Source organism: Topomyia yanbarensis, chromosome 3 (genome assembly GCF_030247195.1).
Source record: "Topomyia yanbarensis strain Yona2022 chromosome 3, ASM3024719v1, whole genome shotgun sequence".
Taxonomy (NCBI): domain Eukaryota; kingdom Metazoa; phylum Arthropoda; class Insecta; order Diptera; family Culicidae; genus Topomyia; species Topomyia yanbarensis.
The window spans coordinates 85,041,237-85,113,325 of record NC_080672.1 but is presented as its reverse complement, the minus strand read 5'-3'; the positions used below and the strand labels follow the sequence as shown (position 1 = coordinate 85,113,325).

Here is a 72,089-nt window from a genome sequence, read left to right as displayed (position 1 = left end):
CAGACAAGGTAGATAGTGTTGAAAATACTTAGTTCTTCGATTTGGGTTCGGCACGCGATCACTAGCTTGGACCGTGATTTGTCTGAGCTAAGGGCCTTGATTGCAGCCTGACTATCGGAGCAGAAGATTATAACTCTGCCGGACAAACTCAGTTGAAGGGCCGATTTTACCCTGCACATAATCGCAAAGATTTCTGCTTGGAATACAGTGCAGTATCTACCTAGTGAGTGAGATTGTTCCAATCCCATTTCACGACAGTAGAGACCAGCACCAGCACATCCCTCCATCAGAGAACCGCCAGTGTAACAGACCACTTGCGTTTTTTGTTGTCTTTCCATATAGCCAGACAACCACTCCTCTCGAGAGGGAATCTTCACATGGAATGTCCTGTAAGGAAAACTACAAGTGAGTGTAATACTAGGGGCAGATCACTCTAAGAATGTATAACAATATGCATCAAATTGAAAAAATGCATTTAATTTCCATGATGCAAAATCAGCTTTGCACTGCCCCGCAGAAAAGTTTAACAAACGTCCTACGCTGATCCACTTTATTCGACGTTTTGTTAAATGTAGGGCTAGTTTTTCTATAGGGTTTTGACGTCTTACACGCATGCAACGCAAAATACATTATGAATTTCTATTTTGATGGAAATAAATGCATTTAATTTCGCTGATTTTTAAAAATGCATCACAAGTGATCTGCCCCTAGATGTAATATCGCTGGGAGCGAGAATATCTTCACCCCATGTAATCATTTGTGACCACAATCGTGTATGACTGGTAGCAAGATCAACATTACTGTTCCAAAGCCCAGTAACCTGCACTCTTTATGCACATGATAGTGCTTCTTGTTTGAGGTGTATGTGTAATGGTTTGATATATAGAAGAGCATCAAGGGCAGCCGTGGGTGTTGTGGTGAAAGCACCAGTCAACGCCATGAGTGCCTTTCTTTGCAGATGGTCTGACTGGACCGTCGTCACCTCTCCCCTCTGCTACCACACAAGGTATTCGTATGACAGTAATGGACGTATAATTGTCGTGTAAATCCAATTTCCAGTATTTAGTTTTGAGACCCTAGGTTTTTCTAAAAGTTTGTCTGCACTGCCCGAAGGCCATGCACGCTTTCTTGACCCTGAACTCGATGTGAGCATACCGACATAGATTATTATTCTGCCTAAATTTGTTTCTTCGAACCGATTTTCCATATCTAAACGTACCTAAAAGTCGAAATAGAATATTAGAAAAGGATAATGAAAAGGTATGGATGGAACTATTTACCTGTGATATTATCGTTCCTGTCGCTATCGTTGAATCGGAAAAAGTTGATTTGGTGGGGGCAATGAAGGCTCACCTTACGTTCGGAACGTTCAAAAAATTCCTTCTTGCTTCTAGCCAGGCATAAGTTGGCTTTTGCGTATAGCAAAAAAATTCAAGCCCAGCTGCCATATGTCCGCTGTAGATCTAACCTATATTTAAGGTCAAGGTTTTTCATTGTTTTCTCCGGAAAAATCCCACGTCGAAACCTGTAAAATAAAAGGGGACAGGTAGATTAGATGAAAATTTAATTAATGAGTACCATCAACTCTCCTGGTTTATAGATGATTCCGGAAAATCCGGACAATATCCGATGAAGCACATTAAATGTCACTCCGCGGTATACTTATCGCACTCGACATTACACATTTGACATTCCTTTTTACCCACTGTATCGGCTTTGACATTTTGACGTTTAGGTTTTCAACCAACAGCAGGGTTGTGCTGTGATGCTGTCAGTTTCTATGCGATGTATTTCCTTGCGATGTTCTTAGGGGTTGTCGGGTAGATTACGTTTCCGATGTGTATGTTTAGATCAGACAAGGTACATTTGATGAATACACTCGGAAAATAATTATTTACGTTTCGTTTAGCCATTGCATCAACGAATGATTGATGATGGTGGCCTCAATTTCAGTCGGTTGTGGATACCGATATTGTTTCTAAATTTATTCCCAATTACGTTTCTATCATTCAATCAACCGATTGATTGGTGATGATTAAATGTTGAGTCAAGTTTTAGCGCACGTGAATTATCGGGCATAGTTATCCGATGTGGCCTTGACTCATCTCAGTTTACGTTGTACCATTGCACCAACGGAGTGATTGGTAACGGTAACGTCAGGGTTAATGGATTATTCAGAGTATGCAATGTATCGGACATAGCCTTCCAATGATGTAACTGAATATTTTCAGGGTTTAGGGTTCCAACCATTGGTTTATTGTTGGAAACTACTCCACTATTATGATGGTTGGATATATTTCGTTTTTAATAGAAAACACATCCATGTAGTATCGCAAGTATCGGCACAGTCCCGCTGTTAATATGATTTACCATGAAAATGATTGCTGACCGATATTATATTATGCTCCGCCTATGCTCGTTTAGCGAACTATTTCTTTTGTTAAGGTTCAAGTTACCTTTTTTGAGCATGTGTTAGTTTTGAACGCTGGGTAGTATGGGTAGGAAAAATTGTGTTCAGGTTTGCCACCGGATTATACATTTAAACCTTTTCAAAACTCTAAAAGAAGAATATCAGCCGATTTATCAGATCACAACGATTCAAATCATACAAAATAGCTGCTGGAAAAACTATCGGTTTCGCTAAATGGTGCTTTTGAAAAAGTGGCTGTGATTTTTTGTCACATTACCACACCCAGCACGGTGTGGTAATGTGACAAAAAATCACAGCCATGGCACGCAACACAACAGCGCAACGAAAAAACCACAGCCACATTTTCAAAAGCACCATTCAGCTAAGCCGATGGCTTTTCCGGCAGGTATTTTGCATGAATTGAATCGTGATGATCTAATAAATCGACTGATATTCTTCTTTTAGAGTTTTGAAAAGGTTTAAATGGATAATCTGGTGGCAAAGATGAGCACAATTTTTCTTACGCACACTACCAAGCCTTGAGGTAACTTGAGCCTTAATAAGTTTTATTTGAAGTTATGAAAATTTGATCAATATCATTGATTTTCAAAATTTTCAAAAAGCTTGGTAGTGTGACGTAACGTTTTGAGTATGACGCCAATAAATTTGTAAATAATACCATAAATTTAAAATTGAAGTGAAATAGAGTAAAATAAAAAAAACATTTTTATAGCAAACTTTTCAATAGATCATTAGAATATATCAGTTGCTAAATGTTTAATATAATATTGTGATAGGGTTGATGTCTCGAATAAATGCCATAATCCAAGGCTGTTGTTCATCGCGAAACATTTCAACGAAAGTTAGGTTATGGTTGTTTTTATATTTCCCGCCAAATTTCGTATACAACCGCCATGTCAAATTCATCACCATCTCGGAACTCAACATCATAGCTACAACAGATCGTAGGTCTCTTGTATACGAGAGCCAAACAACTCGGGCATTTCGTAAACGGTTTGGCTGGTATCCAGAAGTGCTGGATGCAAGTCTGAGAACCTTAGTGAAGTTATTTCTGAGTACGAAAGTATAAGGTGAACTTAAATTCAAAGTGTGATTGAATGTAGTGATGCGCTATTTTTTTTTTAATTTTCTTTAGTTTTGTTTCATTGAATTCTGACCGAAGTTGGTCGTTGCGTCCGGTGTTCTAAGTTAAAACTGTTTTTACGTACAAAAGGTAATTTTTTGATTATAAATTTTTAAATTTTGAGTACTAATGCAAGTTCGCGTTGGACAGCAGCGCTCGTTCAACGGGCGTTTTTTGTACGGGCTGGAAATATTTGGACTAACTAGAGTCGTCCATTCTACTTCCGGAGAAGGATCTCCGCCGCTCGTGTAGTCAAACGGAAAGGTGATAAGTTCGTTTTAATCCGATACGAAATTTTCACGGCGGTTACCAATCACCGCTCGTGTTTTCCGACCCAAGTTCCTTGCTTCTTGCGGGTCGAAGTCCGAAAGCCGGCCCTCGTCCCGTACGTAGCCAAAGGCGTACTGAGGTGCCGAGTCGGAAATAGGGGTTTCATTCCATTTTGAGGTGGTCCGTAGCGGAAACTTAGTACGCGAAGGCCATCCAGAACACGTTGGCCCCTGTGGAAGACTTTCCCGGGTATCGCACGAATTTTCGTAGCGAAAGCTCTCGTGAAACGAAATCGGAAGCTTCCGTCCAGCCACGCCACCCTCCGCAACTTTAATTTCGGCCATACGCACACGAGCCCCTCTTCGTAATTTTTCCATCGGAGCGTCATCCGTCGCCATCGCTCCGACGCCTACGAAGTAACCGCCATCATCGTCAACGATATAATCGACCATTAGTAAAGCCAGCCTCGCCCGTCGCCAGCAGAGAAAACCCTGTGCACAGGTAGGTGGAAACCCTTTTCATGGCCATGATCGTTTCCCTTCCACCCGAGTGAACTGTCCAAATCGAATGAGCTCGAAATATAGTTATCAAATTTGAATTCCGTTGCGTTAGTGATATTTAGTTCCGTTACCTTTTGAATAAAGCTGTGCCTAAATTCAATCACACGCTTACGTTCCGTTAGATAATCGAAACCAGTCCCTGCGTTTCCGATCAGGTTTGAAATTGATGAAAAGTTTCCGGTGGTGATAAATTTCATTTTGGCGAGTACGTTTTATGGCGCAAGATTTCCTCGAGACAGTTTCCGCGAGCAACCAATAGCCGGTCGAGTCGTCCCCAGAGAAGGTCTCAAATTAAGTCGGGCAAGCAAAAAACGACCGGTGGTCTCTCGATCGCGAGAGTGGCGCTTAAGCCACCGAGTTTACACAGATCGTATTGGACTCGTAGCGCGAACGATTACAATAGTAGCTGTCATTTCCAGGAATGTGGGTCTACGAGAGCGGAAAGTATCTTTCGTCGTCCAGCACGACCGACGTCCCGCGGTTTCACGATCGCTATCTGCTCGTTCGTGTCCTCGGGGGACCGAGTCCTCTTCCGAAAGAAGATGTTCTCCATCTTAAGGGTTCGGTGAGTCAAGACATGGGAGCAGTGATATTTTCGCCCGGCGTCACGCAATCTCATTCCGTCCTTGTTATCGAACAGCTTTTTCAACGCTTCCTTCTTTTTCTTCGTCATTATCTCCGCCACACGGTCATTATCTCCGGTCTTCCGCTTCACGCTCAGGGATGCCAAGATCCGGTAAACTGTACTCATGGGCACGTTTTCGTCTCGAAAGTGATCTATCGTAAACTTTTTTCCGCGATGACCATGCGTTTCGTAAAACCGTACAACACGCTCGCGGAGTGCTTGCTGTTTCGACGGCATCTTCGTTTGAACTGACAGCACCCGAGCGAAAAGAAACATGCCACCCATTTCTAGGGAGTCCAGAGAGCAATTCTCTCGGAGAGAAAAAAAAATTACGCTCTTTACTTTAATTACAGAAAGGTATTGAAGTCATTCTAATTTTTTATTGAATACCCATTAAATGCAACATCTATTGCAAATTGTCTCAGGTATTTCGACAATTTCTCACCCAAACCTGCCACGTATGGAATTGTTGCGAACTTTTTCTTCGCATTATCTTTCTCTCTTTCTAAACTGCTGTACATTGTGTGTTCTCTCCTATATCACATTTTCTATTAAGCGTTTAGAATAGTTATTAGACTGTAGGATACGTAAATGTTCTAGATGTGCAGACGTTTAAACTTTGGCCTTTGAATAACCGTTTATCGAGAGTTTGTTCCACAGAAAACAACTTGAACTCCTGACTGTTGTGAGTGTTGTTGACAATATAAAATGGACCGTAAACAATGAGTTTAAAAGTGGTATTGCGGACCATTCATACATTATGTCACGCAAATATTGCACAATACTAACTAGCTTTCTCTCATTTTACCACGCTCTTTATCCCCTTGGTCTAGTACGAACCAAATGATTTCAGTTTTTCCTTTTTTTGTAGGAGCATAATACTGCCGCTGCACGCAAAAGTTTCCATGCTCTAAGAAATGACATCGTACAATCGTGCGTAAAGCGGCCGATTGCGTCAAAGCACATGACGTGCTCCCCGTCTCTTTTATGTCACTATTTGTCATAGCTCAATGGTCCTTTATGGGTAGGGGTCATATCATGCTACGTAGCTTTTTTTAAAGGGGAATAGAATAGAATTTTTAAAAAAAATTACCGTGACAAGGGGGGACAGGGTTGCCGCCAAGCTACGTAATTACCAGGGGGGGGGGGGTATTTAGAGGTTTGTGACGAAATGCTACGATGGGGAAGGGGGGTGTTAAAAATCGCTCAAAAATGCTACGTCATTTATGAATGGTACCTATTGAGATCCCGTAACTTGAAATTTTCCGCTTCATTCGAGTAAACGTTGCGATATTACAATAAAGACGCGAAACAGAAAAAAATATCGATGCTGCGTTCCTAAACGATATTAATATCATACACGAATCAAACACACCGCGTCTCCAAATAGTACGTGCTCATCCTTAGCTCAGTATAATTGACTGACCATTTAATGGACTAAAAGAAAACCATTAAATATAATAATAAAAACCTTTTTTTCTCGTGCTGAAATGATTGCCGCAAATTAGTGATTGGGTTTGAATTGTTTTTGCGAATTGTCAATTCTCAACCCTCATACATAATTCAAAAGTCATCATTCACTCAAACAAGACCATGCGTATTCCCCACGCGCATTAAAGACCGAGCGGATTCGTTTACTAGTTGGTCAAATAAACACTGAACAAACAAATAAATTAGTTTGCTCAGTCTAAAGAAATGTCAGCTCGATGGGCATCAACCGGCGGTTATGTGTTCTCTTACAAGGCCATAAAATCAAAGAACATTTAACATTACATACGACAAAATATGTACAATTCAAATGGCGAAATGAAGACTGCTTAACTATTCGCATTAAAAAAGATCGGAAAAATTAGTTGCATAACCAAGGAAGGTTTTCCGGAATCTCGCTCTTTAGTGAACAAGGGAGTGTAGAAACTAGTCGTGGAAGGTGGCGTAGCCCACATTACGATTTTTTCGGGGAGCCTTTCTCAAAACAATGCTTCAGTTTTACCCGTATAATTTAAATGCGAGATATGTCGACAGTTTAAGCGCAGTCTGTCCACCGAAGGAAAACTTCTCACGATGCTCTCCGCATTTTCCACACCGTGCCTTGTTTCTACAATGACTAACTCTATGGCCACATTGTTTGCAACGACGGCAGTTCATGTCCCGCCGCACAAGACAGAACAGTTAGACGTTTTGAGCAACAGATCCGGCAAAAAGCTCGAAATAAGGCTGATGGAAAATAAGTTGTTCTTATACTCATCGATTCTTGCTGAACGCAATTGCTTGCATACCACAATTTTCACTGACTGAATCGACGGGTTCTGGAAGGAACCAATCCCATATTACGCGATTAAGACCCCTCTCGGATACTACACCATCAATCTCTACTTCCCGGGCGTGTACGTACACAAAGTATTTCTTCGTACACGCCCAAGTGTTGTTTAGTTAGTTCAAGCGGAATATCGATTGATGCTAAAAGGCTAATCTTTGGTCCGGAAGTAGACCAGTTGCATTAGATGGCTATGGTTTGTATTGAAAAGTAGAGGTGTGCGCCGATGAAAAATGTCGTTATCGGCGGCGTAGGTGTGATTTGGGCCGGCGGCGGCGGCGTATCGGCGTGACGCCGTTTGCTAAAATCATCGGCGGCGGCGGCGGCGCAAAGCGGCGTGGGATATTTTTTGATATGGATGGAAAGTAGTAATTTGCTCAATCATCTTGCTATGTTGATTATTGTGTCTGCGTGTGTCAAAATTAAACCAAATATTGATGACGTAGTGGTGTCATCAGCTTTAAGCATAACACTGTTTTTTAACCGGGAATTAATTTTATTTGAGAAAATGGAAAAAAAAATAAAAGTAAATATCCAAAATTGCGATCACTAAAGATAAATTTAAACAACCGCTCCTAATGCTTGCAATGCCAACCGTTACGAATATCGATGCTAACACAGTTTCAGAAAGCATGCAAAGTTTTATGCCATTCATTTTAATAAATATTCCTCTGAGATAAAATAACAATACCTGGTCTTCAGTCTAATTTCTACTTCTGCCTGAGCCAGACCTATACAACCGAGTGAAGTGAAATAGAATTTATTAACCTGATACTTGGAGAAATTTCTTTATGCTGAGAATGCGGATCGATTATTCAACTAAAAATCACGGAACTATTAAATAAACCACATCGTGAACAATTCTTGCGCAATACAAAGATACATATACAAACGAGAATGCATCTCAGCGAATTTCCGACTCATCGACGATATACCTATTTGAACAGTGATCTCTATACAAAAAAAAACGGTAGGTAAAACGGTTCCCAAATTTGTGACAGTTGTTCAGGACATAATGACAACTGCTAAACAGCATCCAGACCCCAAAATCAACTGTTAGCACTATCGGTGAGGATAAAAAGGCGACGTTGCTCACGCGCAAGTGCAAGAAGCAAGATACAACATCCGACCGTCGGCACCAATACAGCTTTAACTATGAAGACCTGGACGTCAGACATGAGAGAAGCAAATAATCCCAAAGATACAGCAGACAAGCAGTCAACTGTATCCCCACCGCTAAAGAAGGTCTCCACTCTCAATAGAAAGTCACGAGCACGAGATTCTGCGGATAACCAATAATGTTTTTTGCTGAAATATTGAAATAGAAATTAACGGGACGTTTTCTGGGCCACTCCGATCGTTTGATACACCGCACTCAATATTTTGCCCACGTATATCGTTGGAAAAAATCCTTAGCATGATAAAATTACAAAATGGTGCGGCTTCCAATACAGGTTAAACATCGAATCACTTTCGAACAATAGGCCAATATGGTATGGTAGTTGCGGCAAAGTTCTACTGTATCGATTTTGTAGACTTTTTCGATAAATTAAAGGGGAAGAGAAACAAAGGATAAGAAAATTGAAATGCGGATTTTTCTAGAGAGAACCAGTTGTAAACGTACAGAAAACCTTCCATTATGCTAACAGAAGTATGTCTAGCACTAGTTTTTCGTTCCAAGTTTCATTTCGGCAGACTTTGCAGCCAGGTTTTAGGAATGTGCAGTGCTACTGCATGGCTAGTGTTACGAGGCTACTGACTACTAAGAATCCTTCCTGCCGGGGGCTGGCTTATACGACGGGTGGCTTATACGACACCAACGCCTTACCCTCTGAACTACCAGACCAAGGTTAATAGTTAAAAGTCGTACGGCTTGAATTACTATATCGGAGGCATGATGTGACGTGAGTTAACTTTCGAGGCCTGCTTTCAACATCGCCAGTAGATGTTCAGTAATCGCTATACGAGCTTTGCTTGCGTGCAAATTTGAGTAGAATGGTGATTCACGCGTGCGATGGTAATTTGCAACGTATTTTTGTTTAAATATTTACACAGATTTTGTAGAAACAATTGTACTGGCTTATATGTCGGTTGATTAAGTTTTAACTGTTTCTAACCATGAAAAAGTGACATCATTCGTTCGATATGCTATCTAATTCCGCATGAGCCAAATATTTTCTTGCACTGAGTAACTTGTGTCTTTAACTACTGAGAATTCGACAGTAGGGAGTATTATGGTTTCCACAGACTGACTGTTGATTGCTGCGATCCGAATGACTATGCGAGTAGGAAGTCAGCAAAAGTATTGTCCAGGCTATTTTATTATCATATCGATTGATTGATTAGTAAACCAAGAAACGCTTAGAACAAGTATATTGCTTAACTTCGGAATATCTTAATACCTTTTACCGACCTATTCGGCTGATATTCGCTTGTCCAGTCTTTAAACAGCGGAACACTATATAAATTCACAGTTCATAAGCAAACCGCTCGCAGACACGGTGACAGTTTAATTTCTTGCTGAATTGCCGTGCGGTTCGAAAGCAGCTTTGTTTCCATAAGGACTCAAGGGGTGAGTCGCTTAGCACAAATCGAATTGTGCTCACAAATAAACAGCGTGGTAGCTTGTGTCGCAACGTGCCACGATATGCCATGGTGTTCAGTAAAACAAAAGCACTGGTTGCTATGATCATTTAACTACACTTTGTTGACAGTTTTTGAGTTGTCAGAAGTGTGCCTCGTTGTGCCACACATTGTGGTAACGAGTGAAGTGATCGTGTATTACTGTGAATCGTAATCTTATATCGTGGTATCGTAGGTGATACAGTGTGTATGGCACATTGTTCTAAGCGACTCACCCCTTGATATGGACTACAATATTCTGCCTCAAGATTGGTAATGGTAAGAATCACACAAAACTATTACAACCAATAAGATTATCGTAAAGTAAACCAAAATTCTTTCACTCAATACACATTCAGGTCAAATATGGACTCGGCGCGAGTTTAAATGTGATCAGCGGCACATCACAAAAAAGGCAATCGGCGCGCTGACCATTTTTTCCTGAAATCGGCGGCGTGTCAAAATCATCGGCGGCGGCGGCGTGGCGCGGCGGCGCACACCTCTATTGAAAAGGAGACTTATCAGCATTATTTTTGCCATCGGTATTCAAATCGACCTCCATTAAGCCTGAAAGGATGTCGGTCGTTCGCTGAGCCGTCGGCCATACAGGCCATTAGCAAAGGGTGTATTCAAATGGCCACCAGCTATTCTCAAGGAATTTTCGTTTTCACTTACAGACTCTATGTTTGAACTTTCATCAGTATGGGTAGAAGTTATTCTGAATCTTACTACCCACTCGGGAAAAAAGTGTTTCGCCGGCCCTGGTTCCAAATCGATTGATAAACTAGTCTCTGAGACATCTTGCCAATAAGTTGCAAAAACACGACCTTTGGGAAACTGGCGGAAGAGTGTTATAGGGAACAGCGGGAACTAATGCGTATTCCGTCAAAACCTTTTAGGAGTGTATTTGTAACGTATTTTTGGGCCGATTTATTCACCCTTGCCTAACTTTTAAACCAGGTTCACCAGTGCGGCTAAACCTGACTTAAGCATTAAATGATCGGTCCTTAGAGAAGAAAAAAGCAAAATAAAATCAGATTAAAAAGCAGACGTGAGGGCAATCCCCCCGACTGACATTCCTCTCGCAAAACTTACTGATGAGATGAAGTCCAACGGACTTGTGAAGAGTTCTCCAATTTTTATCATAAAATTGTAGCTAGAACTAGCAAAACTATAAGACCGTAAAGACAAAACAAGTGAATTCAAAAAAACGATCAAGTTACTTCTGGTCGGATTATGTAGAACTAGTTTCGGACCACAGAACCAGGACAGGCTTCGATCCGGCTCCGAATCACGAGCGATGCCTCAAACATACACACACGCACTCGTTCGGCAGTTGGTGAACAAACGAGGTGACTGCTTATGGAAATTTCGTACGGGGAATAATATTAAAATGTTAATGGAACAATGCTGACGCCACCGTCCCAGCGATCCCCGAGTCCGCCGTGCATTGATCGAAAGAATTTTTCCTCCTCGAATGTGGGTCGACAAATTCGATAAAATTCGAGTTTGAGTTCGGGTGCGCTGATACATATGGCATTTGGCGATCCGGCCCAAGAACGGCTCCAACTCGAATCAGGATGTGTTGAGTGCTGAGGCGCTAGCTAATATTTTTTGGATTTTATTTTGCAATCGTTTTGAGTCTATTCGATGGAACAAATTAGCATAATCCCAGCTAAATGAGTCTATGAATTGTGCGTTACGATTATAACAACGTGCAACGTTGTGATTTGAAGATCAGATGAAGTTTTCCATTGTTACACACTCGCCATTGGGTGTTGCTCATTCTGGCGCATTAGTAATATTGTGTAGAACCAAATAGCCCAAAACTGACGGGGATCGAATTTAAAGATCTAATATCTTTAGCCTTCCAACTGGATTATGTGAACGATCGGAGCTAAGCTAATCAAATCGTTATTTATTTTGTTATAAATTTCAGCACCAGTAAACAAATTATGGAGATTATTTTATGTAAAGTGTGGCATCTGTCAAAGCGCCTGAGCGCTGAAACAGTATTCGATGGTTTTGGAGGTAGAAAAAAATTAGTAACAACTCTGTTCTCAAGGCTGTGCGATGCGATTATTTAACCACTTTCGAAACGACCTTCGCTGTGCATATTCATCATGCAAAAATGCAGCAAAACCCATAAAAATCATCCGGACCGGCATTCTGCTTTTGACTTCTCTCTCTCTTCATTTGGCCGATTTGCCGTAATGCTTTGACCTCGTTAGTTAAATATTTTCGTAAGCCATACGTGGGTGAGCTAAAACGAGTCGTACTTTTCTCCATGTACGCATTTCCTGAAGGATTTTTTTAAATGCAATTAATTAAAACAAACTTACTGGCAATAATATACTTTTCCCGCTTCTAAAACGGCCAACTTCAAAGCTAGAACGACAGGACCACTTTTTTCAACACCCCTCTTACCTACCTGCTTGAGTTACCACTCATGTGCAGCGATGACACCGTCAAACAGGATCGGACGGAAGAATGAAATAAGACATGGTTTGCCGATGATGACAGCGAACTAATTTTAATCGCTAGCAGAATCCAACTGTCCTCTGCGGTGAGCGCTTCGGTTCATCTTAATATATACGGAGCTTTCAATAACTTGTTCATTGGTTGAAAGCTATATCTTTCTCAGAAAAATTTAGTTTCCGGCATTCGTTCTGTGAAGAAATTATGCTCCATAGCTGCACTGCCCACAATCGCAAATCAGTTCAATGTCGATTAGGAATAGGTTTATGGCCTTCTATTTAATAGATTAAGGATTAAGCAGTGACTTTCATTCTAAAAAACTGACGATTTTATTTTTGTTTCGTGGCTTTGCAATTAGACACTTGAAACAAGGTGCAATGGTGAAATTCTACAAAATTCAGCACTGTCCCTGACCTACTATTAACCCGACTGCGACGCGACGGTTCAAATATAAAGATGAGCCGAGCATTCTTTCGATAGCCAATTTTATTGCCCTCGATCACGTGTGGGTTTACTTGAATATATCAATGGATGAATCAATCTATGGTTGATCATTTCTATCAACATCCAAATTTTATCATACTTACGTGTGACATCTATTTTTGGGAGGGTCTATTCGATGTGTTGTGATTCAGTTACGGTTCTCAATTGGAATCAAGAAAAGAATGAAACGTAAACCAAAAGTTCGGAGAGTGCGTAATTGCTTTAACGTACATATAAAGTCCTGTCTATACTATAGTGGGAAATGAAATTGGAATGTTTTCTGATATATTTTGAAAAATCGTTAACGCTCCCAATCCGAAAAAATCCTACGTACGCATTCTGATCAGTCCAAATTGGAAATGATAGAACATTCTATTGGACGAAATACAAATAAAAGCTCGATATAGACGTTGTTTTCACCTGGTTATTTTACATGAAATTTAATAAATTATTCGGACAGCCCAAAAAGTATAGCTTTTTATTACTTTCTCAGCTAACCTTGCCTACGATAGTGATTTAGTACCTCGGAACCCAACATAGCTCTGTAACTGAAGATTCACAAGCGTTAGAATGGCCAGTTGACAAACTGATTCGTTATTCACGATCTGCCTTTTATTCATAAAGCTGCCGCAAAACTACGGAATGGTCCCTTTTATCACGATATATAATCAATAGTCAGCATTGAAGGATGTGACGAATGATTTAAATGTTATGTTTAACGACTTCGTCTTCCGATTGGTATACGATCCTATTACAAATGACAAATTAGTTATTCATAGAGTGAGTAAAAATTTGCTTCTACTAACAGCATCAATTCAGTGGCGTACCCAGGGAGGGGTGAGGAGGCTGCGAAATTCTATTTGTAACTTATACAATAGATAGATTCATTATGGATTACTACGCTTGTCCGGACATGCCGTAGACTCAGGTGATTCGCATTTCTAATGCCAAAAGACCCTGACTCCTACGGTAGCAGACAAAAAGTTAAGTCGCCGGTGAGCTCTAAGCTTGCATATATGATCCTTCCACGCTTTTCTAAACTTTCTCCCTTCAACACCTTGCTCTCCCTTGAGTACTATGGCTCTAAATATTGAAAAATATACTTCACCTTTCAGTCCCTTGCCAATTAAATGCCGTAAAAACTGTTGACAAATTGACTCAATAGGTCGTTAACAAAAATGGTTAACAAAAAATGGTAAAAATATGACAGCGCATTTTGTAAACGAGATTTAACGATTTATGTATCTAAAAATTTGTTTTGAATAAATAAATACAGAGAGTTGCTAGAAGCAGTTGAAAAAAATGGGGTTTAGTTTCGCGACACCTGTATCCAATTTCATCAAGAAAGTTAGGATAACCTAGAAATCCTCATTTAGTAATGAGCAAGCAGTAGTCGTCCAAATTTAAATGTATTCGCATTGGTGTGCAATAACCCCCACCCCCTAATATTTTGAACATTTTGAAATAATTTTTTTTATTTCATTTTATTTTATTTTTATAAGTATGATTATAATTTTGAAGATATACAACAAACATGTATACATAATTCACTTACTGTATATCTCATTTTATTGAAGCAAGGCATGCAAGCTAGCGAGAATCGAAAAAGTCAACAAATGACATAAGTCCGAATACTACGAGTGATTTTTTGATTTCACTAAAAATTAAAATTTTTATAAATAAATTAGTAATCAGTAAAGGCATATATCGTACTGAAACTTGAACGAAGTTTCGATGTTCCAATATCAGCAGGTATTCGAAATCGTCAATAAGAGAAACGCAACTTTTTTCTTAAGCTATTCGACTAAACATAATAATTTATTAGAGAAAGTTTTGGAATTTAATAGACGTCATTCATTTAGATAACAACTGATTCTACTTTAACCGATATATAAAAAAACGCTCAGTGATTTGACGTTGAGCTATACCTACTATTATTCGGCTGAGACGAAACTAGTTAGCTTCACATCATTTTGCATAGCAAAAATATCCAGTAAACTCCAGATGCATACGTTGTACCCAGATCTTAAGGCAGCTTTCGACACAATTAACCACGATATACTGCTGGCAAAGTTTCTTAGTACATTAGCCGTAAGCGCAAAGCCGTACTAACTGTTTTTAAACCGGACTAACTTTTAAACGGGCCTAAAATAATTGGTAAGCTTTAATCAAACGATGCTATATGGCTGCGTTCTGATCTGCGTTACACGTCAATGTTAAAAAACAACAAATTCAAGTTAAAGAAAATGAGTAAATTCATTCCGATATTTTCTTGCAGTTAAATAGCTTTTCTTCTTCAAATATCTCGTTCCATAGGGTTTGAGAACAATTTTGTCAACTTGTTGCCGATATATTTCTGAACATAGAACTTTAACGTGTTGGATAGTTGAAAGTTGGCCGATGATGTGCAGTACTTTGTAGTGACATAATATGCACAAAAGAAAATAAGTTGATATACATATGCATGTTTTTATTCAGTTTGAATAGGCGCTCGTCGAGTTAGAGGTGGCTAATCCATCGGTTGTAATTGGTGCCATGATAGTTATTTCTCGACAAAAATATGATTACTGGTTAAAACCCAATTGTCAAAATTCTCTTTGAAAAGGAAATTCCGGACAAACCGTTGCTGGATAAACACAGTTCATAGCAGTTAATGGAAGAGAAATTTTTTCTCGTTTGGTTTACTGCCAACATCTGTGATTGGCGAGTAACGGTTTGTCCGGAATTCCCTTTCAAAGAGAATTTTGACAGTTGGCTTTTAAGCAGGAATTATTTGTTTGTCGAGATTTCATACTTTGATTAAAAAATTGGTTAAAATATATCAATTTGAATTTAAAATGAACTGTGAGTGTCATTCTAATTCAACATGGTACCTATCGACGTGAGGGAGAACATTTATTTTCGTTTCAAGTGAATTTTCACAAGTTTTGAATAAAGATCAATTATCAATGAAGGTCTGCGAATTGAAATTATACACGTTTTTCAGCGAGGTTTAAATAAAAATTAAACAAAGATCAAACAGAAAATTAAACTTTGACAGAATGATCATTTATATTCACGAGCGTTATATTTAATTTTTTTTGCACTGCGGCAGACAGAATATAGATATATTTCTATAATGCATCAATGCAAATTGGAACGATTTATGCCAAAAAATTGAAATAAATATATTGATCACCGTTGTGTTCACAATAAATTTCAAAACATTTTGTATTCAGAAGTTTTATGTGATGTTATTCTTATTGGAACATTGCACATATTTAAAATAAATTATTTACTCTTAGCTTAGGGTATTTGTGGAGCTAATTTCTAAGCTGTTAACATTCTGATTCAATTTGCTACCGACCAGTGTAAGTAAATTCATGAAATATTGTATTTTACGATCTATATCCAATTGTCATTTGTTTGGTTTTATCCCCTAAAAACAATAATTTTCTTACGTTATTTACTTTCTTTGATGTGTGATACAATAGATATATGGGCAATCATTCGTGAAAATATATTATCGATTTATATTAACGAATTAAATGGTCCCGCTTATTCTCTTAGCGATAAGCAAAAAGAAAAGAATAAAAACAATTCTTATTGTAGTTCTGTTTCTAATCCACAAAAACAACTTAGATCTGAATTGATTGAATAGATCTCAATTTATCCAAACGTGCTCTACTGTAACCCTTCGATGGAATCAAGCGTGTAGAGAGAAGGAAAGAACGAGGAAATAAAAAAAATGCGGGTAGATAAGCACGGTAAAAAACTTTACCCATTTTATAAGCTGTCAAAAAATGGGTATTTTATTGCTTATAACAATTGGTGCTTTTTATTCATTTCACAACTACTCGATGAGATAATGTCAATGGATATACTGATCTTAATAATGAGTGAAAAGTCATTAAGAATTATTTTAAGCTAGTTAACCTGCAAACTAAGGTTCGTAGCGGAAGCTGCAAATTACCGACCTGCATCTGAGTACGTGGCGGAAACGGAACATTTCGGCAATACTCATAAAAACGGCTGTTTAAACTACTGAGGATGTTGCAAATATGCGTTTGGCATTTTTAGAGCAGCCAAAAGATCCAGCCATTAAAAATATATCCAGTTAGCGGTTTTATTTTGTTAAGTAGTTAAGGAGACAATAATGTGAAATGAATGTTATTTTATGTTTTTTTAATTCAGAAATAATTCTATTGACAGTATTTTTCATTCTGGCGCGATTTTCATGAATGGATAGTTTTCACGCGTTTTGTTGTAACAGTTCTGCGGGTAAGGGTAAAACATACCCAGATTGACGTACAAGAGCTGTATTCATTTATGAATAACCCACTTAATGGGTTATTCCACTTTTATTGAAAATGCGTAGTTTTCTACGCATTAATTGGTATTTTGTTTTATTAGTATAGTTCGACAGTGCTTGTCTTTCGTACCTGATAAACTGGCTTATTTATTGCCATCTTTATTGCGAGCAAAGAGAGCCATATTTATCCAGAAGAAAGCCGAAGAGAGGATTGAAAATAACGAAATGTATGCAAGAGAAGCATGACAAATTTTTGCATATTTTTGTCTTCTTCCGGTAACATGATGCTGCCATTTACATTGCTGCGTTCTGATCAGCAATACACGGCTATGTTAAAAAACTGTACAATAAAGTTAATTTAAAATTCACTGTTTATGCCATTTAATAGTCTGATTATTTCGGGAATTTGTTTATTGCTCAATAAAATGGTGAATCGATATCTTGTTGAATGGGATTTATAACATAAGTATTGTATCAAATAAAATAATTTTTTCGAGCAATTTCATCATAAGATGGCGGCTCTGCAGCATTTTCACCTCATGCGCGTTTTTTTTGGAAGGGGTCCACAATCGGAAATCTATCTCCCGTGATTTTTGGACTAGCGCTAAAAACTAAAGTTTTTCTGATTCCTTATGTCAATAGCGATGTACGTAGAATTTTTTCGATATTTTGATTTTAAGCGAAATGGTGCAGTTTTGAGTGAAAAAACTTAGAGAATGTCATAAAAATCTACACAAAATCGTTAATCAATAAAAAGGTAAGCAATAAAAAATTTAATCCTGCGTACGTGATTATAAAAATCAATTTTGAATATACTGTAAAAATTTCAAAGCGACCAAAAATCATTTGCTCGAGTTACATTTCCGGCCAGTGGTTTCGAGAAAAACGCGGTTAAAGTTTGCAGTACACATGGGTTATACATAAGAAACGTTGCGGCAAAATTGAAAATTATACTTTTGAATTGTTTTCGTTCTCCATGTTTTGGGATATCATTTTTTACATCCTAAAGCACATTTTAGACTAATAAATAAAAAATCGATTGTTTTAAAAGTCTACAGTGGAGTAACCGCTTAAGCAACTTATTATTTAAGATCCATAATTGACTAAAACGTTATTTTGCTAATTATGGTACATACTATCGAGAACTTTATAGAGTTGTATTGTTCTAGCCACTCCAAGGGCTTGAAGAGCTTCTCTTACATTACACTTAGTAGTTTGTCAGTTCAGCCAAATCTGACTGTTCCAAATTAAATCAAATGCTTATAGAAAGAGAGTGGAAGCTTACATCTTTTGAAAAGTTTGTATCAGTTGCTGTTCTGCAACCAATGAAAAATGCCATAAAAATTATTTATTTGCTTCAGATAATTATGTCGTCCATGGAATGGAAATCTGAAATTTTAGCCTGGTGGGGCTTATTATACCATCCTACCCAACTAGTCTACTAACCATGCATATAGAATTTGGCAGACCTACTTTGCTGAAAATGAAGTAATTCAAATTATCAGTACGATTATCCAATCATGCCTGAAATACCAAAAGTCCAGTAATTTTAATTAATAAAAATTATAATTAGTTACTTCCTATAGTCTGCCATCTGTCTGATAATGAATTGACAATTATAAATTTACAAATTGAACCTGATACTGGATGCAGACAAAATTTCTTGGAGCAATCGTTCTGAATTTTACACAATTATTCTTCTTCACATCATTGCCCAGGCAACTACAAGAGCTTTTTGCAAACTGCTAAATATGATTATTTTACAATAACATGTTAATCGTTGTTTTAGCATTAATTGAACTTTGGTTTCAAAGTACTACGAAAAAATCGAAAATCGACCAAAAAATAAAAGCTCCCTTAATTACTTGTGAAATGCTGTGTAAATGTCTCAACGTTTGTCCAGTAGATTTTGAGTTATGGTGTATACCGCAAAACAAGATTTCGATGTGGCGCCTAACTGAACAGACAAAGAATCTTTGCATCGAAAAAAATAAAGTATCCAATTTTTTGCCGATAATACCTTACACAACTCCCCTTAAGTTCCGATTTAAGCGATTTTTCCGTATTCAACTTTTTGCGTCATTTTGCCAAGTCATCTGTCTAGTCTCAGCTTTCACAGTTCTTTCATACCCTGTGCAAATCTGTTCTATCATAAAGAACTAAACGAAAATTTGTACTACAGCAGAAATGCAAATCGTTCAAGATATGCTAGAAAATTATAAATTACAAAACATTACAAGCAAGCTCCGATAACATTTAAATAACGATCAATATGAGAATATTTGTAACAGTTTGTTTGCCGTCATATTTAAAAGTGTTACTTAGGCTATATAGCATGGCTTCATTTACAATTTTTTATTCAATCTTAGTTTTGAACTCTTTCAAAAGCAGTAAAAATATAAATAAACTTCCACTTGCTTATGGTGTTCTTTGTGAGAAGATACAACTAGGAAAGGGAACAAATTGTGATTATATATTCTTTTCCTCATGCAAAAATAACTAAAAAATTGTGAGCAAATTAAACTTCACTCATTTTGATAGCCATAGGTAAACTAACGAACGAAAACAATTTTCATCTCTGAATCCAATTATAAAATTTCGTTCGACAGTTTGTTTCAATATGATTCGACTTCTGCTAACCTGCAATATAACTCTTCGATGTGGCGTTTTGAAATGAGCGTGTAGCACCTTCTAGATATAGGACGATAAAGAATATTTAAAAAAATGCATTTAAAATTCGATTACACCTGTTTTTCGTACGGGATAAAACTTGCTTACTTGCCCTCATATGGTTTGTGTGCAACATGGGCCATAATATTGCACATAAAGTTCGAAAAGTTGATTCAAATTATTGAGATGTATGCAAGAGGAACATGGCGGCCTTTTACACTGTTTTCAATTGGCTTCAGGATGCAGCCATTTCTGCAATGACAGGTACTAACGTCTTAGGCCGGACTAAACTCAAGCCTAAAATCAAAGATAGTACCGTGTGGCGGTACCAACTAGATTCAAGCTTACCGCTATTACAGTAATAATAATTCAAATATATTTTTTACGTATAGTTTAAGCACAACCAATTAACATCGAATGTTACATATTGAACCAGACCTTCTTAGTTATCAGTTCATTTCATTTGTAGTAGGTGATCGAATCCAATTAAACTTATTTGAGAAGATCTGAAGAAAGAAGACAGAAAACCGTGACCGAATCAAAATCTGGAGCTAAATCTTTATAGCACAAGATCAGCTTTTAAAAATGGTAAAAACTTTTCGAATGTGTGTGGTAAAAAACCGGGACCGGCGAAGAAAAATTAAGTTTTAGACAATATAATCACATTTCATGTATAGACCAAGCTTTCTACTTATATTTTGCCATTATTGTAACTTTCCTAAAGTACGCATACAAAAGTAGGGAATGCAGTGATCTTAATCATATATAGAAACTACAAATATACAAGAATCGAAAACAATTTTATAGGGGAACATGGAAAGACTTCACCAGTCAAACCTACATAAATCTCTACAAAAGTTTTCAATCCTTCAAAACTCATTAAAACTTAATGTAGAGTAGTATAATGCGTATTCATGATTTTTGCAGAATTGTTGGTTTACTTTTTCAAAAGTTATAAAAGTTTTTCTGAGATCGGGCTTTTTGGTCAAGTTTACCCACTGCGGGGAGACTTTACCAAGGCCTGAGGAGACATAACAAAGAGAATTTCGAAAGAAAAGAACAAAAAAATAATGGCACAAAACATGCATTAACCAATTTTTTATATTGTCGAGATCTTTAGGTACCAGTAAAAATATAAAAGACTTGCATTTCATAAATTAGCATTTTTTAAATGCATTTCCTTTCAGTGATTAACTTCTACACTACTAGTACTACTTACATTGCATATTTGTACCCAATTAGTTGAGAACTATACCAACAGGGATGCCTTAAAAGAGCGTAAATAAATTAAATATATCGAAACACTGATTATTTTGAAAGGATGTGTCTTAGGAAGCGTACTATTTTTCAAATTCTATATCCCGAGATCATGATAATTTAGAAGTGTCTTCGGCAATATTCATCAGAGGGTCTAGTGCTGCCCGAAGACGAATAGATAATATCAGCATTCACCACTAGGTGGCGATAGGGAGTACACAACTTCCAGTACATGTTAGGTGATGTTTTGTCACGAAAGTTTAATAATTTAGGAAAATGATTTATTTATTTCTATTTATTTCAGTATCTCCAAATGACGGCAATTTAGAAAGGTGTATCTTCAGCAAAGTTGCTCGAGATGTCAAGGACTGCCCGATGGTGACAGATTAGTTTGAGATACTCTCACTATGCGGCGCTAGTGAACGTACAAGTTTTCAATACATGGTCTTGAGGAGGTGTAGGGCGACTCGGCGCATGCGAGCTAGTAAAAAAAATTGTTATTCAAAATGGATTTTTTTTCAATAAATTGCAATGAGTTTTATTTTGAAGAGAAATTTGTTGGCAGATCGTCGCTGTTGTGCTATCTTATGACAAGCGCCATTTTACACATTTCGAGAAAAACGATTTTTAAAGTATGAGATTGAATAAATTGAAACTTATAAATGGTATAAACAATTCAAAGAAGACAATTGGTCAGTGTTAAGTCAGACCGGACTAAGTTGCAAAACTTCAAAAAATGAGATAATGACAATATTGGATAAAGAATTTCTTCAGCTACATTCAGCTTTTGCCAGATTTGAAATATGTAACCATAAACAAGAATTATGGCAAAAAATAATTTCCAATTATAACGTAGAGGATGCTGAAATTCAAACTTCAAACCCGTTTTTCTCGAAATTAATATTTTGTCACTTAGTCCGGTCTGACTTAAAACCGACCAATTGATACTTGATTACTATCTATTCTGTATTAATCTCTCAAATATTAAGAAGATTGGTTTACAATGTTGCGAGTTTTTACTATAAATGTAAACAAAAGTCGCACTCACACGACAAAATTTGTATGGCGTGTCATAATCGTACATGGAAAATTTTCCTTAGAAAAAAATCATCAATTATTAACTTTCATTCATATCTTTGGTTTCATTTAGTCTATAAACAATCGGTGAGATGCATTTTGAAGGAAAAGAGTCAGGGAATCTAGAAAAAATAGTTATTTTTGTTTACAGTGTTGCAAAATATGTTATATTTCCAGTTTAAAACTTAACCATTGGTTGTGTATCAGTACTCGATTTCCACGAACTATACATTTTTGTGAAATAATCGTTAGGTTTAGCTCAATAGTATGTTCAGAAGAGTTATAGCACATAATACGTGTTATGTTTTGGTTAGAAAATTTTAGTTCCACCTGTAACCGCATAGAGGGCGCCAACACTAACTTTTCATAGAAGAGAGATAGAATATCTAAATGTTCAGAAGAGTTATTGAAAAATGCTTGTTCTACAACTTTGTGGAAAACACCTAATTTCTATCTCTTTCCGTTGAAAAGTTAGCGTTGGTGCCATCTATGTGGTCACAGGTGGCACTAAAATTTTCTAATCAAAGGATAGCTCGTATTATGTGCTATAATTCTTCTGAACACACTATTGAGCTAAGCCTAACGATTATTTCACAAAAATGTATAGTTCGTGGAAATGGAGTACTGATACACAACCATGCACTGCTAGGCCCCATGCAAAACTGACTCAGACATCACTTCGTTAAAAGTTTAATAACTTCTTTTAACAAAACCGGATTCACTAGCAGTCTTCGAAAAGGTTGTAGACAATTGAATTGTCTTTCTTAATTTCACTTATAGTGATAATACGATGTATACAGTGCACCTTAGCGGCGAAAATGCGAGCTAGTGGGTTTTCTCCACGTAAATTGTCAAAAAATCCCAAACAAACTTCAGGCACGTTGGTCCAGTAGCTAGACTTGTCCGATTTGCTTCAAATTCGATCCAAGTACTCCTGGTAGGACCCGGAATCGACTGAGGGGTGGGCCGATAGAGGTCATTTTTTTCCTGTCACTCTAATGTGTATGCAAAGTTTGAAAGAAATCGGTTGAGTAGTTTTTGAATGGCAGGTAACACTGCAAATCATGGTTTCCCAGAGACGTTATACAAAAAGCTGCGTCACCGAGTCGTTTTTCGATATTTTTGCATAGAAAAATTACAGCGTGTTGTTAAAATGATACACTATATTATACAAAAGTTTTGATAAATTTGCTTCACTCAATATTCTAAAAAAAATCGCAAAAAAGTGTTTTTTTTTCACGCTGAAGCCTTTATCCCCCCTTAAACAATAGAAGTAACATTCTAATTCACACAAAACTGTAATTATAAATAAAAATTATTAAGATTGTTTCGTGTTTATGTGCGTAATCTTATTGGAACACGGGAGTGAGTTTCAACCGGTCTGAGAGGCAAGCAGGTGCTTGCTAACGTTACAATTTTACCAAGGGTTAATATATTATATGGCACGTAGAGCTACGTTGTTAATTGGCATCCACATCAAGGATTTTCTTCGTTAACAAAATGATCAACTTCGTATTAATTGTTTGATTATCATGTTCAATATAGATATTTTTGAAAATCAACTTCTGAGAATGAAAAAGCAACACATTTGCTAAATCTTTATGAAAAAATAATCTGCACTTCCCTCCAACAATGATAACTGCTTTGCGTTTTTATCCCCACAATGTTTCTAGTTTTTTCCCTTGCTACCCACAAACAATTTAGATTTCTTCGCAGTTAGTTAAGTTAGATAAAACGATATAAATAAAGAAAAAAAATAAACAAAGATTACAGAAAAACTATCAATAGGCTTACAGTGAAATTCAAGACAATAGAGTATAATTAAAAATATTCAAAATGATGATTATCCTCAGTGTTAGCATTAGAAAGTGATTTTTTTATAACGTGATAGTCTTAAGAACCTTTGTAACATGTTATGTAAAAAAACCCCGGCGTAAAAAAGCTTTTGCAAATGCCGTGTCAAATAAACGTTATATGAAAAAAAAACTGCTTTGCGTTTACATCACACAAATTACAATATGCAACTTTAATAAGATTTCCACTTCCGTTATCAATCTGCTTTCTCGAAAAAAAGTTCTTGACATCACTTTCTGCTAACATGCTCTTTGCAATTTTCACACCAGACAAAACGTACGCATTTACCTTACCATTGATGTCGAATTCTTGTCTTCGCACGGCTCCAAAGAATGCGTGGGGCACATTTGTACCACCTTGCAACGTTCTAGGGTTAATGCAATCACCCCAAAATTTGTTAACTAGTGTAGTGTTGTAATAATTATGCAGTTACATATAGACGAGCGCATTGTTGACGAATAGCCTTAAAATGGCGAAATTACGATAAATCTACCCAATTCCACTATTCTTACTTCTTGACCAAGCAACTCTTCATCCTCAAACAACGCAATGTAACTAAGAAGGTCAAATTACTATTGTTTTTTCTATCAGTACCAAAAGTCTAGTCAATTATACGCATGCTGTTAAGTGAATCGCACCGCGCATTTCTAGCCTTCAAATGTTTTCATATTTTTGCCTTTCTCCTATAGAAAGGCTATCACTCTGAAAACCGACTACTTAACCGAAGCCCGGAGGGCTCAGTCTCTTATACCATTCGACTCAGTTCGTCGAGTTAGGCAAATGTCTGTTGACTTCGTTGAGTTCGGAAAACGTGTTTATTCGTATGTTTGTGTGTATCTGTGTGACCAACAATTGCGCATCGGTTACTCGGAGATGACCGAACCGATTTTCTCAAAACAAGCCTCAAATGGAAGGTATAATATGTAGTGTGGTGTAGTATCGCCCTCCACTTACCCTAACGCCTCCACTTTTCATCAACCCCACCCTCCCCCCTTGGCCACCCTCGCACCCGCATTAGAGCAATGCAAAAAAACGCACTGAAATCTCAAAGGCCTGTGACAAATAGCAAAGTAACATCAGATGCCAAATTTCATATAATTTAGGCAATTTTAGACCTCCGCCCACTTTGCTTGAAGTTTTGACATTGGTTTCATAGGAAAATACAGTGTGTGATCTATTACTTTTTGATTACTATCGGTTTTTTGCCTTTCTCATATAAAGAAAGGCTATGCAATCACTGTAAAAGTCGACTTTTTAACCGAGGCCCGGAGGGCCGAATGTCATACACCATTCGATTCAGTTCGTCGAGATCGGCAAATGTCTGTGTGTGTATGTATGTGTGTGTGTATGTGTGTGTGTCATTTAAACTCACACAATTTTCTCAGAGATGGCTGAACCGATTTTCACAGTTTCATCTGAAAGGTATAACGCTCCCATAAGCTGCTATTGAATTTTCAGTTGATCCGACTTCCGGTTCCGGAGTTGCGGGTTGAAGAGTGCGGTCACACAGCAAATTCCCATATAAACTGGTACCACCATGATGTTCAAATGATGTAAAACATATTAAAATTGATGTAACATTACTCTAGTTCGCGGGTCTGGATCACTAATGATCAATCAAAGCAGCTTTGACCACATTGGCCACCTATGACGGTTCATGACGCCCCCGGGGAACCCGCCAAGTTCCTAAGCTAATATCACAACTATTCCCCAACGAATTCTCTACCGATTTTCACAAACTTGATTTCAAATGAAAGATACAGTAATACCATTGACTGCTGCTAAATTTCATACGGTTCTGACTCTTGCTTCCGGAGTTACAGGGGCGTTAGTAAGGATACACTGGAATTTCCCATATAAATCGGTACAATCGTAATACCTCAGATTCTAAAAACTATTGAAATGGTCACCAAATTACTTCTAATCGAGATCACTGATCGCCAATCGAACATTCTTTGAATATATTGTCCACTATCGACGATTCCGGAAGTCCCGAATTCCGGGCATATTCCACAATTAAAGTCACATCGGTTCTTCGGTGATGACTGAACCGATTTTCTCAAACCAAGTCTCAAATGGAATGCAAAATATGCAGTTTAGTATTGCGTCGCTGCCCCTCCTCCCCGCCTTGCCCTTACACCTCCCTCCTTCATCACTCCCCTCCCCTTGGACCACCCTCACGCCCGCATTTCGTTCATCCACCCCGTATACCAAAATAAGATGAAGGATTTCTGACGCATCCTCCACTCCCACTTTACTAACCCCCCATTCCCTCTACTTTCAAACCCATTCCACCAACATTTCAAAATATAATCACATGAAGATAACATTGAACTCATGCTGATTAAGCTAATTAAATATTATTCTTTTGCCTTTCTCATATAGAAAGGTTATGCAATTGCTCCAAAAACCGACTTTCTAACCGAGGCCCGGAGGGCCGAGTCTCATATAACATTCGACTCAATTCGCCGAGATCGCAAAATATCTGTGCGTATGTGTGTGTATGTATGTGTGTATGTATATGTGTATGTATGTATGTATGTATGTATGTATGTATGTATGTATGTATGTATGTATGTATGTGTGTGTATGTGCGGATTTGTTAACCTAATATCCACATCGGTTTCTCGGAGATGGCTGAACCGATTTTTACAAACTAAGATTCAAATGAAAGGTATAATATTCCCATAGGTTGCTATTGAATTTCATTTTCAACCGACATCTTGTTCCGTATTACGAGTTGAAGAGTATGGTTACAAAACAAAATTTGTTGATTTGTCCACATCGGTTCCTCGGAATTTTCTGAACCGATTTTGACAAACTTGATTTTAAATGAAAGGTCCATCAGCTGCTGTTGAATTTTGTGTGGATCCCAGTTCTGGTTCCTGAATTACAGGGTGATACGTACGATCGCGCAGCAAATCCCGATTCTAACGAATTCTGCGATGAATGTAAAAAGGTGAAATTTTTTCCAAAATGTTAACACAACTGTTGAATTTGTAGATCTAGGTCACCAACAGTCATTCAAAGTCTCTTTGGCGACACTGGTCACCATCGACGGATCCGGAAGCATCCAAATTCAGAATAACGGTTATATTGGTTTCTCGAAAATGACTAGACCGATTTGATCAACTTAGTCTCAAATGAATGGTGTTGCGTCCCCGGATACTGATATTAAATTCCATCTCCATCCGACTTCCGGCTCCGGAGTTACGGGTTGTGGAGTGCGATCACATAGAAAACTCCGATTCAAACCGATACCGCGATGAATGCAAAAAGGTGCTCTTATATATACTTACCAAGTGTAATAAGAATGAAAGACATTTCCATAATGTTATATTGTACGAACCAGCTATTAAATCATAGTTTGGCGAAATGAGAAAGGCACAATTGCACCTCTAGGTGGATTAAAACAGGTTTTTTTTATTAGGAATAACGTGACGATATGAACTGGATCATAAAAATGTTGGATTAATTTTCAGTATTCGACGAAGTTGTAGACAAAGAAAATAAGCTTCTTATTTTTGCTTGCAGCGATTTTTCAGATGCATACAGTGCCACCTAACGGTGAAATCTAGGATTTTCCGATTAAATCCAAATTTGGAGTAGACACTCCTGGTGAGACTAGGAATCGACTCAAGTGCAGGCCTATGGTTTCTCTTTTTCTTGATATTCTAGTATGCATGTAAATAACTTCATTGACAAAAATCGCTGAAAGGAGTGGCCATTTAAAACCGCGATTGTTTGTTTCTGTCGGAAGAAATGAATATGACAAAGCTTAAGCATAAATGGAAGGGCATCTGAAGTAAAATGAAGGACGCTTGGTAACCATACTTAAAGGTAAAAAAATAGGTACTCCTATGAAAGATTGTAGAAGCCAAAAAATTGCGGTTAGCCAGGAGCTACTTGGTTCAGCAAGTCGAAGGATTTGCGTCCACCCAGATCTCAACTATTCGATTGTTGGGATTATGATAAATCAGCTTCCAATGTGCAACAGTAAAATTAAGATGCGTTGAATTATCGAAATAATTAAATTGTCAGCCAAGTGAAAAAGAATAATTAATCCATTAAACCATTGATAATCTATCTACATCCATCGCTAAATATAGGCTTTATAAATCAAATCGGATTTGTTGCAGTTTCCTCCTTTCTGTTGGTTCAAAGCATCCAGTTTGGGATGGAATCAATTATTTTCCTCGTAACAAGTGAAATAAATATTTTAATATAGTGGCTGGAGGCTAAATAATCTCATTACAAAAAATTGGTAGCTATCTATCAGTAGCGCAAAAAAATATCAGATGAGACAAACGATGTACAATTTAGTAGGGGTACCACCTAGTAATACGGTCATAACCAAAGGCTCTCGAAATATACAGATGCATTCTAAGTTAGTTGTGGTGCCAGATTCTACTATATAAAGCTATCTGCTCTGTTAAACTCTTGCCAACAATTCCCAATGCAATTTAAACTGACTGGCTGTCTATTTTTGGATCGCAGAATAATTGGGTAAGAAAAGATAAAGCAAATATTTAAAAATCCAAGTTTAATTTCAATTCAGTTGTATCTGTTACTCTTCCTATACGTAAATGCACTTTAAAATAGCAATTAATGTTAAAGTCATCAGCATAATGCAAATGGGCACTTCAGTTACTAGCTTAATAATTTATTTCATGAATATTACACTAACAGCTAAGTTAGAAACTAGAATAGACATCACATTCATCGATCGCTCGTATTACACCTAAAATAATTACTCCCTCCCCATTACAATCCCTCTCATCCTCCTACTGCCTACCGCACTGCTGCTGCTGGGCAAAAACCGGAAACGCATACCTTCCAGACCGGGCGTCAAAACCTTGCGGTGGCCTATCACTCAACACAACTGGAAAATAGGCATAGGTTTCATTGCCTACCGGGGTCCTCTTGCTCTGCTGTTGCCCTGCCACAGCATCGATTAGTACTTTTAGTTTGGCCTTGATTTCCCTCAGTTCACCTCTCAACTCATCGCACACCCGAGAGCAGGAGCCGGATTCTTGGCAGGGGGCGTACGCTTCGTGCACATTGCTGGAATCGACAAACTCCGGCTCCGGAGGGGCAACGGTCGTAGTTGGGCGCGGTGTTGTGCGGGCAGTCGTTGGCCGCGGTGTCGTTGGACGGGGAGTTGTTGTGGGTCGTGGAGTAGTTGGTCGTGGGGTTGTTAGGCGAGCAACTTTTTGCAGCTCTGCCAACAACGTTCGGCAGGCCGGTGGGAAAAATAAATCCTTCCATTCGACGTCCTTTTCGACCGAAGCTTGATATACGTTGGTTCTGAAATAAAAAACAATAATTACGGTGAGCGTTGAAAAGTTGTGAAATAATCAAAATATCATGTTACATGCTCTTCTCCAACCGAGCAACGTATATTTTCGTTGCATGATCCGGTGGCACCACACGGTATCCCTTCAGATCGGATACGTAGTGCACCAGATGAGGCTTTCCATCGGGATCGACGAATCCGTAGCACCCGTACGTAACACCGTCCAGGCCCTTGACCTTGTGCTGGAAGTGATTGTCCAACTGTTTCACCACGTCCAATCCATACTCGAAGGCACCCTCCCGGAGCTGTCCGTGATGATATAGATTCGAATTCTTCTCCACGTTGATGTTGATATCCAGTGAGCTATCGTCAATCGAGAGCGCCTGGGTCAACGTGACAAGCACCAGCTAGAATTGGGAAGCGATTGAAATGTGAAACGATTAGAATTAGCATACAGATTTGTGCTCTCGGACCAGCCGGAGCGAGCGAGCAGAAATAAGAAACGGGAAACGTGACAGCTCAGATTAGTCACCGATCGTGTCAGCGATGGATGGCAGATGGCGCAGATTTTTAGGGGGTTGGTCGGTCGCCTACACCAAACGCCAACGGAATGTAATGGGTGGAGAGCATCTTTATCGTTACCGGTCGGTTTAGTTTTAATGGCTGGTTTGATAGAGAAACCTGTTTGATTCGTGAGAAGATATTAGGCATGCGCGAAGGTCACGCGTGAGTTATTTATATGCATTTAATTGGATACAGAAATCGTCGGTTTGTTTAAATTTCTCCTGCCATCTAGCCGATTGGTTTGGGTTCGGTTCGTCGTTATTTTAACGACTTAATCACAGTTTTCTAAGTATCGCTTGTTTGTTCTTAAACATCAATTCATTTGATTTGATTAGTGTAGTGATTAACAATATAATTGTAACACGATTGTTCATAAACTGATACAAGATCTTTTTGTCCCTATAAGAAACCCTGCAAAATCTGAAGAAGTATTTTCCAAAACCGATCCAACTGAGTGGATTTCCCTTCCAGTAAAGATCCGTGTATCCTGAGAGCGTGAAACCCACCCCATTTCGTTATCATTTCCTCTTGGCCTTGTCATCTTTAGATATAACTAGCAATAATCCAGTATCAAATTACAACACGTCAATCATAACATTATATCACACATTCCAGAAATAAATTATTATTACAGAAGTTGCTCTGGAAATCAGCTACAGCTGAAAACTATTCACAGATATTTTTATTTCCTCAAACCTGTATATTGTTTTCGAACCATAAATTCAGTAATAAGCGATCATTTAACTTAGTGACTCGGATGGTTTTTAGAATTTTAGTTCTCCCGAAGCCGAGCCAACCAGCCAGGTGCCGAGGTCAGTTAGGCGATTCTGGTGAAGTAAAGCGTCCAGTTCGCTGGCTCCCCGACGACTCGCGACTGGTGGTGTCTCGTCGCGGTTTACTCAGTCTAGTCCCCGGCGGTGAATCTAGCTTACGCCGACGAAGAGATTCTCTGCGAAAGAAGTTCTCCCGATACCGATTCTTCTTTGGTTTTCGCTATGTTTCTATCGAGCCATCCGGTCGGGTGCCACGGTCGTTCCAGCGATCCTGGATGGAGTGCCCCGACGACCCATACCCAGTTCTCTGTAGCAGTCTACTCGACCAGTCCCCGGCGATAGAACCAGCGTGTTCCGAAATCGTTGCTCGCTGTTCAACACACCATGTCCACTATAAGGCAGTCATGATTTTTGTCACCACTCTGTTGACCGCGTTCGACGTATTTAAGTCATTTGTCATTCTGTAGACGACATTCCCCGGGTTGATGTCCGGTTCTCCCGCTTCAAGCATCTCCCTGTACGTAGTTTCGAACCTCAGGCATTCAAAGACTACATGCTCCTATGCCACCCGAACCGATAAAAATCCTTCTTGAAGCAGCTGTGACCCGACAGGAGCTGTGTCTCCTTGCTTTCTATTAACCCACGTCGTCAGGTTGAGCAGCCACCTCATCATCGAAACAACTCTCACCATCTTCCTCACATTTCTGGTGTTTCTCCGATTGTAGCACTCGATATCCTCCAGGTGACGAAGATGGGGATCATCCCGGCGATAACGAATACTGTCTCCGACGATATTGTTCTGTACGCGCTCGCGACTCGTACAGCCATCAGCCGGAACGTCCTATTAAGTTTTTCACGGTTCCACTTGGTTTTCGGCGTCGCACCCCAGCCAGGAACCCATATCGCGCTATCGATGACGAGGTAGCGGACATCTCGTGCTGACTGTCTGGATGCCGAAGTTTCGCATGATTATCGCTACTGCGTTCGTTACCTTCGCCAAGGGTAGTCGACGTGGTTGATGAAGCTCAACCGGTCGACGATTATCACTCCCCATTGTTTCAGTTCACGCTTCGATGCAATCAAACCGCTTTGCTGTTGCTGACCAACAACACCTCCGACTAGTGGTGAGCTTGCTGCAGTTCATCCAGCTCTCTCGTCTTTTGTCTATGCCACCGACACTTCCACTTCTCCAAGCATCTCACCCATCTCCGTTAGTTACACATCGCCCGCGAAACCCACGATTTGCATTTCCAGGCAGCCACAGTGTCAAGATTCCATCGCATATTCCGTTTCAAAGAGTTGGACCGAGAATGAAGCCCTGGGGAACACGCACTGTGACTCGCATTGACTCCTGCTCTTCGCTCGTCGCGTACAGCAGCACTCTGCTCTGGAAGCTCCTCTTCAGGATCTCACATAGATAGTCGGCAGCGATGGATTCCCAGCTGGCGTTGTTGAATGCATTCTTCACATCTATCGTGACCACAGCGCAGTATCGATCTCCTCTTCGCCTCTGTTTAGATGGCTTCTATGTACTCTCAAACGTTGTCCGAATTGCATCCACTGTCGATGCTCCTTTGCGGAATCCGAACTGTATCTTGGACAGTCCGCGCTCGTCCTCCGTGCATTTCGTTAGACTCCTAAAAATGATTCTTTCTACGAGTTTTCCGAGTGTATCCCGAAAACATATAGGTCTATACGAGGACGAATCGCCCGATGGCTTCCCTGGCTTCGGCAGCAAAACCAAGTTCTATACATTCCACATTTCGCGGACGTGCATCCTGAACATGTCCGGATATGCCAGAATCGCAGCTTTCAGCAGCACGTTTGGTATTTCATCCGGACTGGGGGATTTAAGTCGCTTCGCTGGTTCTGCTAGCTCATCGTTAGTCACTTACCGATAGTCGCACCTTTTTCTTCTCCGAACGGTATCGCTGGACTGGTAGTTGAATCGTGCTTCAGGAAAAGACCCTCAACGATTATTTTCAGCGTGCCCAGGCGCATTTCGACTGGCGCCGACGGGCTCTTCGTTTTCGTCATCACGACTTGGTACGCGTTGTCCCAGGGAATGGCGTCTACTTCTCGGCACAGCTCCTTGTGACATTCTGACTTGCTAAGTGCCCATTTTAAAGCAGCCCTAGCTTCCCGAAACGCTGCCTTGCGCTCCAATCTATCTGGCCGTCACAATCCTCCTCGTTAGATCAGCCGCATCCACGTTCTTGGCCCGGCCGTCCAGCCGAAATGTCTCAACGAAGAAGTCTTTGTTGAAAGCTTTCTTCTTCCACTTTCGCTCGCCAGTCATCCTGCTCCGCACTGTGGCAGGGTTCCGAGGGCCGATGCGGTAGCGAATCGCCTGGTGGTCACTATTCATATACTTCTCCCATACTCTGCAATCCAAGTTAGCCGGCAGTGAAAGGCTACGAATGTGACAATCGTGCGTCTAGCTTCGCTAGAGCTTCCAGCAGGATATACCCTCTTGAGCTGGTTACTCTACTGCCCCACTCCACAGCCCAGGCGTTGAAATCTCCACCAATGACTATCGGCTTGCGACCGATCAACTACACGGTTAACTACTCCAGCATTAGGCTGAACTGCTCTACTGTCCACCTTGGAGGAGCGTAACAGCTGCACACGAAGACGCCGTTGATTTTGGCGATCACAAAGTCTTCGTTCTTCCACTTCTTGAATGGGAAATCTGCCCGTAACTTGTATCACAGCCGCTCCCGATCTATCCGCCACCCAGTTACCGTTATCAAGGGGGACTTGATATGGCTCTGCAATCAAAGCGACGTCGCACGTAGTTTCTGTCGTAGACTGTCACAACAGCAGCTGTGCTCAGTGTTCACAGTGATTCAGATTTATCTGGATTATCTCCATTACCATTGGCCTGCAGCCGCCCTCTTGTAGGCAGGGCATTTAAAGCCACCCGTTTGATGATCGTTCCCGTCCGCTGGAGTGCAAATTAAGGAGCTCGGCCTTTGCGTGCAGTCTCTCTCAAGATAGCCCGTCTCCCCGCATTTACAGCACATCCCGGATCTATCCGGGCCTTTGCAACCTCTGCCAAATGTCAAAGTCCAAACATTTGAAACATTTCTCCGCTTGTTTATTCATTCGTGAGGCGGCTCTCAATGGGCATCTCGACCATCCGACCGTAACTTTGCCTACCTCCAGTGCCTTGTCAGCAGCGGATACCGGTAAACGAACCATCGCTGTCTGAATTACTACGTACCCTTCCTTTAACCGGGTTGTTATGTACACCCGGCCCAGGTTGCACTGCTACTTCAGCGCACCTCTCAACTCGTCTTCCGTCGTAATCTTATCCAGGTTCTTGCACACAATCACCGTCTCCGGGCTTAAGGTTTGAATTTCTGCCTCTTCACCCAGTAAGTTGGTAATGATCTGCATAGTCGAGCTATTAACCGTGAGATCCTCCTTCAACTCCAGGAGCATCTAACCTTTTAGGGTACGCCTGGTTCTTACACGTTTTCCCTCAAACCCCTCAACTCCGACCCCCTCTGAGTCTCTTGAGGAGCGCCGCATTCGTCGTCGCGTCATTGGCTTTGACAAGCACGGCTTCTCCCTTTGGCTCCGTTCGACGAACCAGAGGTTTTTCTATTCTCTTAAGCTCCAGTTTTCTCTCTTCTTCTCGTCTTTGCTGTTTCCCATGTTCCATGAGTTTTGAACGTACCTGGAAACTTGCCAAGATTTTAGCGGGACGGAGGTAGCAGTGTTGTTAGCTCACTCGCCATTCCAAGTCGGCGTCATCCTTCCTTACTCAGAAAGTATAACAGTTCACCTGTCAGCCCCAAGTTGACAATTCGTACAATTCGTGGTCCCTTTCTTGTCCGTTGATGTTCGCCATGGTTAGTGTGCCGTAATCGGGATGCTACTGGTGTCGATCCTGGGTGCCAGTTAGCACTCTAGTTGGCCTATCGATTTCGTCCATCGTGTGCCAGAGTGAGGAACTCTGAACAGAAAACATAACTCTGAACCCTACTCCTCTAACCTCCACCAAGAAGTCCGACATTTACCTGATCCCCCCGGATTTCATTTGAAATAATTACTTTGGCGGAGAGCTTAGGTCATGCACTTCGCTTGATTCCCGGTCTAGCTGGTCGCGCTAGTTCGCTGGTGTCATAACCGCCACATCTGTCCTACACGGCATGATATTTTACATGCGTCTTTCTTTCTGCATTGAACAGTTGGAAGCCGTGATCGATCCAACGATTCCGGTTGGATGATGAATGCCGGTTCACTGGTGCCCCAAAGAACTTGTCCTGCTGGTTTGTCGCTTTTGATGCTACTCCGCATAGTCCTCGCCGGTGGAACTAGCCTAAGAATGTCTCCCGAAATCGTTGACGAACGCGTTATTCTTGCTCCATTAAAGCATTTCGGCAGAACACCGAAGTGTGTCCAGCTGTTCCGGGTGAAGCAAAGCATCCGATTTACTGGTGCCCCGACAATTCAAGCATAGTCGGAATAGTCCCTGTCGGTGGACCTTTCATACTCCGATGTAAAGTTCCTCTGCAGTGGAAGGTCTTCCCAAACCGATGCTACCGGGCAGATGCCGAGGTTGGTCCTGCAATTCTGGGTTGAGGATAACTTCCAGTTTAAAAATACGCCGACAACTATTTGCCGGTGCTACTTCACGATTTACTCGACCTAGTCCCCAACGGGTGGTCTAGCCTCCTCCGATGGAGAAAGTTCCCGACATCTAAAGTGCTCTCGAGACGGTTATCATGATGCTGGTCGGTTAGGTGCCGAGGTCAGTTCTGCAATACCGGTGGGAGGGTGACTTCCAGTTTTCAGGTACCCCGACGATCTATCGTCAACGATGCGCGCACTCAGTCTAGTCCTCGGTGGTGGATTTAGCCTACTCCGGACGGCCCATTATCCTACTTTATCTCTCTTCAGCAGACTGATTTGTTGAGTATCAATATCGGTCCGACGATTCCGCTTGGAGTGTGACTTCCAGGTTCATCGGTGTCCTGAAGACCCGAAACCCTGTCCTACTACGTTGCAGGTTGCTGTTCCTCTCGCCATCTTCGTTACAACGTTGACATGACGTGAACGACTGCTCCGTTCACCACGTCTCATTTTTCTTCTTCAGCACAAATTCTTTAGACAATATCGTTCATGTTAACTTCCTCACCGACAATGATTCTCATTTCGTTTTGCTCGAGTTCAAATCGCGGATATTCAAAGAACACGTGTTCAAGCGTTTCCTCTGCAACGCCGCAAGTTATCTAACGTGGCCAAATCTATTCAGATACTTCATGAAACAGCCATGACCAGACAAGAAATTGCGTCATGTGGAAGTTCACTTCCGTATGTGTGAGTGTTTATGTGTCTTTATGTATGTACACTAGTGTACTGTAATTATCTCAGCGATGGCTTAACCGATATTAGCCGATTTTGAATAACGGAGTGTGGCAACACATTTATATGATTCGATTCTGAATACATTTTGTGAATTTACTTAATAATTAATGAATTATTTCTCAAAACCTAATATGTAAATTCACTTCAAAGACAGAATAATGTGTAATTTCACTTCAAATAAATATTTTTCTAGAGTTGATGTATTTATCCCTTGGATTAAGCGTTGCGTTACGCCGTGAGGTATGTGGAATGGTGTATGACTACGCAGATTACACTTATGGTATTTATAGTTTTTTTTTATTGCGCACTAAATTTTAAAAATTGTGATTTTCAAAAAATGTTTCCAAAAAAGTCAAATTAAAGGAAACTTACAGGCATAAAATGTTAATCAGCTACACTCTGAAATTTTGCAAGAATATTCTTTGATAATACTTCTAACGGTTGAAGCAAAAAAAATATTTTTAAGTTGGTTGGCGAGAGGAACTCTTATTTATCAAAAAGAAAGTAACATCAAACTGTTTCCTATTCATGCTATTAAGGGAGGAGAGTAAGGTATTTTTGGTGAAACAAATATCGACGACAAAATTTGTCTTGACAATACAGGACGTGCTAGTCTATTTAGACAATTTGATCGCAAAACCCTGAAAATTAGGTGAGTGAAAATGACTTTTCAGAAAGCATCTCCAGGATTGCGTTGTACACCGTAACTCAAAATCTGCTGGACCAATCGTTCTAAACTTTTGCACAATTGTTATTAATTTCATAATAACATGTAAACTATTTTCTATTATTGCGAAAATCGGGATTTAGGCATCATGGCGCTACAAAATCGAGAAAAAATAGAAAAAATAGAAAGTCTCCGCAATTATCTAAGGAATATTGTGAAGAAGAACCATGTAAAACTTCAAAACGATTGGACTAGTAGATTTTGAGTTATGGTGTACACCACAAAACAAGTTTTCGAAGAGGCGTCTCTGGAGATTTAATGTCACTCGTTTAATTTTCCGTATTTAACAATGAAATTTTGAGAAATTTTTATTCATTTTAGGAAAATTGGATATAGTTCTCTGTATCCCCACAACGAAAATGCTCTCGATTCGTTTCATATACACGTGGTTAAATTAGCTACAATCTTAGCTGGAAACCAAATTTTAAACACAGCTCGCTCACTGAGACAAGCGAACCAGCAAAAAAATGGCCAGCGAATCATTAATCATACAAGACGCTCTCGCCCTGTAGGCGGACATAATTGATATGGCCCCAACACTCAATTTGCTACTGCAAATTGAGCATAAATCAGAAAAGTTACCTTGTATATCCCATCATGGTATTCTACTTCACACCTCCCCGAGTTGATTACGGCTATTAGTGCTGTCAATATGCTATCCATAATGTTACTTCAGCATCTCATCATTTAATACAAATGACACCAATTTCAGAGGAGAATCAATTTCCCACGTCTAAAAAATACCGCAGTGTATTATCAGTTTAAACCATCCCTTCTTAGGTTCCTTTCCGAACCATCAAACCTTAACGAAAAACAAGAATGAAAAACCGGTCCAAATTAGCATTCTAATGTTCTAGAACTTTCAACCAGACGATGTAGAATATTTTTTCCTATTTTAATTTATTACCAGAATCGATTCGGTAGCACCCCAGCTGGCCGGAGTTGGAATAGATAAATCAGCGCCCACGGGAATATTAGCGTGAACTATAATCTTTTGAATTGGGTAGACCGCTGTCTCTGAAAGGATTAACACGAAGAAGATGCGGTTCCATGAAACCGCATTTTTTCGCATCGAACTTATTAGCTGCTTGAAAATTTTACTGATCCGTGTTTAAATTTTATATCGACAGATGGCATTTTGTCGGACGAAAGAGTAGTTACATATCAGATGATATGAAGTTCCATAATCGGATTCACAAAGATCACAGGAATAATACTCAGCACGTAGAATAATACCCATATGTTAATTGAGTACAAAATGGCACGTGCCCTGACCAGAATGCTGCAAATATGCTACGAAAAATGCAATAGGTTCTTTGACATTTTCGAATTCAGTAGAAAGGTTTGTTGTTTCAAATTTTGCAAGTTATCCCAGCGGATGGCGTGTTTCGGTACAGTCCAAGAACGATTCCTTTGTTCTATCACCAACTAATCGACAGTGGTAAAACTGGTTCAGAACCAACGATAGATGGCATTTGAAATGCTAAGTTCTTCGATAAAAATTTGGAATGCAATACTAGTTTTGGTTCTTCCGTGTTTATAAAATTAAATTCTTGTATCCACTAGTCAATAGAAGGTCCGCATTGATTATTAGGAATAAATATGCAGTCTATCACCAGAGCATCATTCTGGTTATAGAATATGAAAAGCTTGTGTACGGTACGCCATAACACAAAGGAAAAAATAAAATCAAGTAAATACAAAGCTTGCAAAATGATTATCGACCTGCCGTGACATATGAGAATAACTACTGTTCTCCAGATGGCTGACACAACCATAATACATAATAAAAACTATTAGCTGTTCAATTCCACGACATATGTGCTCTATCTCAGGATCCCTTAGTTAGATCACTATTTGGTTGAGTCATATTCCAAATTGTGCAACATTCATAAAACGAAGAGCAGAGTAACTTTACTAACTTATTTAGTTCATTTTGTTCACTTTACTCATCTCATTCGGTTTATTAGCTTTATTAGTTTATGCGCTTTGTTCATTGTATTGATTTTCTTCATATTATTCATGTTTAATTTATTTTATTCAAGTTACTTTACTCATTTTATTAATTTATTCGCTTTATTCATAATATTCTTTTTGTTCATTTCATTAATTTAAAGTGAATTATTTTTATTTATTAATTTATTTTACTGATTTGGTTCATTTGATTCACAATATTCATATTATTGCGTTCTTCCAGTGTCTAATTATGTACGTCTAAGTTCAGACTACTATTCGTTTTTCCCATTTTTCGTTAATGACCTTTTGTGTCAATTTTTACGCTCGTCGGGATATACCGCAGACTTAGGTGATTCGCATTTCTAATGCCAAAAGATACTGACTCCTGCAGTAGCAGACAAGAGGTTAAGTCGGCGGGAAACTATAAGCATGCTCATATGACCATATACCACACTTTTCCAAACTTCCTTCCTTTAACTCATTACTCTCCCTTGAGTACTAAGGCTCATAATATTGAAAAATATACTTCACCTTTCAGTCCCTTGCTAATTAAATGCCGTTACAACAGTTCAGAATACTACTCCGAGAGGGGAGAAAGGGTCTGTTGTGCTTTCATCGTACTTCTTTATTTTAGCTACCTACTTTTCTCTTCTTCCCGTAAGTCTCTCCACCTATTGCACCGTTTAGCTTTCCTCTGCGTGCTTGGGTCGTTTAGCCTCGAACCCCACTCGGATATTCCCAGCGGTAATCTATCGCAATCTATTAAGTCAAGCTTCCCTGATACCCATAGCTCCCGTGAATCCAACCTCAAGGCTCCGACTGTGACTTCCCTGGTTATGGATTACTCTCGATACCAATGCTCGTTTTCGTGAATCATTTAGGTCTCCGCTTCGTCGCGATTGACTCGATCTAGTCTCCAACGGTGGACTTAGTCTTCTTAACTTTACGCAGAAGAATGAAGCTGCCTGACCGAACCGATAAAGATACTTCCTAATGCAGCCGTGACCTGATAGGGCCTGTGTTTGATAAAAGTCAATCTCTCCATACATTCTATTCGCCAACAAAGACATATTCGAGATTAGCGATGGGTCCATCTTCGCATCATACCAGATTGTTGCGACGTGGTCGTTAACCTTGATTGAAATAACAGATGATGATGTTTGATGGAACAATGAACACAATTTTTTTAATTTCAAATTTCTAAGACCACTGTTGTTGTTGGTTTTGGTTTTGTATCAGAGCCTCCTCTAGCGGCCTACCTAGCAAAAAAAATGAAACCTTAACAAGGGATCTCTTTTACCAATAACTTTTAGGAGCCGTAAAAGATGTCCCGACATCGTTAGAGTCACACTCTTCCTGATCCAAAAGAACATATCTAATGGTTTGTCATGAAGAGTTGCGTAACTTTTTACAATATTGATGTAAAAGAGTGCCCAGAGCGTATTTCAGAGAATGCTTCAAATTCCTTACCGTTTGCACGTGGGTTCTAATAGGTCATTTGGACTCTCTCCACAATAGGCGCACTTTTCAGCAATTCCATGAAAAAGCCAAACTCATGATTTTCTGTGCAATTGTCACACCAAGTCTCATTACTACAATGGTCCATAAACTTTTATTTAGTGTTAAGCAGCAAAGCACGACTTTAACATCAAGTCGAACCGAATAAGCAAACAATCCTTGACGAACAAAATAGTCCAGCAAAAGATCACCCAATATGAGTTTGAGGGAAAATACAATTGATTTCCGTTTAGTGCGATCATAATTCAAATTCTTCGTTCGCTGGAGCAAAAGGCCCTTGAAATAGCCAACACGCTACATGACAAAATCGAATCAGTGACCACATCGTCGATCTCAAATTTGTGAGAGGACATATAGATGCGGTGGTGATCCATAAAAGACTTGTTGCCGGTAACGTCATTTGCTTGCTTTAGACAGAATATGGGTGAACTTTCGACTTCTGTCATGGCTGAATATTTGTACAGTAGCATATTTATATTTATATTAGCGTCAGTTCTTTCGAGCGATTCAGAACCCTGAGCAAATTATCTTTGATCCGAAAAAAGATATATTTTCCGAGCGATTTCACTGTATATTAGAATCTTTGATAACGAATCTTGTCCGACATCCATTTTGCCATAAGATGGGTGTTTTCAGGCAAGACTATTTATGCAGAGGCTAGAGCCCGGCGTGAATCCTTAAAAAATACGAAGGAAGAGACAGATATAAGAGATATAAGAAATAATCATCTCTCCGCACTAGATATATGGCTGGAAGGAACCGGTGTTTTAACTGGCACCAATAATACGTTAAAACTTTTATCAGCCATTATTGTTTTTTTGTGCAAAAAATGAATTTCAAACTCCAGAAATTGAAAAAATTAAAAAATATAGAAAAAAGATAAAAGTACTAGAAAACGGCAAAAATAGTTTATGTAAATAATCAATGAAAAATGAAGAACATCCATAATATATTAATCAGAAGTTAAAATACAGAAAATAAATAAAATTTAAAAAATGTTATGTATCAAGAATACGAGAAAATATAAAATAAGTGATTTAAGATATGAGAACAAATAGATTAAATGTTAAAAATATGCCAAATGGACAAGAATGAATAAACTTTAAGTTTAAGAGTTGAATAAAATTGAAAATTTGGAAAAATTCAGAAAATCCAAAATGAAATGAGTAGGGAAAAAGTGGAAGCGAAAAATGGTAAAAAATAAAGAAATTTGCAAAGAATGGATTAATCCACTTATTAATTAGAAAATAGATAGAGAATGAAATGGTCGCTGTTAAATCAGACCGAACTAAGTAGCAAAATCTTTAAAAAATAATAGCACTGGATTAAGAATTTCCTTCACTACATTCGACTTTCGCCAGATTTGAATTATAATAAGTTATAATAAGAAAGAATTAAGGCAACAATAATTTCACAGTAAAACGTAAAGGTTGGTGCTATTCAAACTTTAAACTAGTTTTTCTCGAAATCAATGCCATGTCACTTAGTCCGGTTTGATTTAACACCGACCGAATGGAAAAAAGTAAAGCATGAAAAATGAAATTTTGGAAAATGAACGAAAATTGGTATATGGACACAATTAAGAACATGCCAGTGCAAAAGAAATGATAGAAAATTTAATAAAAAAATTGAAAAGGGGAAATAAATGTAAAATAAGTTAAACATAATAAAATAAAAAACGATACATAATCCCGAATGGAAAGAGACAAAAACAATAAAATAGAAAAATATAAAAAAATGACGAATTGAAAAAATCTATCAAATATAAAAATGAAGAAATGAAAATAATAGAAAAAAAAATTTCCAGAGAAAAAAGGAAAAAGCAAAACAACATGGAATACATAAAACAAAGAAATAAAACAGAACGGACTAAAATGGTAGAAACATAAGAAAAATAAATAAAATCAGAAAATATTAAACAAAATTTAAAAAAATGCATCAAAACTCTGTGACAAAAAGAAGAAAATGGGGTGAATTAAAATAATAATAAATCTGGCAAAAAGCAAAACAAATAAAAAATATGGAGAAATATAGAAAACAGAGTAGAAATAAATAACGGAAACAGAAAAATACTGGTTCAGATGGAAAAAGAAACAAAAGAAAATTCGGAGTGAAACAAAAAGTGAAAAATATAGTTCAAAATAAAATATATAGAATTCCCCTAAAAATTGTTAGAAACGGGAACTAAATAATAAAACAGACCAATAACAAATTTCAAAAAAAGAAACATGGAACAAAATGGAAAAGTAAACGTATGGATAAATAGAAATATAGCAACAATAGAAACTATAAAAGAAAAATGTAAAAATACATTAGATTGTAAAAAAACATCGAAAAGTGGATCAAACAAAAAAAAATAGGAATTTACCATAGAGGAAAACAAAAATTAAATAAATAATGAAAAACCTGTTTCAATCCACCTAGCGGTGCAATTGTGCCTTTCTCAATCATGAATACGAGAATTTTTTAGTTGCTTATATTTATTAAAAGCTTTCAAATGTATACATTACAATTTTATTATGCATGACTTGACAACTATATACAAGAAAAGAAATCATTATTCGAGTTCTAAAATTTTGCAAAAGAAAAAACAGCCACGGTAATATTGAATTGAAAAAAGGGCAAATCGGCAAAGTCCCACAAAGTCGATTTTCATAAAAAAATTTTTTTTTTGAGATAACATAAAATCTCGAAGTTTCGTGCATTTTAAAGATGTTTGGCATCAAAAATACGAATTCGATTTCTGAAATTTCATGGGGTCCCCCATTTGAAAAAAAAATTGAGTTCCGGCTTATATGGGAATTTCATATGTGACCGGACGGTTTAGTCTATATTTCCGGACCCATATAAGCGATCCGTGCGAAATTTTTTGGACACCTGTGGGGATATTATAGCTATCATTTGGGACTAAGTTTGTGAAAATCGGCCCACGACCTTTTCCGAGAAACTGATATGAGTTTGCTAGTTTTGAAAGATGGCCGCTTTTCCCGGTCACTTCCGGAACCGTCTATGGTGGTCAATGTAGTCAACGAAAGTTTGTTTGGCCGTCGGTGACCTAGAACTGCAAATTTAAGTTATTTGAGAGACATTTTAGCGAAATTTTTACCTTTTTTGCTTTCATCGGAGTATCGGTTTGAATCACAGTTTGCTATGTGATCACACGCCACAACCCGTAACTCCGGAACCGGAAGTCGGATCGGGATAAAATTTAATATCCATTGACGGGAACGCAACATCGTTCATTTGAGACTAAGTTTGGTTGATTCGGTCTAGCCATCTCCGACAAACCGATGTGACTGTTATTTTGAATTTAGATACTTCCGCCGGGGCTTCCGGAACCGATGATGGTGGCCAATGTGACCAAAGAGACTTTGAATGGCTGTTAGTGACCTAATACTACAAATCGAAGTAGTTGTGGTTACATTTTGGAAAAATTTTCAACTTTATGCATTCATTGCAGAATTTATTAAAATCGACATTTTCTGCGTGATCGCACGCATCACCCTGTAATTCCGGAACCGGAAGTCGGATCCATTAGAAATTCAATAACAGCCTATGGGAACGTTGTACTTTTCATTTGAGACTAAGTTTGTCAAAATCGGTCCCGCTATCTCTGAGAAAAATAAGTGACATTTTTGGTCACATACATACACAGACGCACATACATACACACACATACATATATACATACATACATACATACATACATACATACATACATACATACATACATACATACATACATACATACATACATACATACATACATACATACATACATACATACATACATACATACATACATACAGACATACATACACACGCACAGACATTTGCCGAACTCGACGAACTGAATCGAATGGTATATGTCACTCGGCCCTCCGGGCCTCCGTTAAGAAATCGGTTTTCAGAGCAATTGCAATACCTTTCTATTGAGAAGAGCAAAACCATGTTCCTAATTTTAAACAAGTTCGCGGTTGGATCAAATCCAATGCAGGTTTTGAAAGCACCATGGTAGTTGGATTTGTGGCTGTGATTTTTTGTCACACTACCACATCGTGCTGGGGTGCGCAACACAACTGCGCAATGAAAAAACCGCAGCTAATTTTTCAAAAGCACCATTCAGCTAAGCCGATAGTTTTTCCAGCAGGTATTTTGCATGAATTGAATCGTGATGATCTAATAAATCGGCTGATATTCTTCTTTTAGAGTTTTGAAAAGGTTTAAATGGATAATCTAGTGGCAAAGCTGAACACAATTTTTCCTACCCATACTACCCAGCGTTCAATTCTAACACATGCTCAAAAAAGTAACTTAAGCCTTAACGCTCTGTCGACATGTGCAAAGATATAACAGTGCCCAGTGAGATCGTCCAAGTGTTTATATACGACTTTTATCCACCCATATTTATATGATAGCATGGTTTAATGGATTAAGTGTTTGGTTAGTGATCTCCCCGTGCGGTGTTCGTTTTTCAATGCCAGCAGTCTTTTTTATCTAACGCATATTGATCAGCAATACACATACATCGCTAATACATAGGCAAAATTCGTTTTTTCTGTTTCTTGCAGTACATGCAAGGCAGCTTCTTGCAATTTTTGCACATTACCAGAACGCTTGCAATTTTCGATCGTATTTATTGCATTAATGTAAGCGATTCTTACAGGGTCTGTTTTAGGTGTAGGACTAGGCAGGCTCATATGTACGTGATCGAATACCTATCCGTCTTTCAATTTCATTGCTTTTGTTTCTCTTAGTTTAAATTTGCCGAAAATAGCCAACAAAATAGATACAGTGGAACCTTGCGGTAATTGAAACATAATAACACTGCCTGAATTTAGAGATTCGAGTTATTTTTATGCTTCGATTGGAAACCAATCTTAAAACAACTTTGCATAGCAAGATTCAGCTATTTGTTCACAAAGTGGAATGTTTATTAAAGAAAAAAATGTGGTCCTTATACGGCCCTGATTAGAACACAGAAAATTAATTCAACGAGTTGATTGTCATTTATCAATAACAAGAGTTTATAGTAGATTGTATCCCTAACATTTTTGAATATTTTCGTAGTAAAATGGCTTACTGAAAACGGAGAGGCGATAGAAAAAAATCGGAAGAGATTTTACATTATCGCGAAGAAATCTTTTTACGCATTTTAAAAATATATATTATTACTTCATTGGTAATATTTCCAGTGTCAAATTGTCAGTAGCTACAATTGTCATCAATTGTTTCCATAACCATAAGAGTATGCTCAGTTCTTCCGAATAAAAACTGTTAATTTTTTGTTAAGGCGATTTACATCAATGAAGTTTGCCTTTTGTGAATAGAGTTAAAGTTCGCGAGAATTCCCACAACAATCGTACTCATCTTCCCGGAACCGGAAGTCCAATTCTGGAAACTTAATAACCCCCATCCCATAATAGAAAGATTGCCACAGAAGGAAATGCACCCCAAGCACAGCACTGTCAATGCCGTTATAAATTATCGCTTGTAACGCTAATTTGCACAGGTCTCACAACAGGGGAAGGACAAAGTTTGGGAATAGGTGTACAGTTTCTTCTATCTCGCAATGCATCGCGATATGACACCTCGCCGCATCTCTTATCGCTAGTGCCGGGTCATTGACGTTCGTCCTCGTTCAGCCTTGTACTACGCCTGAATCCAGTTATATGAGCTCGGTGACCGCGGGACAAAGCCCCCGAGTCAAAGTCAGCAGAAACGGTGCGGCGGTTTGGTTTGGTTTGGTTAGCATTAATTAGCAAACTAATCGATGGAGCTTTTGTCTAGTCGCGGAGAAAATCAAACAATTATCACTCGGCGCCCTTGTTGGAGCTATTTGCCACGATGATGTCTAAATATCAAAGCGATTATTAATCGGCGCCAAAGCGACACAACACCTAGCCGACCTATTGGAAGTGATCTGCTGATAAATTGCACGTTTCTCCGTCTGAGGAACCAATGGAACTAGATCAACTTAACACTCCACCGGGCGTTCTGCATATTGATTTAGCAAATTAATTTTGTAATTTGATGACGGTCGGGCTTCGCGGAGGGTGTACGGCTAGCTACAAGTCCACTTACCGTTTTCACTAATGCTCAGGATCAATATATTTGCCGCTGAAACGACGACGCGACGACGCAGTCAATTCGAAAACAAAGCGCTCGCGAAGGTCGTTGTGTTGTGTGGTGAAGAAGACACACGACAGGAAATGGATGGCGATAAATCCGCTAATGGACCAGCTCTGTTTACTGCAGACTTTTACGAGTTTGCATCGGGTTGGTTGGAGAAATGGATACGGCATGGCCCACATCAGGTTTTGGCGCGTTTTACGGACCGTCACTGCTGTCGCCACGATGAGGTTTTTTGTAGATATTTGATAGATATTTTGTAGATTTGTTCCAATACATTTTAATTCCAATAGGGTAGACGAGCCCTTATTCATCTCATTAGTCAGGATATCACACTATTTCGTTGATAACTCGACTTAAAGTTAGTGGATTGCGCTTAAATAGGTATCATCATCTTTGCTTCGTTCCTAAGAAGCAATACAGTTAAAAAAAATTCCTGGGAAATGTAAATCCTGTATGTATCCTACTATTTGAGCTAATGCGTTGAATAGAGATAACAGATACTGCTCTAACTAATGTGTTCAAATGGGTGAGATGAATAGAGGTGCTAAGATGAATTAGGGAGCAGTTACCCTAGTTAGAAAAAAATCCGTTTTTATCAGTAGGTTCAATTTTTTTTTATTTATTTCAAGCAAATGTGATGTCCCAGGAAGAAAATACAGAAGCTCTGTGTACTAGTTTAGATAAATCGTTTAATGATTGCTTCACGTTTGAGAAACTGTGCGAATTTGAGCGGAGAGTGAGCGGTTTGTTCAGTTATGTGTGTGTGGTCAAGCTCTCTATGGATACCTTTGTAGTGTGAACGTTACGAACTGAAAATTAACTTTACCGCACCAATTCACTCTTTGATTTGGACATATTTCATCCCTGATCTAACCGTTTTTTTGGACCCATTTCCAAATATATACCTGCAATGCACAGTGGAAAAAAATAAACCAGAAACTTTACGATTTTGTAAAGGTTGGATAACCTTTACCAGGAAAGGTGATTTTTATGTAAAAACGTCTGAAAAATTGATTGCTAGTATTAACAACGACCGCACGGTGCGCTATCAAGCTCGTTTTGCCCCGATTCCCCTTTTCATTTGTGTTTATATTCAAGACAGAATATGCAGTTCAGAACAACGTGAAATTCGGTTCACTTAAGTTAGTACATCTTATGTAAAAAAAGTCCTGGAAATCGATTGAAGATAAATATAATAATCTCACCAAACGTATACAGTGTATACTATACACCCATTTTACCTCAATTCCTCGCACAACTAAAGTTTGGAGTTGGCTTTATATTTCGGTAGAACACTATATGCGGCTGATAAAAAGGTAATTCGTATGTACAACAGACCATGCTATCGTTTGGTATAGTAATACCAACCGCCCGAAACGTGTATATCCGTTTTACTCCAATTCCTCCCATAACTCAAGTATAAAGGAAAACCTGGCTATCCATTTCAAAAACAGGCTGAATCAAAAGTAATATTCATAATGCAGAAAAAATCGGGGAATCGATTGAAGATAGGTAGAATAATCGCACGAAACGTGTATACCTGTTTTACTCCAACTCCTCTTGTAATACAAGCGTGAAGTTAGACCTTACTCAAGTTTTCAAAAACAGGCTGAAAGGACCTCATCAAAAGTAGTTTTTCTTATGTAAATCACTCCAGGGAATCGTTTGAACATGCTTAGAATAACCACACTAAACGTGTTTATTCGTTTTACCGCATTTCTACCAAAAGCGTGAAATTATACATACCTCACATTTCTAAAAGAGACTGAAAGCGGCTCATTAAAAGTAATTCTTTTTATGTTAACTATCCATGAAATCGATTGAAGATAGAATGATCGCACGAAACATGTGTAGCCGTTTTACCCTAAGTTCCTCTCATAACTCAAGTGGGAAGTTAAACCTGGCTGCACTTCCCGGAAAGAGGCTGAAAAGTAGTAATTCTTGTGTAGAAAAATGTGCGTTCAGCTTGTTTCCGAAATTTAGAGTCAGTTTTTACTGAAAATATGATATATGTTTAGAGGTGGGGTAAAATGGGCAGATACGTTTCGAGCGGTCATTTTAATTACCTTCAACCGATTCCGATGACTTTTTAGGTAATAATTAATACATTCAATCAGTCGCATTCACCTTAAAATGTAAAGCCAGGATTAACTTTAAACTTGACTTATGAAAAGAATCGGGGTATACACGTTTCGTGCACTCATTCTAATTATCTTCGATGGATTCACTGAGGTTTTACATAGAAAATACTACTTTGAATCAACCGTATTCGACTTCTTCCCTAAATGTAAAACCGGGTATAACTTCAATCTCGAATTATGAGAAAAATGAAGGTAAAACGGACCAACGAATTTCGTGCGGACATTCTAACTATCTGCAGTCGATTCACAGGTTCTTTTTGCATAAGCTATAGAACTATTTTGATCAACTGTCTTCAGACTCTTTCCGAAATAATGTTTAACTCCTCTCTTGACTTTCGGAAAAAATAGGGTAAAATGGGTTCACATGGTCCGTGCGGTCATTGTTTCTATCTTGAATCGATTCCTTGAACTTTTTTGCATAAAAAACACTACAAACCCAACATTTGGGGAGAATTGTGGTGAAACGGATTAAAACGGTTTAAGCAGACAATCATTCTACCTTCTATATAATCTTTGGACATTTTTGCATAAGAAACATAAACTTTGATGGCCCGCATTTAGTTTTCTTCCAAGTTATATACACACCTAGAAAAACCGTGTAAATTTACGTCTCCTGACCCTGACATATACGAGCATCAAAAATGATTTAGTTTTACGTTTGATTTTAATATTACATTACGTTGAATTTCACGTAATCAAGTAATTTTACTCCACATATAGCGGTAAGTGTAATTTTATGTCATTGCTCATGTAGATTATATGTTACATGTAAAATTAAACGGAACACGACAATGTTTCGTCGCATCGTGAATTACAGCTTGTTAAATTGTGTCATATTTGCAATTACGTCAACGATAAAATTCATATTTATTTGGTGTGTAGCCAGCAATAAAAATAAACACAAACCTAAAAGGAAATAAAGGCAAAACAAGCATGATAGCGTATTTTACGGTAATTTTTAATATCTACAATCGATTCCCCAGATAGTTTTACATAAGGAGTGTACATTTTCGATAACCGCACTATTTGGTCAATTCTCGCGATTTGAGGTGATTCATGCGGATCCAATATAATTATTTACTAAATCGGTGTACTTTCTTTTATAGATAAAGTCTAAACAGCAAACCGAAAACAGGCGTGATACCACTAACTAATTCTGTCAGCACACGGCGAATAACGGGACTTCCGCTCATGAAAGATTCGCAAGAATCATTTATTTTTCGTTGGACATAAATTCTTTGAAATTTAATACAAGAACATTCAAATTCTTTTTAATTAGAATGCTCTTGTATTAAAATTCAAAGTATTTATATCCAACGAAAAATAAAGAAAAACATTTTCCAGAATCTTTCATGAGCGGTAGTCCCATTATTCGCCGTGTGCTGACATAATTAGTGAAAGGTGTTAAGTCTGTTTTCGGTTTGCTGTTTAGTCTTTATCTATAAAAGAAAGTACACCGATTTAGTAAATAATTATCAAATTGTGAGAATTGTGTTTTGCTGACGGTTGGAAAATACAGTAGTCAGCAAGAAGACGGTGGTGTACATAAGAGAAAGGAGTGCAGTGAATTGGTGCTCGATTTATGTTAGAAGATAGGATCGAATCTAGTAAACTGAAGATACTTTGTTGATTTCGTGTTGGGTTTCTAGTACCTACCAGGTTCGAATTCGAAGAAACTAGCGTGGCTAAAATCAAATTTAATCAAAAGTTGACCTCGAAATAAAACAAGGATTCACAATAGAATAAAATCAGCTAAAATGTGATATACTGTACCGAAGAAAGTGAATTATTAAACTTTGACGGTCAGAATACTTATTCAGTGTTTCTCGTTTTTCTTTTTAGAAAAAATGTCGATAAACGATGTTTTCATGGTATTTACTACCGGTACTGAGGGTGTCAGTACCGTGTCACCGGTTCTCTTTAAAAAAGGGTCGGTATTTGGAAACCTAGTTCATGTTCATGATGTCAGGAAAATATCACGATTTTTGTAAATTCTATATAAGATGCAGTGATAATTTAGTCATGAATATACTATCGACATTTTCAGACACAGATATGTGACTCATTTTCATAATATCAGGGTCGTAGTCACGATTTTCGTAATTTCTTTGTACGTTAACATGATATCTTAGTCTTAGGTTTATTATCAGAATTTTTCGCGAAGTTTCTTTCACGAATACGAATAGCGACTTTGTAATGACTTTTTAAGGGTTCTGCGTCGTTTTAGTTTTCTTTACGCACATCACAATGACCCTTATCAAATCAATAACGATGTTCGTGGTGTCACAAATTTTCTTATATGTACTGCTCGTACCTATAGTTGATCACTAGCAACTAGATATGAACATGTTAGAATTCATGAAATAATTTACGAAACGAAAATAAATCCATGAATTTTAAATACTGATGAAACAGTTAACGTGAAATTTCAACATTCTGCGCAAAGCTTTATGAAGGTGAAAATGATTAGGGATATATTCTAAATTCATTAACTTATTCACAAGCACGAAGAAGTACAAATCCATGAATAATATTCTAAGTTCCGTAAAATGGTTTGCGTAAAAAGAAATTGCAAACCAGTCTCGTGAAAAGATGTATGTACAAAATTGCAAATTCCATAATTTAAATAACGAAAGTGGAAACGCGTTTCATGATTTACTGAACTATTTTACAAGCACGATTGGGAAATCGTAATTAATATTCCAGAAATCCTGAACCAGTTCACAAATCCATAACCAATATTCTGAGTTCTGTGAAACGGTTCACTTGGAAATATTAAAATCCTGTAAAATTCTTAAAAATTTCATATTTTATTACCTATGTCATGAAATCGAAATCGAATATATCTAATTTCGTGAACTAATTCACATCCTGACTAATACACCCGGAACCAGCTCTTCATTTTATGAATTAATTCACAACCATGAAAACGAGATCATGTTCAAGATGTAATAAATCGTAAGTCAATTCCCGTCGTTTAGCGGGGCCGTCAACAAGGGTCTTACATTTGAGGAATTCCACGAAGATCCGTCCAAAAACCTTTAAAATCGTGACCACCCAACTTAGACTTAGGCATGGAAGACTAAACCTTTTTTCACAGTCAGTAAGATTATTTTGACTCACGAGCAATTTTTTAAAAGGGCGCGAAAGTTTCTACATAAAAAACAACATTTTAATTTTTTTTATATTTTGCCAACAAAAAACTTAAGAGAAAAGAAAATATTTGAACGTGATTGCATGATGGAGAACTTACTGGTAAAAAAGTTTTTCAGACGAAAACTTTATACATTCTTTCAAATTTCATATCATGGAGAAGCTAGCACTAAAAAGTTTTTCTTTCAAAAACATATTTTTATAATTCATACTAGTTGCAGTCAAAAATACAATTTTCATTCTGAATATGATTTTAAACATTCTCATAACAAAAATTCTGTGAAATGTAGCAGCTCTCGAGATATTTTAAATCGTGTTTTAACAATACAATTATATTTTGTATTACGACCTTTTCATAAGTTTTTCGCGTTTCTCCATCAATAATAGATTTTTAAAATGTTCCATAAAATTTCCTGTAACTTTCCCATTGACATCTAGGCGATATTGTAAACCCTTTGAAAACTTTTAAAAAGGGCATAATTTCATGAACTATTTTTTATTGGGACGAAAATCTTAATATCTCGACAATCACCGCATTTTGGAAGATTTTTGTTTAATTCATTTTGATTTTAAACGACACTGAGAATCATAGTTGGTAATAAAATTACAGTTTTGTATGTCATTTAGCATAAAATTTAAAAACATGTTTAAAATAATCTTTAAAAACATTTGGTATCGATAAGTTCTCCATCATGCAATCACATTAAAAGTGTTTCTTTCCGCTTGAGGGTTTAGTTGACAAAATGGTTTTATTTGCAATTCAAATTTTCAACATTAATTTTTATTTTTGTGAAAAATTACACACTTCTTTCAGTATATATTTTTTGTGCAAAAGTATGCAGTCCCTGTAACTCATTCTCAGATAGTTTTGTTGTATGAAATATGGTACCCGTTGTTGTATGAAATGTTTTTTTTTCTCGAAGATAGGGTAAAGTGCCTCTTTTCACCATTCAATCAATGGAATGCGTACAAATTGGCATCAAAAGCTTTGCTTCCTTGTGAAGAACTGTGATAAAAATACAAATGCGCCGAAAATGGTGAAATTCTCGTTTTTGAGCGCAACGAAAACTCGAATCGATTGACCTTATTATTGCGCTACCATTTGACTCAATGCGTAGAACAAAGATGGCGGACACTGATCTAATCAACACCTTAAACGGGTAGAGTGATATTAGAAACAGGGTGAAAATAGGCTCATCACCCTACTACATGTAAAATCTCAAAAAAAAAATTGTTCAGTCAAAATCATCTTATTGACTGTGACTTGTTGTCTTTCATGCCGGTTCATCGGAATCTAAGATGGTAGGTCTCGACTTTAGTGATTTTCAGATCTTCGTGGAATTCCTCAGCGCGAAAAACATATTTTGACCTTGAGATTTACACTTCGCAAACATAGTGCCAGTAGTAATGAGCGCTAAACTGGTCTGCCTAAATACTAATGAAAGATAGTCCAAACGCAAATACTTAACTTACCAAAAACAAAAATATTTTATTACGCTAGCTCTCGACCTCTCACGAATTATTGTGTCATTTGACATTGACATCCTTCAAATTTCAAAAGTTGAAATTTTCTTGGAAAAAGCAAGGTTGATTTGTTATTGGTACTTAGCAGTTCAGAAAATTTTTGATTGCTTCCACATTTTCCAACAAGGCTCATATTCAAAACTTATAAGTTAAGTGAGTGCGTTTTCTGCACATTAATTGTTTTTCATGAAAATATTTTACACGACGAATGTTTCACACACGTTAAATAGGCATAAGTACGAATTTTAGAATCGCTTTTATTACTTTCTGTGCTTTCTTCTGAATAGAAAACAAAATCAATTTTTAATACTCAGTTGTCAATAAATGAAACTCAAATATTTTTTCTAAATTTTTCCATTTATATAATCTCACAGTGGAAAAAATATTTTGCTATTTTTATCTAGAAGTGTTTTTTCTGTGTTCTTACTAAACTATACTCCAATTTCTAATCGAAATTTAGCAACTAGTCTATAGTAAACTGTCCAGAGGAAGTTCAGTCTGTAGCAAAATAATAGCTAACTTTACTATTAACTATTAACTTCAGAATATTTCTAAGCACTCACAAACCAACACATCCCTTCCTGACATGTTAACAACCACTAATTCGCAGAGAGATCATATAAGCCAAATCACTTTGTCGCAAATAAACTGAGCTATCATGCCACTCATTTCTCGACATATATCATAAATACTTGGAACTGTGCTTTCTATTTTGCTAATAATTAATTAAACGTTACTTACCATTGCAATCAATCGTTTCATCTTGCAGTAGATTGAAGAATAGAATACACACGTTTTCTAATAGCACCTCGTTTTATTTATCTTCAAAGTCTCTGTTTCTTTACCTTCTCACTACTTAATAATATCTTCCACAAAAATTCTATATTCTGTACGATAAAAAAGCTAATGTTCTTAATGGTTTCAGCACTTGCTAAAAAACCCCGCGCCGGCTGCCTGACAGTTATCGACTATACGATAGCACACGCATCACGACGCTCTTATTTAAATATCAGCCCAAAAAAGTCCACTTGATCGCGAGAAGAAAATTTTCATCTCCCAGCTATGGATCGTTTGTTTTTGTTTTTGTTTGCACCTCCCCGGCGCGAACCGATAGCGACGACAACGGTGACGCACTCAAGCCCCAACCGGCTCCGCATTCTTTCCGATCGATACCTATCTATACGAGACGACAAAGTCGCAAATCGCAACAGCGAAAACGGAATGCGTTCCCACTACCACAGTTTTTCCCCAAAAACAAAAAGTCTGCGAGACGACGTCATCGAACTAATAAGGCGACAGATTGTGTGCCCCGACAGCGCACCGCAAACTGGATCCGCAACCAAATTCGTCCGCGTTCGGTGGCATTCGTGCCACCGCACCAACCGATCGGTCGCCTTCGTCGCCGCAACTCGTCAAGAAAAAAGTTTGCGAAAAAAAACGTAAACAAACGATCGGAGAAAAGCGAAACGCGAAAAATTATGGATAAACTGGGGAATTTTGAATCCCAAAAAATGAATATTTTCGGCGCCAAGTTTCTTGGGCTGCTGTAGTGGGCGCACGTGCGTGGATCCGGATTTTTCCAGTTCGGCAACGAACGGAACTGACCATTTTGGGGTTGCATCGCGGCTCCAGTCATGTTTCGCGAACGATAATGAGATAAACCACTAAACAGGATCGATTTTTTTCCGTAAAAGGTTCACAAAGAGATAACATTCAAAATAAATTTGATCGGAATTAGTCACTCGTTTGCGTGAAAAGAATGATTCAGCTTATGTAGACTCAAAAACAGAATAGTCATTCACCCCCTAAAGATTCTTAGTGCATTAAGTGCACCATAACCGGCCGCTTTAATGAAGACATTGCTGCGATTCCTGGAGCCTTAATGGGGAGGATGGTTATGGATTTCAGCGTTAAAATTCTTTTCGCGATTTTTTTGGAAGCTTGGGTTAAGCGAATTGATCAAAATTGTTGTACATTATAATGTATTATTTCAATAACATTCTGTAATTTTTCCATACAAAAATTTCAACAATCGGCTCGGTGACGAAGCTTTTTGTAGAACGTCTCTGGAAAAACACGATTTGCGGTGTTAACAAACTACTTAACCGATTTATTTCAAGCTTTGCATACACATTCCATGTAAAAAAAACCTAACCTCTACGTTGAGTTTTCAAGATAATTTTTCAATTTCAATTAAATGAATCGGTTAAGTAGTTTTTAAATGACAGTTAACACCGCAAGTGTGTTTTTCCAAAGACGTTCTATAAAAAGCTTCGTCCCCGAGTCGCTTGTTGAAATTTTTGCATGGGAAAATTACACAATGTTATCAAAATGATACATTATAATGTACAAACATTTTGATCAATTCGCTTCACTCAAATTTCTAAAACAAATTCGCAAAAAAATGATTTTTTTCCGCTGAAACCCTTAAGCTCCCACCCCCATAATAAACCCGCATAGGGGAAGATGGGGTAAAACGCACCCTCGAGGCAATATGCACCCCTTGCTTATATCGAAAACTACTGAAAATTTATAGAACAGGGTAACACCAGTCAGAAGTCCGTCAAAGTAAACATACTTTGTCAAAATTTCATAACCGTACATCAATAGCAGCTCGAGAAATAAACAAAAGACAATATCGTGCTCTTCTCATGTCATTATCGTGGCTCGTGCAACAAGGATTTTCAGCTCTTATAAATGCAATTTGTATTATTATATTAGTGCATTCCATTTCTAAATATACCTTTGTTCATTATTCTGTCGCGTTTGCCCCGGTTATTGTTCAAAAGGCAATTTTAATGATTTTGAAGAATCGAATATTTTTCATTATTATTATTTTGCAAAGCATTATGACTGTGATTACAGAGGAAAATGTTGGCAAAACGATATCATTAATTAAATTCTCCCGATTGATGTTCTATGGGTTATGATATTTCCTTAGGGGAAGCGTTTTACCCCATCTTCCCCTAATTATATGCATTATAAATATGCTTGTTCAATTCTAATGCTCTAAAATGTCTTTATTTTCATTTCTCCAATTTTCATAGCAAAGAACCAAATCAGTCCCCAACTTGTGTACAAACGCAACCCTACGTTAAGCAGGGTTGTGCACAACTAACTTGTAACTTGAATTATGCATTTTTATTTAGAACTAGCTAATACCCATCGCGCGTTGCTGCGATTTTCAACGAAATAGGAGAAAAACACAATTTGTTCCAAAGCGCCATCTGGCGGGCAGATAATCTCCAACTAATAGCACACAAACACGCCCCATAACAAATACCTGCTGTGTATAATTTTTTACGGAAATCGATTAAGCCGTTTGGGAGTCTATAAATTATATACATACAAACTTTGACTTTTATATATATAGATATAGATAGATAGATAGATAGGATTGATAAAGTTGACTGCAAATTGGTCGGTCTGTTTAGATTAAGACAGCTATTACCTACACTTACAAGTTTACAAACTACTGTCCCCAATGAACATCGACGCAGGAGTAATCTGATGTGTAATTTGGTGAAAATTGTTTTCTTTAAATCGATGTCGTTTGGTCGTGTTTGGATGAATCGATTAATATCTTTCACGAATTTGGAATATCAATATGAGGGCATCGAATTTTTTTCCTGTATTCTCAAATGGAACGGAACCTTTGCAACATTTGTCCGAATGCAAGAAGTTGGGATTCTAGAGCATTGTGATGTTCATATCAAATTCTACCATTTCTCGTGTTTTGGCATAATGGCATTTCCACCTTCAATAATTCTCGGACGAATGGCACAATAGTTGACCTTCGCTACTGCTGTCGGAGGTTGCACCAACGCTTTCTTTGCTACCTTGAAGCAGCAAGTTGCTTGCTAATCGTAGACAAGTAGCGAATCATTCTAAGTGACGGTATCAAAAATAACCATTTCAAATAACAGGATATGAGGAAGGAAGACGGGAGACGGAAGACGGAAGACGGAAGACGGAAGACGGAAGACGGAAGACGGAAGACGGAAGACGGAAGACGGAAGACGGAAGACGGAAGACGGAAGACGGAAGACGGAAGACGGAAGACGGAAGACGGAAGACGGAAGACGGAAGACGGAAGACGGAAGACGGAAGACGGAAGACGGAAGACGGAAGACGGAAGACGGAAGACGGAAGACGGAAGACGGAAGACGGAAGACGGAAGACGGAAGACGGAAGACGGAAGACGGAAGACGGAAGACGGAAGACGGAAGACGGAAGACGGAAGACGGAAGACGGAAGACGGAAGACGGAAGACGGAAGACGGAAGACGGAAGACGGAAGACGGAAGACGGAAGACGGAAGACGGAAGACGGAAGACGGAAGACGGAAGACGGAAGACGGAAGACGGAAGACGGAAGACGGAAGACGGAAGACGGAAGACGGAAGACGGAAGACGGAAGACGGAAGACGGAAGACGGAAGACGGAAGACGGAAGACGGAAGACGGAAGACGGAAGACGGAAGACGGAAGACGGAAGACGGAAGACGGAAGACGGAAGACGGAAGACGGAAGACGGAAGACGGAAGACGGAAGACGGAAGACGGAAGACGGAAGACGGAAGACGGAAGACGGAAGACGGAAGACGGAAGACGGAAGACGGAAGACGGAAGACGGAAGACGGAAGACGGAAGACGGAAGACGGAAGACGGAAGACGGAAGACGGAAGACGGAAGACGGAAGACGGAAGACGGAAGACGGAAGACGGAAGACGGAAGACGGAAGACGGAAGACGGAAGACGGAAGACGGAAGACGGAAGACGGAAGACGGAAGACGGAAGACGGAAGACGGAAGACGGAAGACGGAAGACGGAAGACGGAAGACGGAAGACGGAAGACGGAAGACGGAAGACGGAAGACGGAAGACGGAAGACGGAAGACGGAAGACGGAAGACGGAAGACGGAAGACGGAAGACGGAAGACGGAAGACGGAAGACGGAAGACGGAAGACGGAAGACGGAAGACGGAAGACGGAAGACGGAAGACGGAAGACGGAAGACGGAAGACGGAAGACGGAAGACGGAAGACGGAAGACGGAAGACGGAAGACGGAAGACGGAAGACGGAAGACGGAAGACGGAAGACGGAAGACGGAAGACGGAAGACGGAAGACGGAAGACGGAAGACGGAAGACGGAAGACGGAAGACGGAAGACGGAAGACGGAAGACGGAAGACGGAAGACGGAAGACGGAAGACGGAAGACGGAAGACGGAAGACGGAAGACGGAAGACGGAAGACGGAAGACGGAAGACGGAAGACGGAAGACGGAAGACGGAAGACGGAAGACGGAAGACGGAAGACGGAAGACGGAAGACGGAAGACGGAAGACGGAAGACGGAAGACGGAAGACGGAAGACGGAAGACGGAAGACGGAAGACGGAAGACGGAAGACGGAAGACGGAAGACGGAAGACGGAAGACGGAAGACGGAAGACGGAAGACGGAAGACGGAAGACGGAAGACGGAAGACGGAAGACGGAAGACGGAAGACGGAAGACGGAAGACGGAAGACGGAAGACGGAAGACGGAAGACGGAAGACGGAAGACGGAAGACGGAAGACGGAAGACGGAAGACGGAAGACGGAAGACGGAAGACGGAAGACGGAAGACGGAAGACGGAAGACGGAAGACGGAAGACGGAAGACGGAAGACGGAAGACGGAAGACGGAAGACGGAAGACGGAAGACGGAAGACGGAAGACGGAAGACGGAAGACGGAAGACGGAAGACGGAAGACGGAAGACGGAAGACGGAAGACGGAAGACGGAAGACGGAAGACGGAAGACGGAAGACGGAAGACGGAAGACGGAAGACGGAAGACGGAAGACGGAAGACGGAAGACGGAAGACGGAAGACGGAAGACGGAAGACGGAAGACGGAAGACGGAAGACGGAAGACGGAAGACGGAAGACGGAAGACGGAAGACGGAAGACGGAAGACGGAAGACGGAAGACGGAAGACGGAAGACGGAAGACGGAAGACGGAAGACGGAAGACGGAAGACGGAAGACGGAAGACGGAAGACGGAAGACGGAAGACGGAAGACGGAAGACGGAAGACGGAAGACGGAAGACGGAAGACGGAAGACGGAAGACGGAAGACGGAAGACGGAAGACGGAAGACGGAAGACGGAAGACGGAAGACGGAAGACGGAAGACGGAAGACGGAAGACGGAAGACGGAAGACGGAAGACGGAAGACGGAAGACGGAAGACGGAAGACGGAAGACGGAAGACGGAAGACGGAAGACGGAAGACGGAAGACGGAAGACGGAAGACGGAAGACGGAAGACGGAAGACGGAAGACGGAAGACGGAAGACGGAAGACGGAAGACGGAAGACGGAAGACGGAAGACGGAAGACGGAAGACGGAAGACGGAAGACGGAAGACGGAAGACGGAAGACGGAAGACGGAAGACGGAAGACGGAAGACGGAAGACGGAAGACGGAAGACGGAAGACGGAAGACGGAAGACGGAAGACGGAAGACGGAAGACGGAAGACGGAAGACGGAAGACGGAAGACGGAAGACGGAAGACGGAAGACGGAAGACGGAAGACGGAAGACGGAAGACGGAAGACGGAAGACGGAAGACGGAAGACGGAAGACGGAAGACGGAAGACGGAAGACGGAAGACGGAAGACGGAAGACGGAAGACGGAAGACGGAAGACGGAAGACGGAAGACGGAAGACGGAAGACGGAAGACGGAAGACGGAAGACGGAAGACGGAAGACGGAAGACGGAAGACGGAAGACGGAAGACGGAAGACGGAAGACGGAAGACGGAAGACGGAAGACGGAAGACGGAAGACGGAAGACGGAAGACGGAAGACGGAAGACGGAAGACGGAAGACGGAAGACGGAAGACGGAAGACGGAAGACGGAAGACGGAAGACGGAAGACGGAAGACGGAAGACGGAAGACGGAAGACGGAAGACGGAAGACGGAAGACGGAAGACGGAAGACGGAAGACGGAAGACGGAAGACGGAAGACGGAAGACGGAAGACGGAAGACGGAAGACGGAAGACGGAAGACGGAAGACGGAAGACGGAAGACGGAAGACGGAAGACGGAAGACGGAAGACGGAAGACGGAAGACGGAAGACGGAAGACGGAAGACGGAAGACGGAAGACGGAAGACGGAAGACGGAAGACGGAAGACGGAAGACGGAAGACGGAAGACGGAAGACGGAAGACGGAAGACGGAAGACGGAAGACGGAAGACGGAAGACGGAAGACGGAAGACGGAAGACGGAAGACGGAAGACGGAAGACGGAAGACGGAAGACGGAAGACGGAAGACGGAAGACGGAAGACGGAAGACGGAAGACGGAAGACGGAAGACGGAAGACGGAAGACGGAAGACGGAAGACGGAAGACGGAAGACGGAAGACGGAAGACGGAAGACGGAAGACGGAAGACGGAAGACGGAAGACGGAAGACGGAAGACGGAAGACGGAAGACGGAAGACGGAAGACGGAAGACGGAAGACGGAAGACGGAAGACGGAAGACGGAAGACGGAAGACGGAAGACGGAAGACGGAAGACGGAAGACGGAAGACGGAAGACGGAAGACGGAAGACGGAAGACGGAAGACGGAAGACGGAAGACGGAAGACGGAAGACGGAAGACGGAAGACGGAAGACGGAAGACGGAAGACGGAAGACGGAAGACGGAAGACGGAAGACGGAAGACGGAAGACGGAAGACGGAAGACGGAAGACGGAAGACGGAAGACGGAAGACGGAAGACGGAAGACGGAAGACGGAAGACGGAAGACGGAAGACGGAAGACGGAAGACGGAAGACGGAAGACGGAAGACGGAAGACGGAAGACGGAAGACGGAAGACGGAAGACGGAAGACGGAAGACGGAAGACGGAAGACGGAAGACGGAAGACGGAAGACGGAAGACGGAAGACGGAAGACGGAAGACGGAAGACGGAAGACGGAAGACGGAAGACGGAAGACGGAAGACGGAAGACGGAAGACGGAAGACGGAAGACGGAAGACGGAAGACGGAAGACGGAAGACGGAAGACGGAAGACGGAAGACGGAAGACGGAAGACGGAAGACGGAAGACGGAAGACGGAAGACGGAAGACGGAAGACGGAAGACGGAAGACGGAAGACGGAAGACGGAAGACGGAAGACGGAAGACGGAAGACGGAAGACGGAAGACGGAAGACGGAAGACGGAAGACGGAAGACGGAAGACGGAAGACGGAAGACGGAAGACGGAAGACGGAAGACGGAAGACGGAAGACGGAAGACGGAAGACGGAAGACGGAAGACGGAAGACGGAAGACGGAAGACGGAAGACGGAAGACGGAAGACGGAAGACGGAAGACGGAAGACGGAAGACGGAAGACGGAAGACGGAAGACGGAAGACGGAAGACGGAAGACGGAAGACGGAAGACGGAAGACGGAAGACGGAAGACGGAAGACGGAAGACGGAAGACGGAAGACGGAAGACGGAAGACGGAAGACGGAAGACGGAAGACGGAAGACGGAAGACGGAAGACGGAAGACGGAAGACGGAAGACGGAAGACGGAAGACGGAAGACGGAAGACGGAAGACGGAAGACGGAAGACGGAAGACGGAAGACGGAAGACGGAAGACGGAAGACGGAAGACGGAAGACGGAAGACGGAAGACGGAAGACGGAAGACGGAAGACGGAAGACGGAAGACGGAAGACGGAAGACGGAAGACGGAAGACGGAAGACGGAAGACGGAAGACGGAAGACGGAAGACGGAAGACGGAAGACGGAAGACGGAAGACGGAAGACGGAAGACGGAAGACGGAAGACGGAAGACGGAAGACGGAAGACGGAAGACGGAAGACGGAAGACGGAAGACGGAAGACGGAAGACGGAAGACGGAAGACGGAAGACGGAAGACGGAAGACGGAAGACGGAAGACGGAAGACGGAAGACGGAAGACGGAAGACGGAAGACGGAAGACGGAAGACGGAAGACGGAAGACGGAAGACGGAAGACGGAAGACGGAAGACGGAAGACGGAAGACGGAAGACGGAAGACGGAAGACGGAAGACGGAAGACGGAAGACGGAAGACGGAAGACGGAAGACGGAAGACGGAAGACGGAAGACGGAAGACGGAAGACGGAAGACGGAAGACGGAAGACGGAAGACGGAAGACGGAAGACGGAAGACGGAAGACGGAAGACGGAAGACGGAAGACGGAAGACGGAAGACGGAAGACGGAAGACGGAAGACGGAAGACGGAAGACGGAAGACGGAAGACGGAAGACGGAAGACGGAAGACGGAAGACGGAAGACGGAAGACGGAAGACGGAAGACGGAAGACGGAAGACGGAAGACGGAAGACGGAAGACGGAAGACGGAAGACGGAAGACGGAAGACGGAAGACGGAAGACGGAAGACGGAAGACGGAAGACGGAAGACGGAAGACGGAAGACGGAAGACGGAAGACGGAAGACGGAAGACGGAAGACGGAAGACGGAAGACGGAAGACGGAAGACGGAAGACGGAAGACGGAAGACGGAAGACGGAAGACGGAAGACGGAAGACGGAAGACGGAAGACGGAAGACGGAAGACGGAAGACGGAAGACGGAAGACGGAAGACGGAAGACGGAAGACGGAAGACGGAAGACGGAAGACGGAAGACGGAAGACGGAAGACGGAAGACGGAAGACGGAAGACGGAAGACGGAAGACGGAAGACGGAAGACGGAAGACGGAAGACGGAAGACGGAAGACGGAAGACGGAAGACGGAAGACGGAAGACGGAAGACGGAAGACGGAAGACGGAAGACGGAAGACGGAAGACGGAAGACGGAAGACGGAAGACGGAAGACGGAAGACGGAAGACGGAAGACGGAAGACGGAAGACGGAAGACGGAAGACGGAAGACGGAAGACGGAAGACGGAAGACGGAAGACGGAAGACGGAAGACGGAAGACGGAAGACGGAAGACGGAAGACGGAAGACGGAAGACGGAAGACGGAAGACGGAAGACGGAAGACGGAAGACGGAAGACGGAAGACGGAAGACGGAAGACGGAAGACGGAAGACGGAAGACGGAAGACGGAAGACGGAAGACGGAAGACGGAAGACGGAAGACGGAAGACGGAAGACGGAAGACGGAAGACGGAAGACGGAAGACGGAAGACGGAAGACGGAAGACGGAAGACGGAAGACGGAAGACGGAAGACGGAAGACGGAAGACGGAAGACGGAAGACGGAAGACGGAAGACGGAAGACGGAAGACGGAAGACGGAAGACGGAAGACGGAAGACGGAAGACGGAAGACGGAAGACGGAAGACGGAAGACGGAAGACGGAAGACGGAAGACGGAAGACGGAAGACGGAAGACGGAAGACGGAAGACGGAAGACGGAAGACGGAAGACGGAAGACGGAAGACGGAAGACGGAAGACGGAAGACGGAAGACGGAAGACGGAAGACGGAAGACGGAAGACGGAAGACGGAAGACGGAAGACGGAAGACGGAAGACGGAAGACGGAAGACGGAAGACGGAAGACGGAAGACGGAAGACGGAAGACGGAAGACGGAAGACGGAAGACGGAAGACGGAAGACGGAAGACGGAAGACGGAAGACGGAAGACGGAAGACGGAAGACGGAAGACGGAAGACGGAAGACGGAAGACGGAAGACGGAAGACGGAAGACGGAAGACGGAAGACGGAAGACGGAAGACGGAAGACGGAAGACGGAAGACGGAAGACGGAAGACAGAAGACAGAAGACGGAAGACGGAAGACGGAAGACGGAAGACGGAAAACGGAAGACGGAAGACGGAAACCGGAAGACGAAAGATGAAAGACGGAAGACGGAAGAAAAAAGAAGGAAGAAGGCTCATACTATAGCTCTTTACCACATTGGGTTAGGAGCAATAGCATATCCTTGAATTTAGGCTCTCTGTACATAGGTTCATCTATGTATGGAGAACCAAAAATCCGGATACCCAATTGCATTACTACAGGGCAGTTACTTATCAAATGATATAATGTTCCGTAATCGGATTCACAAAGATCACACGAATAATACTCAACACACTGAATAGATAGCCAATGCACTATGGTCCCAAAGCTGTATTTAGGAAGACAAAACTGTTTGCTCCTAAGCCGTTGGTTTTAGATATATAGTATCTTCGGCAAACTTTCTTAGAACTTTCTTGCCGATTTTTTTATCTTAGTTGAATTAGGGTGGTCCTTGCGGTTAGGATGTTCAACGTATCAACTTCTTAGATATGTAAAATTCAGCTACATAATGTTCTACAAAGTTATAAATCAATTAAATTGAAGTAACTTTTCTGAAGAAACTATGTGGCTATCTCTAATGGTTCATGTGATATGATTTTTGCAATATTTAAGGTAGGGTGGCTCGTTAAAAATTGGTTTTATATTATTATCTTTTGATGTGTTAATTTCTCGCTAATACTTTGTTCTAGAGGTTTTTAGAACTTTTGTAAATACATATTTTTTCCGAAGCAATGAAGTTTCTATCTCTTTTGTTTGCATAGTTACAGGCGATTTTCAAAACAAAAATGGTGTTTTTCAAAGCTATATATCTTCCAACATTGCAAATGGAGTTTCAATTTTTTAATTTCATTTGAAAGATCGGAACTTTCCTAGTTCTTTATGAAAAAACTGCGGAAGCGTTATTTCTGTAAAATGAATAATAATTTTTTAAAAATGGTGTATTTTTCAACAAAAATCGTTCAAAACTTTTCAAATAGACGAGATAATAACTTTGTTACTTCAGCAAAAATATTCGCCATACAAAGTTCTAAAAGTGCTGCAAACAAAGTATTTACGATAAATCAATGTATGAAGTGACAAATGAGAAATAGTGATTTTAAGGGGTCATGTTTTCATCGCTCAATCTCTTATGGTAAAATCAACTGAGAAATAGTCAATGTGTGTGATAATGCCGAATGTCATGGCAATTCTATTGGATTTGTAAACGTTTTTGAAAGAACAGTCTACCGTACATCAAAATGGTACAGTGGATATACAGTAGTGTTAGCTGCAAACTATCGTTAATTCTAAGTCGGCCAACAAAAGTTATCTATGCTCACTTAAGTAAATCCTTTTTGGTTTGGACTAGTGCTCAAAACGAGTGCAAGAAAGAAAATGCTTGAGTTCACGTCTTGTTATCTTGAAATTATTGTATACTTTTCCAATATTTATGCAATGTTTGAAACTATAAATTAATTATCAACTATAATGACGGCTGTGGGTAAGTACGGAAAGATTCTCAATTTTTTGTTACTTCAAAACAAATAAAAGTAAGAGGTCTGAAAATCGCTAACCGCGAACTGGTAAAATAACTCATAAAGCATAATTCCCTAGTATCTATATAATGCATAATGACGGTACTTGCTTTATAAGCCACATAATAGATAACTTTTATTTATAGTTTACTATAGTACGCTATTAACACTATTGTAAATTCACGCTAACATGTAGTTGTACGATAGAATGTTGTGTTTTCACAAAGTGTCACATATTCAATAGATTTTCTGTGACTTTTGGTATTATCACACACATTGACTATTTCTCAGTTGATTTTACCATAAGAGACTGAGCGATGAAAACATGACCCCTTAAAATCACTATTTCTCATTTGTCACTTCATACATTGATTTATCGTAAATACTTTGTTTACAGCACTTTTAGAACTTTGTATGGCGAATATTTTTGCTGAAGTAACAAAGTTATTATCTCTTCTATTTGAAAAGTTATGAACGATTTTTGTTGAAAAATACACCATTTTCAAAAAATAATTATTTATTTTACAGAAATAACGCTCCCGCAGTTTTTTCACCAAGAACTAGAAAAGTTCCGATCTTTCAAATGAAATTAAAAAATTGAAAATCCATTTGCAATGTTGGAAGATATATAGCTTTGAAAAACACCATTTTTGTTTTGAAAATCGCCTGTAACTATGCAAACAAAAGAGATAGAAACTTCATTGCTTCGGAAAAAATATGTATTTACAAAAGTTCTAAAAACCTCTAGAACAAAGTATTAGCGAGAAATTAACACATCAAAAGATAATAATATAAAACCAATTTTTAACGAGCCACCCTACCTTAAATATTGCAAAAATCATATCACATGAACCATTAGAGATAGCCACATAGTTTCTTCAGAAAAGTTACTTCAATTTAATTGATTTATAACTTTGTAGAACATTATGTAGCTGAATTTTACATATCTAAGAAGTTGATATGTTGAACATCCTAACCACAAGGACCACCCTAATTCAACTAAGATAAAAAAATCGGCAAGAAAGTTCTAAGAAAGTTTGCCGAAGATACTATATATCTAAAACCAACGGTTTAGGCGCTAACAGTTTTGTCTTCCTAAATACAGCTTTGGGACCATAGTGCAATGGTTGGTATGTGTAGATGCAGCCCAAGAGCGAATCTTGTGCTTCATCTAACTTATCGAAAGTGGTATAACTGGCTCTGGACCAACGAAGTCAGTCACAGCGCCCGCTCTAGCCAATTCGTCCGCCCAATCATTTCCAGTAATACCGGAATGACCGGGTACCTATAGAAGGTAGATAGCATTTGAAATGCTAAGTTCTTCGACTTGACTTCGACATGCGATTACTAATTTCTATCTCGAATCTTTCGAACTAATTGCTTTCTGGGCAGCCTGACTGTAAGAGCAAAAAAAGATTCTTTTCCCGAAAATTCCGTGTTGAAGTGCCGATTGTACACCACACAAAATCGCGAAGATTTCTGCTTGGAATACGGTATAGTATCTTCTAAGAGAATAAGACTGGTTTAATCTCATTTCACGACAATCAGGAGCGGATCCAAAAAAAATTTCGGAGGGGGTCTGAAATTTCAATTTCTGAATGTTCATTGTACAATACATAATAAATTTTTAATACCCTCATTTAAAAAAATCAGTTTTGGTGAACGAATGTTTGAAAAAAAAACCTGTTTTAATCCACCTAGCGGTGCAATAGTGCCTTTCTCATTTCTCTAAACTATGGCGCGGAGGCTTTTTATGTTCAACATAATTGTGGAAATGTCCATTACATTCTTAGTACACTTTGCACTTATACACAATGGCATGCCAGCCACGAACTTGATGAGCTACGTGTCGACGGTGAAACACTTGAAACAAAAAAATATCATACTCCATTAGCCTAATCAGCATTAGATCAATGTTATCTGCTTGCTAACTCATTTTGTCATGCGGGGATGGGTATGTGAGGAGGGCGAAAGTCCCATGAACGAACGACTCCCCAGCTTAAATTGGTATGCTTTGTAATATAGTGGTGGTTTAAAGATGATGGGGTTGAAAGGGAGGGGTATGAGGTGGTGGTCTGAGGGGTGATTTAAGGAGATTTTTAAAGGAGGGGAGTGAACAGTAGAGGGGGGGTGTAACCCCTCTCCGTAAACCATCAACTACGCCCCTGTTAAAATCCAGAAACCTTATGCGAGTCGAAAAAAAAATTAGGTCGGGATTAGGTTGACGTTTTTCAGAGTGATTGCATAACCTTTCTATATGAGAAAGGCAAAAATGTGCAAAATCCAAAAAAGTGAATCTTCGTCAAATTTTTTTCGTGTTTGCATCAAATCTCGACGTTTTATGCACCTTGAATAGATTTAGCATCAAAAATAAAAATTCTATTTTTAATTTTTCCTATAGTTTTTATGAGAAATTTCTGTGTGGCCGCACTCTGAAACCCGTAATTCCAGAACCAGAATTCCGATCGATCCAAAATTCAATAGCAGCCGATGGGAAGGTTGCACCTTTCATTTGAGACTAAGTTTGGGCAAATCGGTCCAGCCATCTCTGAGAAAAATGAGTGACATTATTTGACACATACGCACATACATACACACACACACATACATACACACATACACACACACATACATACACACACACATACAGACTTTTTCCGATCTCGACGAACTGAGTCGAATGGGATATGACACTCGGCCCTCCGGGCCGGGATTAGGTTGACGTTTTTCAGAGTGATTGCATAACCTTTCTATATGAGAAAGGCAAAAATAAAACCTTTTTTAAAATTTCTCAAAAATTCGAAAATTTTCGAACCCTCCCCCTGAAGAACCGTCAGTATAACAAACTACATTATCTTCAAGTTGTCGCTCCATCCAGCCAGACAGCCATTCCGAATTCTCTCATTAAAAGTTTTAAAAGGCTCGGCACGGAGAAACACCTTAACTTGAGGACTCCTGTTTTCAGTCGCTTCTTACGACATGGTCGCAGGAACAAAGTGGCTCAATTATTGGTTGAGATACTTGCCTCTAGGCTGGTTTTATCCAGAGAAAAATAATAGACGGTTATCAACCTCCTAGTGGACACCAGCCGGCAAGAAAATGTCAAAAACTGTCCATGCATTGGAAAGAATCTTTCGACATATCTCCAGTACAACCAGTGCGAGAAGAAACTGAGGTGCTCTCTTCAGAAAAGTTCTCGTTCTCATTCTCGTTCTCGTTCTCGTTCTCGTTCTCGTTCTCGTTCTCGTTCTCGTTCTCGTTCTCGTTCTCGTTCTCGTTCTCGTTCTCGTTCTCGTTCTCGTTCTCGTTCTCGTTCTCGTTCTCGTTCTCGTTCTCGTTCTCGTTCTCGTTCTCGTTCTCGTTCTCGTTCTCGTTCTCGTTCTCGTTCTCGTTCTCGTTCTCGTTCTCGTTCTCGTTCTCGTTCTCGTTCTCGTTCTCGTTCTCGTTCTCGTTCTCGTTCTCGTTCTCGTTCTCGTTCTCGTTCTCGTTCTCGTTCTCGTTCTCGTTCTCGTTCTCGTTCTCGTTCTCGTTCTCGTTCTCGTTCTCGTTCTCGTTCTCGTTCTCGTTCTCGTTCTCGTTCTCGTTCTCGTTCTCGTTCTCGTTCTCGTTCTCGTTCTCGTTCTCGTTCTCGTTCTCGTTCTCGTTCTCGTTCTCGTTCTCGTTCTCGTTCTCGTTCTCGTTCTCGTTCTCGTTCTCGTTCTCGTTCTCGTTCTCGTTCTCGTTCTCGTTCTCGTTCTCGTTCTCGTTCTCGTTCTCGTTCTCGTTCTCGTTCTCGTTCTCGTTCTCGTTCTCGTTCTCGTTCTCGTTCTCGTTCTCGTTCTCGTTCTCGTTCTCGTTCTCGTTCTCGTTCTCGTTCTCGTTCTCGTTCTCGTTCTCGTTCTCGTTCTCGTTCTCGTTCTCGTTCTCGTTCTCGTTCTCGTTCTCGTTCTCGTTCTCGTTCTCGTTCTCGTTCTCGTTCTCGTTCTCGTTCTCGTTCTCGTTCTCGTTCTCGTTCTCGTTCTCGTTCTCGTTCTCGTTCTCGTTCTCGTTCTCGTTCTCGTTCTCGTTCTCGTTCTCGTTCTCGTTCTCGTTCTCGTTCTCGTTCTCGTTCTCGTTCTCGTTCTCGTTCTCGTTCTCGTTCTCGTTCTCGTTCTCGTTCTCGTTCTCGTTCTCGTTCTCGTTCTCGTTCTCGTTCTCGTTCTCGTTCTCGTTCTCGTTCTCGTTCTCGTTCTCGTTCTCGTTCTCGTTCTCGTTCTCGTTCTCGTTCTCGTTCTCATTCTCGTTCTCGTTCTCGTTCTCATTCTCGTTCTCGTTCTCGTTCTCGTTCTCGTTCTCGTTCTCATTCTTGTTCTCGTTCCCGTTCTCGTTCTCGTTCTCATTTTAGTTTTTGTTTCAGTTTCGTTTCAAGCTTGCGTTTTTTATCAAACATTACGTTTGGTTACAAAATGACGGTATTGTTTCACAATCTGGTATTCGTCCCAGGTGTGCGTTTTGATTCATGTTTGCGTTTTAGCGTCAAGATGGTGCTTTTATTTCAGCTAGGTGTTTTCGGATTCTGTTGGTGTTTTCGCTACCTAACGTCCTAGAAGATCCGTATCTTTGGGAAAATCGTTCAAAAGGTTTATATCCTTACGCATGACAACTGTTTCAACTCGAAACTCACTATTATTATTGGATATCTTTTATCTGGTGATCCTGATTTTCCTGGTGATCCTGATTTTCTACAAAGTTCGCGGACTCAGCAAACTTGTATTGAAGGACAAGACTGGAAAGTTTCTGATTACGTGGTTTGGATTATCAATTGACCCTGACAACCTATACAATCAGTATTTTCAGCGAAGTCAATTATAAAACCAAGTTCGTGTGGCTAGCAAGCTGTCTGATATGGGATTTTACCACGGTAACTTTTACCACCTGATAGGGTTGCCACCTCTCCGGGTTTGACCCGGAGACTCCGGTTTTCTGGAGCGATCTCCGGGCCTCCGGGTTTTACATCAATTTCTCCGGCTTTGGTGGGAAGAAGCATAGTATGATTTTTTGGAATTTATTCTTTACAAAATATTTAAAAAGTCATAGTTAACTATTACTCTGGTTCAGAATTATTTTTCCCAACTAACCCTTCATTTCAAGGTGGCGAATTGTTTGTTTCTTTGTTTGCTGATTTGTTTCACAAAACAAATAAAATTTACTACAATTAACAGAAGACAAAGACTAAGCCCGTACGATATTAAGCCTGTTCTAATGACCCTTCCACTTCTAGTTTTCCGATCTGTTTACTTCACATCCTTGATCTCACTTGAGTACTATGACTCTAAATTTCATAACTTTCCCTACCCAGTAATCTATAGCTAATTGAATGTCGTTAAAATGTAAAAAAGAAAATATGACTAACATAGTCGAAATAAAAAAGGAAAACAGAATAAGGTAAGTAATATTTCGCTATAGGCTACAATTGAAATGTTGCATTCTACTAAGACGCTTAAAATTGTGCAAAAAAATTATTTTGCTGCAAGTTTTACCTAATCACTTCACTGTTAGTGGTGCTTATCACCAGCTGCACCAAGGTATGGCAGATTTCTTCTAATCCAACTGACTAGGTCAACCTCAAACGAGTTCTTCCGGTGTTGTTGCTACTCCTGCAACGACCCTTGTGTGTTTGGTAGGGGGTTGCCCCCTGTTTTGCCCTTTTGTTGCGACCTCTGGTAATGAATAACCGACACCACATAGTGCTTCCTATGTGATGCCGCAGCCCTGCCTTCTTTTCCTGTTAGTTGTGGAGGAGAGCGATGCTCGTGCGACTTATCCTCCACAGTGAGAGTAGCTGGTGCTTTTGTATTCTTGACATTTAGTCGTGGAAGTGAAATATTATACCAGATTAAACCGATAAAACCATTCTCAAACGATAAAAATTTACAGATTTATTTTAACGTAGTTATAAAAAGCGATTAAAGCACTCTAAAATTCCGAACAATCGCTTTGATTCCAATTTCTGTCATGTTCCACTCAAAATTCACCACCCCCCAGGTCAGTGAAAATCTCCGGGTCAAAGCCTCTCCAGAGGTGACAACCCTACCACCTGACCATTTTTTATGTTCGCCTCTTCAGCGAAGTTGTTTAGATGACAAAAACTGTGATAATGATGACGGTGTGTTTGGTTCGAAGCTCTGTCATTACTTAGCAGTAGTATAGATATTAGGTTGTGCATTTTAAAATTAATTAATTCGGACCGTCTAACGGTCTACAAAGGTCGTATCTTCAACAAAGTTGTTCATCAGGTCATGACCACGTACATGACAATCATTTTGATTTTAAGTTTCATTATTTCGTGGCGCTAGTGTAGATGTGAACTACTGCACTTCAGAACTGAAATTATTACTGAAGCTCGTGTCTAGCAAAATAAAATAGAAAGACATTGTTGTATACTGCCGCTAGAAGCATTACTGTCCCATGTGCTAATGGAATCCCTATACACATGGGACAATTATGCTTCTAGCGGCAGTATAGTGCATGCAAAATTATTTATAACAATTAATGCTATTAAGATACTATTACAATATTGTTCTTGGGTTTTTTGAAAAAAAAGGTTTAATTCCCCGAAAATAAAGT

The 72,089-nt window shown here is 40.0% G+C and overlaps 1 protein-coding gene across 1 annotated transcript; it reads right to left on the bottom strand.

The window, feature by feature from the left end:
- Positions 1-28,624: 28,624 nt before the first annotated feature.
- Positions 28,625-54,180, bottom strand: LOC131691194 (uncharacterized). Its single transcript, XM_058977417.1, has 3 exons — positions 53,963-54,180; positions 29,430-29,758; positions 28,625-29,362 (listed from the first exon to the last, which is right to left on the bottom strand). The coding sequence occupies exons 1-3, from the start codon at positions 53,981-53,983 to the stop codon at positions 28,840-28,842; spliced, it is 873 nt and encodes a 290-aa protein (XP_058833400.1). The 5' UTR covers positions 53,984-54,180; the 3' UTR covers positions 28,625-28,839.
- Between the last annotated feature and the right edge of the window lie 17,909 nt (positions 54,181-72,089).

Bases quoted from the DNA above. Each gene is read 5' to 3' on its own strand.
- LOC131691194 (XM_058977417.1), bottom strand. From the start codon at position 53,983: ATGAAACGATTGATTGCAATG. The intron at 29,759-53,962 runs GTAAGTAACGTT...TCCCAATTCTAG, and splicing joins TGAAACGATTGATTGCAATG to CTGGTGCTTGTCACGTTGAC. The intron at 29,363-29,429 runs GTAACATGATAT...TTTTTATTTCAG, and splicing joins GCTCGGTTGGAGAAGAGCAT to AACCAACGTATATCAAGCTT.